The sequence below is a fragment of the Rhinopithecus roxellana genome, chromosome 19 (genome assembly GCF_007565055.1).
Source record: "Rhinopithecus roxellana isolate Shanxi Qingling chromosome 19, ASM756505v1, whole genome shotgun sequence".
Taxonomy (NCBI): Eukaryota; Metazoa; Chordata; class Mammalia; order Primates; family Cercopithecidae; genus Rhinopithecus; species Rhinopithecus roxellana.
In genome coordinates this window covers 34976503-35048591 of record NC_044567.1, presented here as the reverse complement: position 1 = coordinate 35048591, position 72089 = coordinate 34976503, and the positions used below count along the sequence as shown (strand labels likewise).

The window sequence follows — 72089 nt, the reverse complement described above, 5'->3', positions numbered from 1 at the left end:
AAAATGGTTATCCACTAAAAACAAAATCCATGAGTGATGGTAAGTTTCTTTCCCTGGTGTATACAAACCTCAACTGGAGATTCCTGGCTGGATGGACATGGGGGCTGAGGCTGCTGTAGCTCTCTTTTATCACTAATCTGCCTCCCCACTGTGGCTCAGAGTTGTACACCTGTTCCAAGTAGCAGAGGATTCATGGGCTGATTGCAGCAGCTGAACACTCCTCGCAAATGCTCTGGAAGGAATGCACAGGTCTCAAGAAGTTATTGAATCTTTTTTTTTTTTTTTTCATTTTCTCAGGAATTCTTCTAAAAAGCTCTGGTCCTCTGGCAAGGAATGCAGGTGATATTTTACTCCTACAAGATCATTGTTAATTTAAGGCCAGTTTCAATCTGGCTGGAGAGAGGAATGCCAACATAATTGCATTGCAGCTGTTCTATTTTTTAAGCTAATATTAACAGGGAAAGAATCGCACCCCATTCCCAGGTGGAGGGTATGAGTTAAGTGGAGATTTTAAGAAAGAATTTATAATTTTTCTGATTGTAATAATAACAAAGGAGTATGATAGAAAATCTGAAAAGTGATAATAATAGTACTGCAAAAATCACAACCCAGAGATAAATGTTAGAGTTTTGCCTTTCTTTCCGTTTAAAAATGTGTCTCCTTTTGGCTTTATATATAAACAATTGTGTTCATGTTCTACATAAGCTGAGTTTTTACATAAGATAGCCTGCACATTTTTCATTCTTTAAAAATTCCCAAAAATTATTTTAAAATTTGGTTTTAAATTTCTCTATATATTTGATCATGTTGACCAACGTTCTAACGTATGTATAGATTATTTCCTATTTTTTCTATCATATATCATACTAAGAACATCTCTCCATGTAAATCTTGGTGTGCAGCACTGAGTATTTATTCATTACAAATTCACAAGATTTTACCTGATATGAAGAATATAATATGTTTTAGACTTTCTTTTGTTTTTTCTTTTTGAGACAGAGTCTCACTCTGTTGCCAGGCTGGAGTGCAGTGACGCGATCTCAGCTCACTGCAACCTCCTCCTCCCGGGCTCAAGCAATTCTCCTGCCTCAGCCTCCCAAGTAGCTGGGACTACAGGGATGTACCACCACGCCCAGCTAATTTTTGTACTTTTTAGTAGAGACGGGGTTTCACCATGTTGGCCAGGATGGTCTTGATCTCTTGACTTCGTGATCCTCCTGCCTTGGCCTCCCAAAGTGCTGGGATTACAGGCATGAGCCACCGCGCCCGGCCTTTAGGCTTTCAAAATACATACTGACAATGTAAACACCAGAAAAATTATATTATTGACAAGTCTATAAACAGTGTATGAGTAAGGCCATACTTTTTCTTCCATTGCACAAAAGAATTATTTGAACACAACAGCAAAAGCAAAAGGACTTATTCAGAACAAATACAGGATTATCTTTGCCGTACAAACATGGACAAAAGGATATTTGTTTTAAATTTACATTTCTGTCTTTACTGGAATTTCTTCTTTTTGTCCGCATTATGTGTAGTGGCCTCTTGTAACTCTTCTGTCATTTTGTGTGTTTATATTCATGGTCTGCTTTTATATTAGAATAAATGAGTGTTCTTTTTGATTGTTCTATAAGGCCTATTTATATATTACAGCTATTAATCTTTTAACCAAAAAACATCTTTTCATTTTCTTTGTTTCAAAAGTTTAAATTTTAGTGTTATTTGTACAGTTGAACCTCCAAATTTATGGGTTCCTCATCTGTTGGTTCAACCAATCACAAACTGAAAATATTCAGGTGGGAAAAAAAGGATGGTCACATCTGTACTGAACATGTACAGGCTTTTTTCTTGTCATTATCCCCTAAACAATTCATCATGGCAACTATTTACACAACATTCATTAATACTATAATTAGGTATTATAAGTAATTTAGAGATGATTTAAAGTATGTAAGGGGTTGTGTGTAGGTTATTTGCAAATATGATATCATTTTATACCAGAGACTTGAGAATCTGTGGATTCTGGTATCTGTGGGTGTACTATAAGCAATCCCTCAGGAATACTGAAGGACTGCGTATTGATTTTTAAATAATATTTATGCATAGACCTCTTTTCTTCTGTCAGATAGTCACATATATTTGACACTTTAAATTGATATTTTAATTCATATCTCTAATATTTTAAATTTACGTGTAATTTTTATTCTGACACATAAATTATAAATTTATTTTGACAAATTTAATGTGACACTAGTTTCATTAGAAACACAATTTGTCTCTCACTCTTCCTCCTCCTCACCACATACACATATAAGTTGAAAGCAATACAGTATCCTGGTTAAGGATGCAAACTCTGGAACCAGACTGCTTGGGTTCAAGTCACAATTCTACCTTAACTAACTGTCTATGAAGTTACTTATCTTCTCTGCACCTCAGTCCCCTCATTTATAAGATGACGATAGATATAGTACCATCCTCATTGAGCTGTATTAAGTAATAAATGAATCGATACAGGCAAAGTGCTGTTTAATAAGGCACTATGCAAAAAATGCATTAGCATATTAATTGCCTAATAAGTGTTAGCTACTACTACTACCAATTAAGTTCTGATATATCTTGGGTTCTAGGAACAATTATATATTAGTGACTAGTTATATAGGATAGCATGTTGGGCTTCAGAACCACCACAGCTTGAATATGAATTCCAGCTCTGGCAAACTCTAGTCATGTGGCTTTGAACAGAACACTTAAGGTCTCAGAACTGGTGTTTTTCACCTGTAAAATAGGAATAACTATCTCAGTTTCACAAAAGTTTCAAATACATTATACTTTTCTTTTTGGTATCTTATTTGACACATGAATTATATAGAAGTGTGCTATTTTGTTTTCATATATTTTGAGATTTTCCAGTTATCTTCCTATTATTTATTTTTAATTTAATTCTATTGTAGTCAGAGAACACTTTATGAGTTAAACGACTGCAAATTGATTGAGATTTGTTGGATAGCCTAGGATATAATCTGCCTTCCTAAATGTTCTATGTTTACTCGAAAAGAAAGTATATTCTGTTGTTATTGAGTGGAGTATTCTATAAAAATCAATTACATCAAGTTGGTTGATAGTCATATTCAAGTCTTTTAAACCATTATTGATTTTCTATCCTTCAACTTTGTTCTCAATATTTAAAATTATTTTGACTATTCTTGGTCTTTTGGAACTCCATACAAATTTTATAATCAGCTTACCAATTTCTTTAGAAAATACTGCTGGCACATTGACTGGGATTATGTTGAATATGTAGAACAATTTGAGAGAAATGGACATCTTAAAATGGAATCTTCTCATCCATGAACATGGTATACTGTATCTCTACTTTTATTTAAATGATTTTAAATTTCTCTCAGCAATATTTTAAAGTTTTCAAAAATGTAGGTCTTGTAGAATTTTATTAAATTTATCCCTAAGTATTTTTATGTTTATTGATACATTTATAAGTAGTAATTTTGTATATTTCGGCTTCTCATACTGTGTAGCTAATATATAGAAATATAACAGATTTTGTTGTACATTGAACTTGTGTCCTTGGACCTTAACAGTTATTATAGAGTGTTTTTTGTAGATTTCTTTGGATTTCATATGCAAACAATCATGTATTTTGAGAAAAAGTAATATTACTTCTTCATTTTTGATCTGTATATTTTTTAAGCCTTTTGGCAGCAGCTTAGGCCTCCAGTACATTGTTTAACAGAGGTGATTACCTTGCCTTGATATAGTGAAGAGTGTGTACAATTTGCCTTGTTGCTAATCTCGAGAGATACCATTCATTTTCTTTTGTCATAAAATACGATGTTAGCTATAGATTTTGCATAGATGTTTTTTATCATTTTGAGGAAGTTTCTATTTCTAGTTTGCTGGAATTTCTGTTTATCATTGAATTATGTCATTTACTTTATGTGCTTCTACTGAGATTATCAATTTTTATTCCTTTATTCTGTTAATATGTTGAAATACAATGATCATGTTTTCTTACTATATCACAAATTTGATTATTAATATTTTGATGGCTGCATTTTATTATAACTCATTTCTTTTGTAATGCTATATATTTTGCTCTTTTTAATGCTTTTTATTTTGGAATACTTTAAGACACAAGAAAGTAATAGATAGAAAGGAGTTCCTGTGTGCACTTCACCCAGATTTCTTTCATGATAATATCCAGAGTGCAGTGCTAAAATAAAAAAAAGACTTTGGTACAATAACACTTATTTGAATTCGACCATTTTCTATTGACTCTCTCTCTCTTTTTCTGTGTAGTGTGTGTGTGTGTGTGTGTGTGTGTGTGTGTAGTTCTATCAAAGTTATCACATATATAGATTTGTTGTAACTATCACTACAACCAGGATACATAACCGTTTCATCACCACAAAGAAACTCTCTTGTTACCACCTAATAGTTATACCTTCTCTGAACTCTAACCCTTGGAAACCACTAGTCTATTATCCATCACTATAATTTTGTTGCTTCAATAATGTTGTATAAATGAAATCATACAGTATGTGACTTTCCTGAGATTTTTTTCACTCAGCATAATTTTCTTAAGACTCATATACATTGTTGTCTGCATCAATAGTTTGTTCTTTTCATAGCTGAGTAATATTCCATTGTATGGATGCATTAAATTTATGTATCCATTAACCCATTGAAAATAATTTGGGTTGTTTCCAATCTGACTGATGTTTAAATGTTAAACCAACATACAATTCTTGGATAAAATTCCCACTTGATCATGGTCTATTATCTTATTTATATATTGTTGTATTGAATTTGTTAATATTTTGTTGAGGATTTTAAAATCTATGTTAATGAGGTATATTGGTATCTAATTTTAACTGGTAATATCTTTTTTTCTTTTGAGAGGGTCTCACTCTGTTGTCCAGGCTGGAGTGGGGTAGCACCGTCATTGCTCACTACAGCCTCAACCTTCCCAGGCTCAGGTGATACTCCCACCTCAGCCTCTTGAATAGCTGGGACCACAGGTGTGTGCCACCACACTTGGCTAATTTTTGTATATTTTGTGGAGACAGGGTTTTGCTATGTTGCCCACACTGGTCTCAAACTCCTGGGTTCAAGTGATCTGCCCACCTTGGCCTTCCAACGTGTTGGTATTACAGACATGGGCCACTGCACATGACCTGTCTTGGTTTTGGTATCAGGATAAAACTGGCCTTGTGAACTTAGTTATGATGTATTCCCTCCTCCTCTATTTTCTGAAAGAGTTAGTGTAAGACCTAATCTTGTTTTTTCCGCAAGTGTTTGGTAGAATTCAGCAGTGAAGCCAACGAAGCTTGAAATTTTTTCGTGTCCATAGAAAGATTTTAATTATGAATTTAATTCGTTTAGTAAATGTCAGAATATTCAGACATTTTATTTCTCCTTGACTAAGTTTTGATAATTTTTGTCTTTCAATAAATTTGACCATTTCATCTAGGTTGTTGAATATATCATCATGAAGTTTCAAAAAATACTTTCTTATTATTCTTTTAATGTTTGTGAAGTTTGTAGTGATGGTCTCTCTTTCATTCCTGGTGTTGAAAATTCATGTTGTATCTCTTTGTTTCCTTATTGATCCTGCTAGAAATTTATCAATTTCATTGATTTCTTCAAAAAACCAATTTTGATTTCCTCTTTATAAAATTTCATATTGTACTGATAGCTACTCTCATCTTTATTATTTTCTTCTTCCTACTAAATTTGTGTTAAATTTATCTTTTGTGGCTTTTAAAGGAGAAGTTTAGTGTATTGATTTTGGAGCTTTCTATTTTACTAACATATACAATTAAAGGCATAAGTTTCCCTCTCATCTCTTCTTTACCTGTTTCCTACAAATTTTGTTATGCTATGTTTTTATTTTCATTAAGCTCAATAATTTTTCTAATTTTATTTTTAATATCTTTCAAAATAGATGGATTATTTAGATGTGTGTTGTATAATTTCTGAATATTTGTGGATTTTCCAGTTATGTTTTCAATTATTAATATCTAAGTTAATTTTGCTGTGATCAGAGACTATATTATATTATTTAAATACTTTTAATTCTGTGGAGATTCATTTCAGGGCCAAAAAATTGCTTATCTTAGTGAATATTTCATGTGTACTTGAAACAAATATGTATTCTGCAGTTATTTGGTGGAGTGTTCTGCAAATGTCAATTCTATCTGATCGGTTAATCTTTTTATTCAAGTATTCTATATCCTTACCGATTTTTGATTTGTTCTTACTTGGCTATTAAATGAAGAATGTTAAATCTCCAACAGAAATTATGAATTTATTTTATTTTCAGTTATTAAAGTTTTTAAATGCATTTTAAAGCTATCATTGAATGTATACTAATTTAGGATTGTTGCATCTCTTTGATGAATTGATTCATTTATCATTATGAAATGTCTCTTTTACCCACGGTGATAATTTTTGTTCTCATGTCTATTTTCTCTAGTGTTGTAGTCACTCTGGTTTTCTACTCATCAGTGTCATATGTAACTAATATTACATAATATTATAATATAGTTATATGACATATACTGTTTTATATATAGTTGGGTGTTGTCTTTTTCCCCCTACCCTTGTAGAGAATGCTAAATGTTAATTGAAATGTTAAATTATTGGTTTGGATTTACATTTACCTTCCTATTTTATGCAATTAACATCATGAAAGACTATCATATAGAAGTGTGGTTTTTTTTTTTTTCTTTTAAATGAAGAAAAACTTTGCTTTTATTGGAGTAAATCTAAATGATCCTACTCCTTTGGAGTAAAAATAGTGCTTACCAATTCTCAATTGTATTTAGCTGCTGGTTAGAATTTGAAAAAATTAAAATCTACATAAGTGAAAGTTCACCTGACTATTCAGGTGAATAAAAAAATTATCTTCTCACTCTTTGTTTTCTATTATTTTGCTTATTGTTATTTTCTTTTTTAAATTATTGTTTTCTTCTTTCTTTTGGATTGAGTATTTTTTTACTGTTGGTTTATTAGCTATACTTCTTTTTTTGGTGTTTACAATAAGGTTTGCAATATATATCTTTAACTTATTACAGTGATATTGATATTAGCAGTTAAGTATGCTATTTTGCTTTTCTCCCCATTTATCCTTCCTGATTTTGGTACTCTGTTGCTTTTTTCTTGCCTTCTTTGGGGTAATTTAAACTTTTTTTACTCTCCTATTTTAGTTTTTGCACTGTCTTCTAAAATATATCTTCCAAAAAATTTAGTGATTTTTTTTTAGATCTAAAAATTGGTATCATTAACGTATCAGTCTTTTACAGTCAATATGGCACCATTTCACATTTCATAGTGACCCTTCATACTTCTTCTAATTTTCACTTCACACCTGAAACTTTGCGGTTTCCTTTCCTACTTCCCACCTCTCATTCAAACTTAACACTTTCTACTTCTTATTTTCTACTTCACAAATACAGTACTCTAACAGTATAATCCTACTTACCTACTCACCACCTTTGCCACATTTTTACAACTACATATGTTATAAACTTTACAATATTATTATTTTTTCTTTAAATAGTCTGCTGCCTGGTAAGGAAATTATGATAAGAACAGAAGCCGTAAGTTTTCATAAATTTTACCTTAAGTTCTGGGATACAAGTGCAGAACGTATAGGTTTGCTACATAGGTATACATGTGCCATGGTAGTTTGCTGCACCTATCAACCCATCATCTAGGTTTTAAGCCCTGCATGCACTAGCTATTTGTCCTAATGCTCTCCCTCCCCTGGTCTGCCACACTCTGACCAGACCCAGTATGTGTAGTTCCCCTCCCTGTGTCCATGTGTTCTCATCGTTCAACTCCCAGTCATGAGTGAGAACTCGTGGTGTTTGGTATTTTGTTCCTGTGTTAGTTTGCTGAGGATGATGGCTTCCAGCTTCATTCATGTCTGTGAAACAGACATAATCTCATTCCTTTTTGTGGGTGCACAGTATTCCATGGTGTAATGCACCACATTTTCTTTATCCAGTCTATCATTGATGGGCATTTTGGTTGGTCCCATGTTTTTGCTATTGTAAATCGTGCTGCAATAAACATATGTGTGCATGTGTCTTTATAGTAGAATGATTTATATTCCTTTGGTATATCACATTTTTTACTGTATTTTTTCTATGTTTAGCTGTATTTAGATGCACAAATGCTTATTGTTGTGTTATAATTGCTGACAGTATTCAGGTCACATGCTGTTCAGGTTTGTAGTTTAGGAGCAATAGGCTATACCGTATAATGTTCACACAATGATTAAACTGCCTAATGAAACGTTTCTCAAAAACATATCCCCATCATTAAGTGCGTAACTGGATAAGCTTAATGTATACGCAAAACTGTATACACATTTGTTTTGAGAGCTAGGTAGTAACTTTCAGAATTATTTGCGTTTTCTTTGTCTCTCCAACTTTTAATAGCACTGGCTATTCCTGAATGTAAACATTATATTAGAAATAAACAATAGCAGCATAATGATTGTGAATAGGAAGAAACTGAACTTGAGTTATTTATATTCTGCCATTTGATGTGCAAGTCATTTTTTAAGCCTTGCAAAATGCAGTCTTTTTAAAAACTATCTCTTCATGTGTTTTAATACAGTCTTAATTTTAAAATAGTTTAGCTTTACTTAAACCTATGAACACAGTACAAAGAGCTTGCCACATACTCCCCACCCAATATGCTTTATTATTAACATTTTCTATTCATATGATCTATTTGTTACAATTAATGAACCAATATTGGTACATTGTTATTAAGTAAAGCACATACTTTATTCAGATTTCCTCCATTTTTCCCTAATGTCTTTATTTCTGTTCCATGATCCCATCCAGGATGCCACATAATATTTAATTATCATGGCCAGGTGCAGTGGCTTACACCTGTAATCCCAGCACTTTGGGAGGCTGAGGTGGGCGGATCACCTGAGGTCGGGAGTTCGAGGCCAGTCTGACCAATATGGAGAAACCCCGTTTCTATTAAAAATACAAAATTAGCCAGGCATGGTGGTGCATGCTTGTAATCCCAGCTACTCAGGAAGCTGAGGCAGGATAATCTCTTGAATCTGGGAGGCAAGTGGTGAGCCGAGATCACACCATTGCACTCCAGCCTGGGCAACAAGAGTGAAACTCCATCTCAAAAAAAGAACCAAAAAAAGAAATTTAGTTATCATGTCTCCTTAGGTTCTTAGCTGTTCCAGTTTCTCAGCCTTCTCTTGTTTTTGACAGTCCTGATTGTTTTAAGGGTTACTGATCAGGTATTTTGTAGAATGTTTTCCAATTGGGATATTTCTGATGCTTTCCTCATTATTAACTAGGCTTATGTGTTTTGAGTAGAAAAATTACAGAGGTAAAGTGTCATTTTCATCACATCATATCCAGCCTCATTCATCACTGCTGATACTGTCAACTTTACTTACCACTATTGATGATTGCCTTTGATCATGTGGCTGAGGTTGTTTCTGCCAGGTTCATCTATGGTAAATTTACTCTTTTTCTCCTCTTTCATTCTACACTCTTTGGAAGGAAGATGCTATACACAGTCTCTACTTCAGGAGTGGGGAGTTATGCTCCACCTTGTTGAGGGTGGAGTATCTCCCTGAATTACTTGCAATTCTTATGCATGGGAGATTTGTTTATTCTTTTCAAATTATTTATTTATTTAATTGTTTATTTGTATTGGCATTGACTCATGAACGTTTATTTTGTACTTGGAGTTATAATATTATACTACTTTATTTATTTGATTGCTCAAATTATTCCAGCTTTGACCACTGGAAGCTGTTTTCCAGTGGACTCCTATATCCCTTTGACATCCATCATTTATTTTTCTTTTGAGAATGGCCTCACTTTCTTGTACTACCAGACACTCTGGGCTCATTTTGTACATTTTATGCCTGAGTTCTAGAATCAGCCGTTTCTCCCAAAAGCACTGGTTTCTTTTATTAAAAAATGGTATTAGAAACCAAGATCTGGGCACTAGGTGTGTTCATTGTTGCAGGGATGTCACTGCTTCTAGGCTCTCTCAGCTTACAGAATGAGGAAATATGAATGCATAACCTATATATATATATATACACATATATAAATGTTTCTGTCTGCAATGATCTGTATCTAAATAAATCTAAACATGAGTTCACACTGACGTCTCCTACTCTATTGAATACTTCAAGCCTCCTCCCCTTATTAGTAACCTCCACTCCAACAGCAAGAAACCCGATCCCACCCCCCACTATCCATTCATTTAATTGCTGAATTCCGGTTTACATAATAGCAGTGTCAGAATTGTTAATCATGTGTTTTATCCCCCCTTTAAAAATGCACTAATGTAATTTAAAAATGTGTAATTCATGTTCCCTTTCTTGTACTATAATATTTATTTTTAATGTATTTTTACTGGGATTCTATGATGTGAAATAAAAGAATAATTTCATTGTGACTTATGATTTATTTTCTAGTTATTATCATTGTTTTATTTCTTTCCTTTTTTTCTTTTTTTAAGATGGAGTCTTGCTCTGTCGCCCAGGCTGGAGCGCAATGGCACAATCTCAGCTCATTGTGACGTCTGCCTCCCAGGATCAAGTGATTCTCCTGCCTAAGCCTCCCGAGTAGAGGGGATTACAGGCGCCCAAAACCATGACCAACTAACTTTTGTATTTTTAGTAGAGACGGAGTTTCACCAGGTTGGCTATGCTGGTTTCAAACCCCTGACCTCAAATGATCTGCCCGCCTCAGTCTCCCAAAGTGCTGGGATTATAGATGTGAGCCACCGTGCCTGGCTCGTCGTTTTATTTCATGAGTACTAATAAAAATAATTTTGTTATATTCTGCAGCTGCTTAAAACATGATTTACTCCTAGTGTTAAACATGGTAGGTTTGCCACAGCCTAATCCATGAATCAGTGTTTTGTGTTGTACCTGATGTGCTGATGACCATTGCCATTGTTTTTAAATTTGTTAATCTTCAGTCTTTCCTGATCTTAGGTGGTTTTCTTTTTCTGTATGTAGTACACTTGTGTTTCTTTGAGTAAGTGAAGTATAGAAGGAACATTGGCCCTAATTCCTTGGAACAATTCGTTTAGTGTGAGTTATTCGCTCTCCAGCTGTTGCAGTCCCTCCTTTATTTGTTTGTTTTGGGTGTCTGTGTGATGGAGCACTACTGCTGTCTGCTTGTTCTCCAGATGGGTATTTCTTGCGATGTACTGACATTTGTGTACCTGCCTGAGTTTGGTCCCATGTCTACCTGTAATTTACAGATGTTCTCCACATATAGATCTTGCTTTGTCACCCAGGTTAGAGTATAGTGGCATGATCATGGCTCACTGCAGCCTCAGACTCATAGGCACAAGTAATCCTCCCACCTCAGTCTCCTGAGTAGCTGGGATTACAGGTGTGTACCACCACACCTGACTAATTTTTACTTTTTGTCTTTTGCAGAGATAGGGTCTCACTATGTTACCCAGGCTGGTCTTAAACTCCTGGGCTCAAGTGATCCTCCCACCTCCGTTCCCCAAAGTTCTGGGATCCCTTGATGACATATATCTTTTTTTCCCAATACACTCTCATTCACATTTTCCTGTTTTCATATTTTTTTGGAGATGTCAGTGGGAGTTCAGGATGGAGGAGAGGAGGGAATTAAAGCCAGGGACTCAATGTCACATCTTGAAATGGATGCCCAGGCTGAGGCTATAGGTCCAACTCTTGGTATGGATCCTGACACACAGCAGTAGCCCAGGAGATAAATGCACATTACATTTCTGGTGAGATGGGGATACTGTTGGACACATTCTAGGCATTTACTAGAAAAAGTACTCTAGCCAACAGACAAATGAAACAAACAAAGAATAGAAGTATGAGGAAGATGTGGCATCAGAAATGATAGGAAGTGATAGAATCTGTGTAACTTGGAGACTATGTCTAAGTGGCTACATTAGTACTTGTTTTATTTTCTATCAGTTTTCTCAGAGTCTGTCCTAATATTCCTAGTAGTATCTTATAGATCTGACTACTCCACCTTTCTCACCTTTCCCAACTTTTACCTATTCCATTTTTTGCCTATGAGCATTGGATAAATGTCCAGGATTTGTCATCTATTTAATTCAATTTTGTACAGAATCTAATCTTCTGTTTGTAGCCAACATAGTGATTTTTAATCCAGTAATCTTATCTTTTAATGCCCATCTTTCTTGCTTGGAGATGGTTTTCTCCTCAGGAATGCTTAATGAGGATTGATAAATTTAATAGGCACTTGAAAATTAAGCCCACAGATTAGCAGTTTTCTAAAACTTTCTGCTCTTTCTTGTAGCAAATTTACTTAACAGAGAAGGATTTGCTTCCATTTTTCAGTGAGGTACCATTCTTTGAATGCGATATCTTTTCTAAGTCTTTAAATTTTTCTTTTTTGGTCCTATTCGTGTAGAGGGAGTTCTTTGCTTTCTTAAGCAATAAGAATGATAATATGTTCTGTCAAAAATTGGTGTGTGTGTAGGGGTCCCTGCCCAAATTCTGTAGTCCCAGATGACAGAAAAACAGAAAATTTACATTTTGCTATGCATTTATATTAGGCATTCAGTAGCTTGGGGGTGTGAGTGGACGTTGAGAGGTGACGAGTAGGCAATCACAGCTAGAAAAGTCTCCATTGTGCAGAAGGACGTCTCTCTATTTATTTTGGCTGAGGCAATGTGAACTCCCATGATGGATTAGGTCAGGTTGAAGTGGGGGGCAGTGGCCTGCACTTTGTGTATCATGGCTCTTTGCCCCACTACCTGCCCTCACTCCTCTGAATTAAGGAGTGTGAGTGAAGTTTTGACAGGATCTTCTCCACTTCGAAGTTCACTCTACTGTTTGATGAGAAAAAAAGTTGTGAAGCAACAAAATCAGACCTATTGTACACTAAATCTGGCGGCAATTTCTCCTAGTTTTATTCACTTCTCAGTGAAAGTGCTTGCATGGGTCATTTCAAATATTGAGGTTATCTGGGAGGGCTAGACTTCTTTATTCTGCTTTTCTCCCCCACCTTGCAAAGATGAACCAAAACCTATGTTTTTGATTTTTAAAAGAAAGTCTTCTCTTGTACAGCCTAAACCAGTTTGTAATAGTGTTTATGAAAAGTTAGACCTTGAGACAGTTGCAGATATGAACCTCTCAGGCACAAAACCCTTCTCAGACGTGGAATACCCAGATTTAGAGAGGTGGAGCATATAGCCTTGATGACATTCTGATTTATACTTGGTTGATTTGAACACAACTGAAATTGCAAAACAATTTGTAGCACCATCTCTCTGAATGACAGGCTTTGTGCACGATGTTAGAATCAGCCATGATATTTACAGTCAGGAAACTTAGGCGAACTGATCAATGCTGTAGTCAACAGGCTTGCAGGAAGCTTGAGATCAATCACCACTCCAGCAGAACACCCTTGATCAGAACATTTACCATTCCTGAACTTCAGTTTCTTCATCTATAAAGAGAAAGGGGGGACCCTTAAAATCTCTGAATATTATACACACAGATGCACACACATGTATACACACATACATTATATACCTATACATAGTCTTCTTACATATATTCTAAATCTGAAGCAAAATTTCTAATGAGAGTAATAGTTCCACAATAATGGAAGCAGTAACTGCATTCATTTGATTGTATAAGTTCTGGAAAGTTTATTTAAAAAGTATTCACATCATCTTGCATAATTAGCCACCTACATATTCTTGGTACCCAGAATAGTTCACAAGGCATTGTAGAAAGTCAAAATACATTTGATGAATAAATGAATGAACATATATCACCTAATTTTTAATGTTATTTATAGTATCACCCTTAGAGCTGGGCACCCAGGACCTTGCCCTGTACCTGGAGATTTAACAGACTCACTCTTTCTCCTCTTGACACAATCCTCATGGACTGAGGAGTCCCCAGGGCCAAAGGTTCATGTCCACCTACAGCAACCTCCCCTCATCCCAACCCCACTAAGCTCCAGGTACCTGACATGGGAAATTATCTGTCAAGACAGCCTCAAACCTGCTTCCAGGGCCTACTAGAGTCTCTTTCTTGGATTTCCGTCACAAAGGTATGCTGTTCTATAGGTGTGCCCACCCCTAAGCACAAGAGGTAACCAAGGCGGCTCACAGGAGTGGAGGGAGAAAGAGTCCTCCTTGCCACAGGAGGCAAGATCTAGGAGTCTCCACTTTACTCTTGCCCCAAATTTGGTAAAAGGAACAGGCTGGGTTATTTCAGTCATTAGCTCATTTTACCCTACTTCCCAACTACACTCACACATAATGTTTTAAGTTTGAGTTAGAAAGACTCAGTGACCCTTAAAACATACACACGAATGAACAGAATATTAAAGGAAAAATATGTGGTCACTGCTGTAAACCTTCTACTACACAGTTTCACTCTGGACCAATACATAAGGCAAAGTACAGATTCTGCAACCTAGGGTTGGGTTTGTTTGGGGATTCAGTATGGATCTGTTAAAACAGTTTGTAGGTGTTGATAGAGTGATAGCATTTATTTCCTTTCTAACCCCCTCTCCAAATCTTAGTTAAAAAGAAGCTTTGTTTGCTTGGTTTTCCTGGTGTGGATTTAAAATATTTCCATTTTCCATGCCCATATTAACATTTGACCATCCGTGCAATATGTCAATTTCTATTTTGCCCTTCAAAGGTTAAAACAACACCCACCCGTAGAATTCCCCACACAAAGCACAAGGAAATCCCTCCTAAGGCACAGCGAACCAGCTGGACTTCATAATTAGCTTCTGTAATAAAGTACTTAATCGGAATAGAAGCCCTCACTAATTACAGCAGGAAGTCAGGGCAGGCGAGTTACCCACAGCTGGGGTGAAGCACAGGCAGAGGTGTCTGTGAACACGCATCTGCAAGGGTCCAGGTTCACACAAGAGCCCAAGGCCTTCATTAGCCTCAGCAATTAAAAATGAAAACAATCCTCCATTTTCTCATTAAAAGATGAAAGCCCCTCCCCAAGTGCCTTACTCTGAACGATCATTTTGCTTCTGCAAAGACCCCAGTCACTGCAGATTACCAAAGACAATGGTTACTTCCTGGGCTGCAAGACCTCAGTCAACCTTTTGCTTGCTAAATTTCAGGCACCTCAGCATAATAGGAGATTGATTAGGGTTAATAGACTTATTTTTTACAGGTCAAGACACAAAACACTTTGGGTTGTGGGCGCTCTTGCACATAATATCCGAAGCTATAAATCAAACTGCTTAATGGAATCTCAGAGCTTTCTGTCTCCGAACTATTGGTAACAACTGACTTTCGTTTCTCCCCTGCTACTGTCTCTCTTTCCTCTGCTGCTTCTTGTAAATCCAGCCACAAAATCAGCCTGATAGATGGGAGTAAGAGTTGCGATTTATTTACTCTACGATGTTCTCAGAAACCTAGAGGTGAGGTATGGTTCCTTGGAATTCCTGTATTTGTTTTACCTCCATTTCTAAGGTAACCAGTGGTTAGCAGCAGCTGTAACAACTGTCAGCATCTGTCAATCTCACCTAGACTTGATGGTCAAAAGTAATACAGCTGGATGAAGAGATTTTAAAAATTGAAAATTAAAGAAAACTGATCCTCAGGGGAGAGTTTGAGTATTTACTCTGTGGGACCCAGGGCAGACTGGTAGGTCACTGAGTACATAAGGAATACAATTGCCATTGGCAAATTATCCCAAGAAGGAAAGCCACCTGCAGAGGGAAACTGTTGGAGACTGCCTCTTAAAGTTACTGCAGAAAGAATCACTGAAAGGAAACTGTCTCAACAGGAGGAAATGTCAGAAAATGCTTCCCTAGAAAATGTGAGAAAACATTTAGAAAAGTATCTGGCTATGAAAGTTAAGAACATTTGGGGGAATGTTCTTTGCATCTAATTATCAGTGCTTTCTGCTTCTTTTCTCTTGGTGAGGGATATTCTTAGTCCAAGGATTTTTTTTTTACCCCTCAAATAGAAAGGAAGCAAAGCTGATTTGGAGATATAAATTAGTTTGGTTTTTCACCAATTTGACAGGATCATTCCAAAGATGATGCCTTGTTTGATTCTGAAATGTTACTGAGAGATTTACCCTACTGAGGAGCTGAGGACTCACCAAAAATACATTTGATGATATGTTTAAGTTTCTTTGATGACTTGCTCTTTTCTATCCCCATTTTTGCCTGAATCTTTTTTTTTTTTCCTTTTTTTCTACTCAAAGCCACATGGCTCAACCACAAGGGATCAGTAAGTGGGCAGGTTTTCTCAAACTTCATAGAGCTGTTACTCCACCTGGCTTCTAAGGGGAGACCTGGAGTTGAGAGAATGAGCATAAAATAGTTTAAGTGGAGGTCAGGAGTAGAAAGGGAGGAAAGATTAGGAGGAAACAGGAAAAGGAGAATAATGCACTCAGAATCTGATTTTTATGTTATGGTACACTAATATGGATTTTCCTCCCTTGTTAAACAACATGGAAATGCTTAGTAGAATCTACACATACAGTTTAATAACAGAAGTAGGTGGAAGCCACTTGATGCCAATAATAATAGACATCTAGTCATAGTACCCCTCTCACCCTCAGCAGCCTCTAGCAGCCTTGCTGAAGGCTGGGGCCATCAGACATGTGGCTGTGAGCTGGGACTAAGGTTTTATTGCCCTAATGGAACTGGAGGAAAGGAGATGTATCTTTGGCATTGCATGAAGTAGGTGGCTGTAATTGAGATCCCTTCTACATAGCCACGATCCTCAAAGAGCTTCCAAGTTTATAATAATAATAATAATAACAATAATAATAATAATAAACTTTATCTCCTACTTTGCAGACATGGTAAGAAAGCACAGGGTTTGTCTCAGGCTCTAAGTGCATCTTTAAAAATCAGAGAATATCCTTTGAGAAATCTAAATGCCAAGTCTGCACTAAACATGGGTTTAAATTCTGAGTTTATATGCATGGTGTGATAATCCCAAACTGAGAAATTAACATAAAGTGGTCCAGAACTCACTCTTCTCCTGGGAGAAGCCAATAGAACACTATTCTTAGGACCACTCAGACTATTCAAGAAACCTTCAATAAAGAGGGTTCATCAAGGAAGAACTCATAATAAGAAAATTACAAGACAGGCAAAGAAGCAAAAAGCCATGAAAGAGAATTATTAAGGAAGCAGATAGGTGAACTAACACCCTGAGAATTAGAAACATAGCAAAAAAACCACGTGAAGAAGATTAAAAGGAAGATCTAAGATCCTTTCATTGTTTGAAGAAGGCAGAGAGGTTGATAAAACTATGTTGAATAAGTTTGCTAAAAATATAAGGATAATGAACTGAGAAGTAGAGAAAGCTTTTGAACAAATCAAAAGAAGAAAACAAAATTCCCACGTAATTCAATAAAAAGCAAAAAAGGAGGAAAATAAATAGAGAATGGTAATTTAAAAATTAGAAGCTAGTAAAGTGTTCAGATATGCCAGTAGTTCTAAGTGTAAATGTATTACACTGTTTTATTAAATGACAAAGATTCTCACACTGCAATAAAACAATCAAATAAAAAAACTCAATTATAAGTTATTTTTCAGAGATCCATCTAAAATATGATATAGAAATATTTGAAGTAGTGGCATGAAAAAAGATACAGTGGGCAAAAAAGAAAAGAAGGCTGATATAGTGACTTGAATATCAGACAAAATCAACTGCATTAGATATAAGGGGAGTCTTTTCTTACACATAAACACTAGTCACTTGGAAGTTCTAACAATCTTGAATCAGAGGTAAGTTCATCTCACAGGTGAGGACAGGAAGGTGAGGTGTCTGTCTGTGTGCCTTCTCAGGTTATGGTGCTGGCTCAAGCTAAACCAAAGCCAAGATTCAGGCTTCCCAGACCCCCAATTCAACAACCTTCTACTGCACACAGTAGCATTGTCCGTTTTGACAAATAGTGTAGGTGGTGGTGACTTCTTTTCTTTCTCACAGGTTCACATTTCCATCATTGAGAGAAAGGGAGATGGACTCAGACTCAGCAGGGGCCAAAGCTCCCTGCTTGCCCCCTCCCACACCTACAGTCCAGGGCTGAGGCTTTTCTGAGCTCCCTGCCTGGAAGGTGGGGAACCCATGGGTGAGGAGCCCGCACTGTGTGCTGGGGAGTTCGGGGGCTCCTGGAGGAGCAGCCCAGCGTGGTTACTCTCCTGAGGGCACAGGACATGGAGCAGGGAGAAGGGCTGAATAAGACCCACATCCAGGTTTGAGACAAAATGTAGAACTGCCATGGAGGTTGTGCACTGCACAACTGTACACAGTGGTGTGAGAACACCAGGAATTCCAGTTCCCTAGCCCGTGGGACTCCGGATGGTGAGAAACATCAGAGAAAACAACTAAGCTCAAAATTTTATGCTCCAGAGCCAGTTAATGCAATAAAAATAAGGGCTATAACTTCCTAAGCATTAAGTGAAAGACTAGCCCCATTTAATATTTCAACATCAAAATAACCTTTGGAATAGGTATTTTCAGCCCTGTTTCACACTTAAGAAAACTGAGGTCCCGAATGATATGCTCTCAATATTTCTTTTGAACTTTCTCATATCTTACATATTCCATATTGTATTTTTCCACGTATTATCTAGTCATAATAACTATCACTCATTGAGCACTTACCTTGTGCCAGAAACAGCATTATACACTTTGCATATATTAGTTCATTTGCTCCCTAAAACTACTGTGTAAAGAAAGTACCGATAGTGTTTGCATTTTCAAGGTGAGCAAACTGAGGCCAGAGAGGCTGGTAGCTTACCTAAGGTCAAACAGGCAGTAACAGAAGAGCCAAGAATTTAACTCAGACCCCGTCACTTACGCAGTGGACTCACGTGGCATGGCAATCCAGGCATGAGTAAGCTCCCAGACTTCGCTTATTAACACAAAAATGGAAAATGACTTCATTCAACTAGGACAAGTCAAGGGTTGGCACAGTAGGGGCAAGGTAAGGAGAGGCGTTCACCCTGTCTGTGTCCTGTAAATTTACTTTTTAGTCTGCTCACTTAAAAAGGAATTGTTGCCGGGTGCGGTGGCTCACACCTGTAATCCCAGCACTTTGGGAGGCCGAGGCGGGCAGATCACAAGGTCAGGAGATCGAGACCATCCTGGTTAACATGGTGAAACCCCATCTCTACTAAAAATACAAAAACAAAATTAGCCGGGCGTGGTGGCGGGCGCCTGTAGTCTCAGGTACTCTGGAGGCTGAGGCGGGAGAATGGCGTGAACCCGGGAGGTGGAGCTTGCAGTGAGCCAAGATCGCACGACTGCATTACAAAAAAAAAAAAAAAAAAAAAAAAAAGAAAGGAATTGTTGACTTTTCTGTTTGAATCGAAGTCAGCAACTACCTTCTCTTTTGTGTCTGCATTTGGAGGTTGTGGGCTTTCTCGGGATCCTCCAGAGAGCTACTTCATTGCAACACCAGAGGGAAGCGTGGACTTTGTGAGAGGTTGAAATCTAAATGCAATTTCTTTTTTCTTTACTTTTCTCAATACTCTTCTAATATATATTTTTCTTAATTCCGATTTAGTTGCAGACGTTGCCAGCGGAAGCAAGTGTTGGCTGTGAGCGTGTCTTTTCTTTGTGTGACACATTCATTAGAAACAAGGGACAAGTGGCTGCTAGAAGCAAGACCATCGTTTCTCTTAACAAGTAGGACTCACTAGTACCGTTTGTGGTGCAAGCAGGAAATGTGGATGCCTTTTCTTTAACTGATAAAGTGTTTTGCTTGATTTGCTTTTAAGAACCCCTCTCTTTTAGCTCCTATCCATATCTCCTCCTGGCTGAAACCATAAGGCAGCTTCAGAGAACTAACCCTAGAAGGTTCCCTTTCTAGTCTGTTGGGTCAGAATGGGCATCCCGGTTCAACAGCCACTTTATCCACGTAAAGGCAGCATCTAATGTCCAAAGATGCTCATTGTCTGTGGCTATCTTATTTTAGTTCCTACATGTTGGAGGCTCATAGGGAAACAAAGTGTATCACAAGAATATCCGCCATTGTATTAACCATGCATGAAATCAGTCCCTATTTCAACACCCTTCCCAGTTTAACTTTAGGAATGGATCTGTTGCCCTACTTATTGGAAATTGACTTCTTGCATGGTTAATACATGCGTGAAATGGTTAATACAGTCGTATACGCTACAAATGTGTTTTGAAGCAAAGTTGCAAAATTTGCCAAATATCCTGGACTTTATCAAGTCAATGAACTCCTGGAATCAAGCAAAGCCACTGATACATGAGGATCTAAAATATTTAAACCAGTTAACCACTGAAGAAATGAAAGCAAGCAAGGATAATATCATGGAAGGACTTCATAAGAAAATGATTTAAATATGAATCCATTTGAAAAGACAGGTCATTGAGAACATTGATGAAGCCCTTGAATACGTTTGCAAAAAAAAAAAAAAAATGAACAACTTTTTAAAAACTCACGTTAAGTATTGGGTGAGGAAGTCTTGGCACGCTACCTTTCAGTTTTTTAAGGGGAAATTATACCCCCTAAACCTACAAATCAAAACTTGATTTATTCTTTGTTCTAAGAAATAAATCATTATACAATTTTAAACTAAATTGTTAAATATAGAATAAAATGAATTACTTTATTTTTCTATTGACTACATGAGTTTAGGCTCTGTTAAGTGGATTCATGGCTAGTAGCCTGTATGTGGGGTCCAAACCCCTCAGATAATGAGATATCAGGAAGGGATGTGATGCCTAGATAAGTCTGTGGATGTGTGGCAGGGTAGATACGGGAACAGAGGGGATACCATCTTCATACGTAGGCACTGACAAAGCAGTCAACCTACTTCCTGATATCTTTGCCATTCTGGTAGATTCATGGAAATTTAATTCCAGGTGCTTTCCCCGGAAGCTGCTGTGATGACAAACTCAGGAATGTGTAAGTCAAATTGACTCATGTCGTCACATATCCACAGAGCGTGATACTGGCGCTATCCTGGCAGAGACCCTATTAGTATCCTTGAACTCACCGGAAGAATACAGTCCTCAGAAGGTGATCTCAGTTATTTTGTGGAGAAGGACAATAGAGCTTTTTGAAGAAGGAAGAATCCTATTTTTCTATAGATAGAATCCAAATTTTAAATCTATTTCATTATCAACTTGGGAATCAAAGATATCACACAAAAGGTATATTGAAATGTTTTTCTTCTTTCCTTCTTTCCTCCCTCATTCCTTCAACCATCCCTGTCTTCCTTTCTTCCCTCCCTCCCCGTTGTCTCTTTCCCTCCTTCCTTCTTTTCTTCCTTCTTTCAGATCAAATGGCACAATGACACAAGATTAAGCAAGTCTTCCAAAAGTTTATAAAGAAGTCCTTAAAGGTTGACTTGACATCAGTTTTCAAAGTATTTAGGGGACTGTTCATGGAGAGTATGTTCACACCAGTAAATAAGTGGACTTATTCTTATTTTCCAATGAGATAAGAGCACACAAAAAAAGAGCACCAATGACTTCGAGCTGCTGAAAAAGAAATGTCTCAGTAATGACTCATGCTCCTTAATGAAGAGTAAACGAGGAACTAATAGTGCTGGCATTCATACAGTTCTTTTGAATTCACAAATTGCTTCCACATTCACTTCTGTTGTAAACCTATTCCAATCCCATGTAGGCGGGACAGGCAGAAATGTTCAGCCATTTCACACACATGGCAGGGGCACACGGGACACAGGAGACTCAGGCTGCCTGTGTGGTGCTCTGTGCCCGACTCCTTACAGGGTACTCCCAGGTATGACTCTCTGTCCTCCCAGAGGATCAGGATTTCCCGATTTCACTAAAGACTGCCCTTTGCCAATGCTGAAATCCTTGTTCTGAAGATCTTCTGGTCTTCACAAGAAGATCCTGGTTGGGTATTTCCTTGCAGCCCATGTGTACCAAGTAACCCTTTGTATGATGGGATTAGTGGTTTCCTGGGTTCCCCCAACTGAGGCAGGCAGGGTAATCTGAGTAGAAGTATATCTCCTGATTCAGAGAGAAGTCTAAAGGAGCTTCGAGTTCCCAAATATCCTTACTGAATGGGGTGCAGTCCAACTCTTTCCATCACTCCAGCAGGACCTCAACTCCCTGCCAGCCCTAAGGATTTGTAGGTCTACACATTTACACAGAGGCTGCAGGGAAGGACAGACATACAGAAATGGGATGTGCACTCCTCCTGTGCTTTAAATGCATAGAAACCGGGATTCTGATTCTGTAACTGAAACAAATGCAATCATTCTGAGGCAGAGGAGGGGGAATGCAAGCATCCTACAGCTCAGTTTTCTGGGTGTCTGAGCAAGAGAGAAAGGGAGGGCTCTTCTTCAATAGCACCTGTAGGTGAAGATAACTTGAGCGGTTTTTGAAAAAGTATGGAAGTGATCATCTCAACGAAGAGAATGCTGGAGGAACCACATCCTGGTTTTCTGTTAGGAGCAAGGAGAGACTAAAATAGTTCAAACTTAGCCGTAGATTTTCCCTCCAGAGACTACAGTTTGATTTTATTTATTTTTATTTTGTTATTATTTATTTGTCTTTAAAGATAAGGTCTTGCTATGTTGCCCAGGCTGGTCTCAAACTCCTGGCCTCACGTGATCCTATTGCCTTGGACTCTCAAAGTGCTGGGAGTATGGGTACAAGACACCACATCTGGCCTACAGTTTGACTTTAGATTCGTGTTAAGATCTTTCAGCTTAAGTAAATTCATATTTCCAGTGACATTTGCTATACTCCTTATGCTGGTCATTTATCTTAATATTTGCTTTCAAATAATTTTTTGACACTTCCCTTGCTCTGCTCTGTATTGCAGCTATATTTAATGAGAGATGTTGAAGAGAGATTGGAGGGTGGCAGGCAGGTAGAATCCAGAGTATTTTTCCCTCTTTGCCGCTTCCCAGACAGTGTGTCTGTCTTTTCTTTCACGCTCCAGCTTTGTTCCAGTTTCTGCAGGACCTAAGCTTCAGTAATACCACCTTCTTTGTCCCTCCAGACACAGAGATTGTAGTGGCTTCCTGAACTTGTATTTCGGGTCTACCACTACCTCTATGACAAATCCCTTGATTGAATTCCTACTGTTCGAATATACGGAGTAGTTTCTTTTTCCCCAATGAAGCAGCTCGGAGTCCCTGAGTAAGAAGTGGCAGCCAAATGTGATAATGAATGAAGAATCATTTTATAGGCATTGAGACTAAGAAAAAAAAATGTTTTATTTTCTAAAACTTCCAGATGAAAGGTGACTGTCAGCTTTCTGCAGATGTGAGTTCCTGCAGAATAAACATATGGGGGGGTCATGGATGACCTAGAAAGGAAGGAGCTTCATAAACTCCTCTTGAGTATTTGAAATGAAATAGAAGTCATAACCTCAACACTATTCTTAGATTGCTGGTGGAAAGATACATTCAGAAAAGAATATACCCTATGTCTACCCCACGTATACTTATCTGGAAAAACTGTTTTTCTCTCATTAGTGTCAGGAAACAACTGGTACACTAGCCACTTTATTGAGAAGGTTCGGAGATCACAGAAGTTTGTGTAACAGCTCGGGGAGGCATATCTAGAGAAGGAGGTAGAGGAGATAAAAATCTCATCACCTAGCCAAGTAAAAAGAGACAAGAAGAGCAGTGGCCAACCAGGATTGTGTGCCTTGGGGGATCTAATATCAGGAAGTATATATACTTGAGTTCAGCATGTACTCTTGTTGAAATTGGGGGAAGGATCCACCTAAAAAGGCTGCAGACCTCCATAGGGAGGGAGATACAACTCCAAGAGAAAAAAAAAAAAAATGGAGAAAGAAAGGCCAGGGAAAAGGAAATGAGGTGAGTCCTCTTTTCTTGTTAATGTAGCTGTAGAAGATGGCGCCATTTCTGGTATGGCTCGGGAAACTCCCACTGGACAGATCCTCCTGAACATCTTCACTATAGCTTTTAGAAAAATTACAGAAAGCAGTTCACTGAAGTAACTGCCAAAATAGCTGATTCTGAAGGGGAGTTGGCACTTGGAGGAAGGAAATGGCACCCGGTGAGTTTCCAAGGCTTCTAGTCTGTGAGTAGGCTAGATCAGTGTCATGCAGGTTGACTAAATTCCAAGAGAAAACCCATAGTCTCTCTGGCCCCAAAAACCAGAGAACAGAATTTGTGATAACTATTGCCACTAGAAGGGAAGAGGGATGGCACATGGAATTCAAGAAAAGAGAGAGCCAGAGAGAAGAAGTCCAAATTTTACACATAAACTCTGCCCATATCTCTGGCTAATCCCCTCAACTAGGTATGTACGGTTGACTCAATGCTGCTTACGTATAAAAGAACTGAACTGAGATTTGAGATGCTACCCAAGAGACCTAATTTGCAACTTGAGCAACCAAGTATATTGCCTGTTGAAATGGACAATTTACATACTTTGGAAGAATATAACAATCCAGAGTCACCACAACGTAATATTCACAACATCCAAGAGATAATTACAAATTACTCAATACATAAAGAAACAGGAAAATTTAATCTATTCTTAAGAGAAAACACAGCAATGAGTGCAACCTTAAGAGAACTCAGAAGTTGGGATTCACAGATGAGGATTTTAAAGCAGTTATAACTATGCTCAATGCTGATATACAAATAATCAATAAACAGAAAGGAAATCTCAGCAGACAAATAGAAACTATTAATAAAAACCACAAGTTAAATTCTAGAACCAGAAATACAATATCTGAAATTAAAAAAAAAAAAATCACTGGATGGGCTTCATGAAAGTGAACGAGGAAAGCATCAGTGACTCTAAAGATACATTAATAGAAATTCCAGTCTGAAAAAGAAAAGGAGAAAAAGATTAAAAAATAAAAATGGAGGCTCAGTGACCCACAGACAATGTCATAAGGTTTATCCTACATGTGACTGGAATCCCGGAAGAAGAGAAGATAGATAATAGGGCAGGGGGAAAAAAATTAAAAAACTAGGCAGGGCACAGTGGCTCACACCTGTAATCCCAGCACTTTGGGAGGCCGAGGCAGGCGGATCACGAGGTCAGGAGATAGAGACTATTCTGGCTAACACGGTGAAACCTCGTCTCTACTAAAAAATACAAAAAATTAGCCGGGTGTGGGGGCGGGCGCCTGTAGTCCCAGCTACTCTGGAGGCTGAGGCAGGAGAATGGTGTGAACCCGGGAGGTGGAGCTTGCAGTAAGCTGAGATCGCGCCACTGCACTCCAGCCTGGGCGACAGAGTGAGACTCTGTCTCAAAGAAAAAAAATAAAACAACAACAACAATAACAAAAAAACATAAAACAAAGACTAATAATGGCTGATAATTTCCCAAATTGGTTAAACCACATAAATTTATAGACTCATAAAATCAGTAAACATCAACCAGGATAAATATACTTACAGAAAAAGGCATAGAAACAGAGGTAAATGAATCTTCTTCTTCTTCTTCTTCTTCTTTTTTTTTTTTTTGAGACAGTCTTACTCTGTCGCCCAGGGCTGGAGAGCAATGACATGATCTCCGCCTACTGGAACCTCCTCCTCCCGGTTCAAACAATTCTCCTGCCTCAGCCTCTTGAGTAACTGTGATTACAGGTACCCGCCACCATGCCTGGCTAATTTTTGTATTTATAGTTGAGATGGGATTTCACCATGTTAGTCAGGCTGGTCTGGAACCCCTGTCCTCGTGATCCACCCACCCTGGCCTCCCAAAGTGCTGGAATGCTGGGATTACAGGTGTGGGCCACTGCGCCCAACCCAATGCATACTTTTGAGGACGAGAAAGAGAGGAAATACCTTTTTTTTTTTTTTTTTTGAGACGGAGTCTTGCTCTGTCGCCCAGGCTGGAGCGCAGTGGCGCAATCTCGGCTCACTGCAAGCTTCGCCTCCTGGGTTCCCGCCATTCTCTCCTGCCTCAGCCTCCCGAGTAGCTGGGACTACAGGCGCCGGCCACTGCGCCGGCTAATTTTTTTTGTATTTTCAGTAGAGACGGGGTTTCACCTGTTAGCCAGGATGGTCTCCATCTCCTGATCTTGTGATCCACCCACCTCGGCCTCCCAAAGTGCTGGGATTACAGGCATGAGCCACCGAGCCTGGCCAGAAAGAACTTTTTAAGGGAGAATTCATTTGGGCACTGTTTTTTTTTCTTTCCAGGCGGAGTCTTGCTTTGTCACCCAGGCTGGAGTGCAGTGGCACCATCTCGCACTCACTGCAACCTCTGCCTCCTGAGTTCAAACAATTCTCCTGCCTCAGCTCCCCAAGTGGCTGGGATTACAGGCACCTGCCACCACACCTGGCTAATTTTTGTATTTTTAATAGAGATGGGGTTTCACCATGTTGGCCAGGCTGGTCTAAAACTCCTGACCTCATGATCTTCCCGCCTTGGCTTCCCAAAGAGCTGAGATTACAGGTGTGAGCCACCGCACCCAGCCGGGACTTTTTATAAAATTAAAGAACACTAATAGCTGGCCTAAATGGGTCCTTCATTCCAGGTTCAGATGGCATGAACTATTGAACTGCGTACAGCCTTTGATTGGTGCATCCAGGACTCCTTTCTTGGGTCCTGTGCTTTAGGGAAACCTATGTTTTGTTTTGTTTTGTTTTGTTTTGTTTGAGACGGAGTTTCACTCTTCTTGCCCAGGCTGGAGTGCAATGGGCCGATCTCGACTCACTGCAACCTCTGCCTCGCGGGTTCAAGCGATTCTCCTTCCTCAGTCTCCTGAGTAGCTGGGATTACAGGCATGCACCACCGCGCCCGGCTAATTTTGTATATTTAGTATTTTTAGTGGAGACGGGATTTCTCCATGTTGGTCAGGCTGGTCTCAAACTCCTAAGCTCAGGTGATTTGCCCGCCTCGGCCGCCCAAAATGCTGGAATTACAGGCGTGAGCCACCGCGCCTGGCCTGGGAGACCTATGTTAACTTTGGCATCCCAGTCTTCTCCTTGTGAAGTGAGGAGATTGGGGCCCAGGGGAGTCCCGCTCAGAGCTGTGCTGCTCTTTCTAGATCCCACTTCAGGCAGTGGGGTATTTAGGTTCCCTAAGCAAATGGCCTCAACCCCATTTCCAAAGACTGCGAGGGCCTCTTTTCCAAGTCTGTTTAGCAGAGAGTGATCCAAGGGGCTGCTGTTAAGAGGGGTACTGGGGAAAGAGTGTGAACAGGACTTGAGCATGTGGGTTGAGGTGCTTACACACTAACGAGGGGTGGGAACCTCATTTGTATTCCTTCTCTGGGTCACGCAAATATTAGGGACAGATATACGTGGAGCATATTTGCTATCACCTCAGGGGAGTGAAGGGATGTTACAGAGAAGCTCCGTAACGTAGTAAGAGGCAGATGTGGAATTTGTATACATTGTTAGCCTCAAATCTTGGGATTTTAAAAATATCCGTTCTAATCTTTCATTTAACAGTTATTCTTATTCTTCCTCCCACCCCTGCTTTGAAGTAGCTAACAGATGTGTAAGCACATGCATTGTGTAAGGCACAATGGTGGCTGTAGTCGTCATTGTGGTCATTGTGGTGTGCCATCCAGACCGCCTTGCATTAAAATACTTACTGCTGCAGCTGCTGGGCTTGTTGTCAGCACCCAGTATCCAGCTGTTAGCACTTCCAGATTGCCTCAGTTGTGGAAAGACCCCTCATGCAAATACATGCCCCCATCCCTCGGATAGTTCACATCCAGTGACTGAATAGATGCAGGATACCGGCCTGGTGAGCTCAGCCTTACTAGGATAATGCTAAGTTTTCTCCAGAACTCCCCATAGGGTAGGCTGAGGCTGTCATTTGGATTTGGCCTTCATTGTCATGAATTTGCTCACAGTTTTCCTTCTGACCATTCCTGCTTTCTTCCCCTTCCTTCTATAGAACTTGATACCAATGATATTATTTAATAAATATTCTGCATGCTAACCTGTATCTCGGAGTCTGCTTTCTGGAGAATCCAACTACAATAGTGATCCTTACATAAGATGCAGATAGGCCGGGCGCGGTGGCTCAAGCCTGTAATCCCAGCACTTTGGGAGGCCGAGATGGGCCGATCACAAGGTCAGGAGATGGAGACCATCCTGGCTAACACGGTGAAACCCCGTCTCTACTAAAAAATACAAAAAACTAGCCGGGCGAGGTGGCGGGTGCCTGTAGTCCCAGCTACTCGGGAGGCTGAGGCAGGAGAATGGAGGGAACCCGGGGGGCAGAGCTTGCAGTGAGCTGAGATCCGGTCACAGCACTCCAGCCTGGGCGGCAGAGCGAGACTTCGTCTCAAAAAAAAAAAAAAAAAAAAAAAAATGCAGATAAACTGATCTCTGTTCCCAGTACCTTAGTGGGGAAAGTGGGGCATGACTCTAACTTACAACAGTATTAAATACATATAGTAAGAAGTGGGGGATGTGGAATCACTGTAAGGCGTGATTAGCATATTAGGGATGCCAATCCCTTCTTCCATGCCCTTACACCTCCTCTTTAGAGAGTCTGATCTTTCCACGTCCCTGGAAGGAACAGTCAAAGGTGCCATGTAGTCATGTACCTTCTTTCACAGTTGACTTGTCACAGGGCAGACATCAGACCCAGGGGAAAAACAACCCATTGGCTTGCCTTGGCTGTTAGCTTTTCCTCCAAGACATTCGAAATTGAGACATAGTGAGAACCTACTCAGTTTCCACCAGACTCTGGAATCGATGAAACAAACAAACCACCAGACATACACAAAATCCAGAGAGCAGATGTGAAGAGAGCAACAACAATGAGACGGATACGAATAGAGAGGCAGGCAAGTGAGAACGGGGTGCTCCAGAGACGGACAGAGTAACTTCCATTCCTGATTTGCTGGTTTCTCTTACTCCAATTTCATATGAGACCTGGCTGCATTTTATGCCTTAGGTTCTGTGAGTTAGGCCTGTATTTTTTTAATTCAACACATTTAGCTTTTTTGGCTGAAGAGGTCTGTTTCTTATAATAATATTGGAGCAAGACAATCATAATGGGGTTTGAATTGGGAATTGCTGGAAATGAGATTTCAATATGGGAAGATGAAAGGATCTTGGAATTCAAGGCAAGGAGAGCATCACACACAAAGGTGCTGAAACACATACTTCTTGGACATATTTGGCACATGAGGAATGAGCCAGCTTGGTCAATATGGGTTGAACAGAAAGCAAAATAACAGGATAAACACTTGGAAGACTGATGGGAAAGCTTTGATTAATCGATGGAGCTGGCCTGGATTTAAAAAATCTGTTTATTCTTTTTAGAAATTCCCAAAGGCTACAGAAGACAGAGAATAAGGGTAGAAAGCAGTAAAAGTCGGCTGTTGGAAGAAGTGAGAAAATAAAAACAGGGCAATGGTGTGTTATACGCGGCAGGGTAATAAGAACAGATGAATGAAAATGGGCAGCGAAATAAAAGGAATCAATGGGGTACTAGCAGGGAATCTGGGCTTCCTGCTGAATGACAGGGGGGAATAGGCTGTTTCTTAGGCACATTACATTTGCCACATGTGGCTGCACAGGCTGGGCCCTGCCGGCTCCAAGGAAGGACTCCCCTTTACGAAGACTTCAAGTGAATGGTGCCCCTGGGCTTGTGCAATAGGGTTGGCCTTGCTCCTAAGTCATAACTCTGTGTATCCACTCAACATCTTTCAATTGATGGCCATAAAAGTCCCAATTCAAACTGGCTTTTAAAACAGGGGGACTTTATTGTCTCATTTAACTGAAGAGTGAAGAGGCATACGGGCTTTGGGGGTGGATTCAGAAGTCCACACCATCAGTGCTCTCTGACTCCAGACCTCTTTGATCCTTTCAGAGCAGCTCTTCTCTGTATATCAACTCTATCCTCCGGTTAGGTCCTTTGATGGCCAAAATGGCTTTAGTAGTCTCAGACCCAATTTCTTTATAACTCTCCCTACACAAAAGAATAGAATCTTCTTCAATTCTCCAAACCCTGATTAAATATCTCCTCACGTCTCATGGACCTAAATTAGGTCTTGTTCATCCAAGTAGTATATAGATGAATGTCTAGCAATTCCCTCTCCCTGTCTCTCTCAAATAAGAAAATGAAAGAGGTAAAAATGAAAAAAAAACAAAAACAACCCTGCGTTTTTGATTTTACACACTGCGTACTGTTTGATTTTTATGGCATAAACTCTCTCACCGTGGCTGATTTCAGACTACCAATGTGATGTCCCTGGACCCAGCGTGGGGTAGAGGGGGCCGCAGTGGACTCTCTGAAGCCCCTGGGAGCTGGCTCCAGCAGTCTGCTAGGTCTGTTTCTGAACCAGTTCCTCTGAATAGCCCTGCTGATTGGCTGAGGGAAATCAAGGGTGGCTGACGAAGATGGTTGGGGTTAGTTCCATTCTTCCACATGTAAGGTAGGGATGGAGAAAGTGGAGAGCACTTGGCCAATTGAGAAATGTCTGGTACTGTTGAAGTTAATGCAGGAAGATGAGGATGGAAGGTAAACTGTTGGAGAGGGGAAGGCAGATAATGGAGCGAGATGTGGAAAAGGAGTCAAAGATAACGATTGGGTGACTTACACAGAGCACGAAGCATGGGGACAATGAAGAGGAGTGAAGTTAAGGAGTAAGGACAGATTGACTAAAGTATTCATCTTTACAGTAAGGTATTCATCTAAGCTCTCTACAGTTTGGCCTCAGTTCATTTTCCAGGTTTATTTGGGAGGCAGTCTAGTGTCATGGGGACTAGTCTCATGATCTTGGGTGAGTTTGGGAAGCAGTTCTGAACCTTTGCTCTCCTCAGAGCGTTATGAGGTGTTGTGAAGATTAACTCAGCCTTTGAGAAGGTGTAGGGCATAATGGCCACGAATGAAGTCTCTGGGGCTGGGCTGCCTCACTCAAACTCCAGTTCCACCAGTTATTGTCTGTGGGACTTTGGGCAAGTTGATTATAGTCTGTACCCCAGTTTTTGCACCTGTAAAATGAAGACTACCATAGTATTTGTCTCTAAGGCTGTTATGAAGATTACCTGAGTTAACAGAGGTAAAGTGTTAGTATAAAAAGTACCTGGAAAATGACAAGTACTATTCAGAAGTGCTAGCAATAGCTGTGTGAAGTATTTAGCAGAATGTTAGGCTAATAGGAGCTACTAGATAGTCATTAGCTACACTTATTATTATGACCACCTGTTATTGCCTTAGCCAGTATTTTGTTTTGTTTCGTTTGTTTGTTTTTAAAAATGAAGTCTCACTCTGTCACCTAGGCTGGAGCACGGTGGTGCAATCACTGCTCACTGCAACCTTGCATTCCTGAACTCGGGGTGTCCTCTCCCCTCAGCCTCCTGAGTAGCCAGGACTACAGGTCTGCAACACCTTGCGTGATAGCCAGATTTTATGCTCCAGCCAATGTTCACATTTCTTGCTGTTTGCTAGAAAAATGATTGCAAGACAGAGTGGGAAATGCAGACCACATCCACACATTTCTTCTTCCTCTAAACTCTCAAACACTGTGCTTGCAGCTCTGTGGGCACGTACTATTTCAGCTGCACAGTTTTGTTTTCTGTGGGCTTTCCTCATTTGCTCACATTCTTGAAGTGAGATGGTGGCTTGGCCACTGTGGGCAGGGTTTAAATCGTATTGACTTTATTGTGTCACCAAGGAGCTCTTGGATCATTAAGAAAAAGAGTGCATATGCTGATTTCAATGCATCAAACTCATCTTAACATAATCTAAGAAATCTTGTCCGTGGATATTGGATCTTGGCTTTTTCTACTGTTATACAAGAGAAAAGAATGGGTTTATGCATCAGGCAGGGTGCCAGCAGGGGCAGAATTCACCGCATGTGCTTCAAATGCACCTATTAATGCATAAAATCCTAATGCATTAATAGGTTAATTAATACAGGGATGAACTAAAGACTGGCAGGGCTAGGCTGGGCATGGTGGCTCATGCATGTAATCCCAGCACTTTGAGAGGTTGAGACGGGCAGATCACGAGGTCAGGAGATCGAGACCATCCTGGCTAACAGGGTGAAACCCCATCTCTACTAAAAATCCAAAAAAAAAAAAAAAGAAAAATTAGCTGGGAGTGGTGGCGGGCGCCTGTAGTCCAAGCTACTCCGGAGGCTGAAGCAGGAGAATGGCGTGAACCTGGGAGGCGGAACTTGCAGTGAGCCGAGATCATGCCACTGCACTCCAGCCTGGGCGACAGTGTGACACTCCGTCTCAAAAGAAAAAAAAAAAAAAAAAAAAGACTGGCGGGTCTAAGAAAACCAACCAAAGGTGGGTGACAAGGCACCTAGAGTACAGTCACAGTGGGAAGTGCTACTTTCCTAAGTGATGAAGCAGGACATCGTGTTTTCAGAGCCCAGGGAAGGTGGAGTCCCAGAGGAGGAGCCACCAAGTTAGAACTGTTGTTACCAGTGGTGCCCAGCTTCTCTGAGAAGCATGGACCTAAGGTAGGGAGGGGAGAAGAGTAAAGGCTTGTCTTGCCTGCTCCTTTTTCTCACATTCAGATCTTCTGCGAGGGCCACCCATTTACTGAACTCAACCGAGAACCTGCCATCAACGAAGCCTGGGGGACTCAGTCCTCAGAGGTCAGCCTGCTGGGGCAGGGGACAGGACAGAGAATAGAGAATGGATAACATGAATTTTAAAAATATATTTTCTATGTTACAGTATATCCAAAGGAGTATCATTTCAACATGTCAGTGATATAAAAATTATGATGTTGATGATTTGCATTCTTCTTTTTTTATACTAAGCCTTCAAATCTCAGTGTGTATTTTATTCTCCTAGTGTATTTGAATTCACATCAGCCACATTTCTGGGGCTTAATAGCCATATGTGTCCAGGGGCTATTACCTTGGAAAGTGTAGTTCTACAGTTCTAGTCTGTTATCAGTATCATTGGACTTAAACATGGAAATAAAAAAAAGGTCAATACAATAAAATGATATCTTAGTGAAGAATAATTGTAAAAGAATATGCCATTAAAGTCTTCAGGAAATCGAAGCCCGCATTCTAGGATTTAGACTGCTTATTAACAGAGCTGATGAATGATTAAAAAGTCATTTTCTCCTTCTAAAAACACACTTTCTTTTCATCAAACAGAACAAAAGGAACCAACAACTCAATATGCAGATTATTTATGAGTCCCTCAGCTTTAAGAACCAGATATAATACAAGTCTGCTATGTGTAAAACCTAATCAGTGATAAACACATGTATCAAAATTATGTGCCTATAATAGGATCGTTTTCAAACACTTACTGAATGTATACCACATGTAAAGAATGAGCTTTATCGCCATGACCATAAAATGTCACTACTTTCTATTCAGAATTTTTCCTTAGAGTAATAAAGCTGGACAGTGTTCTTTGGGGAACTTCAGGAGACTATGATTTCTTTTTCCATGAGAAGATTAGATTTTGTTATTTCCTAATCTTGTACAATTTCCAGTTTGTGACAATGTGGTTCATGTCCTTGCAATTTGGGAATGGTTGCTTGTTTTGGTTTTCCCAATGAGATGGTTTTGTATAAAAAGCTTTTAAACTGTATCTTTAGTTTTTCTTGGTTTAATTCTCAGCTAGGGAGATTTCTCCTGTTATGTCTGAGTCTCCCCATTTTCTCTTACTGATGAAGGAGAAAATGTGTACAAATATGCATTTTTCTAAGGATACAGTATGATATTGCTGTATTGCTTTTACATAAATAGAAACTTCTGTGACAGCTTTACCTTTTGGAAAGGGAAATGGAGCAAAATTGTATTCTGTCTACTGCTATTAGAAATTGGATTGAAATAGCTCAGTAAGCAATTTTTGCAACCTGTTGATTATGTGGTCTACTTCTAGCAGGCAAATCCAAGCAAATATTAGAATATATTTGGGAACAATGAAAATTATGCAAGTTTATATCTCTCCTGCCCCTCAGCCTTTTCTCTCTTCTAGAATATTTTATCTTAATCGAACATTCATCTACTTCCAAAAGGATGAAGAAATGCTCGACTTTCATGCTTTTCTGCCTTCTCTTCAAGAGTGCCAAATGGCCAAGAAGGACTCTTTTCCCAGAAGTATGTGTGTGCCCATTTGAAAATTCTAAGGCTTCCAAAACCATGCCTGTGACTTGATGTTAGCATTCCGAAGAGTCTTTATTCATGGTTTAAGCACTTCATGAAGAGTCCTCAGAGTAAACTCCTGGCTAAAGGTGGATGGCTTGAGTGGATCCAAAGGCCAAATAATTTCCAGACATTTCTTTTGGATGGAAACACATGTCTTTCCCTTGGCAATAATCTCCTTGGGAGATAAACAGGCAGACCCCAACTTATAAAAAGACTTTTCAGAAATTTCATTTGAAGGTCAGTTCTTTAGAATGCATAGTGATTTCTTCCTGTAGAAGTCATATTATAAATGGCAGTTAAGGATCAAAGCCAGCCCAAAAATTCTTACTTAACCCTAACCTCGGTTGAAATAGTGCAACAGCAAAGAGCGGAAAACATAAAAGTCACACTGTGTGCATCTTGTATCCTTGTAGAAGTGGCATCTCATGGTGATGATGGGCACAGCTTCTGGGGCAGACTGACTGTGCTTGAATCCAGGCTTGGACACGCACTTGCTGTGTGACTTTGGGCAGATCACTTGGCTTCTCACTTTCTTCATTCATAAAAGGGGCATGATATTAAGATCTATTTCACGGAGCTGTTGTGTGAGAATTTAAATACACGCACATGCACGCTCACACACACACATTACTAGAAGAGTTCCTGGAACTCTGGAAACACCATGTGGTTGTCTGCTCTCATTCCTGGTTCTAGTAACTGGCAAGATGCTGGATCTATTTCAACCACTGATTCATATTTCAGTGAACAAAGAGCAATAGTGAAGGAGTATTAACAACAAAACAACAGAGAAAAAAAGTAGTAGATGGCGTTTCCCCCACCCCCACCCCGCCCCACAGCATTACTATTTAGGAAAAATAAGATGAATTAGAGGAAACAGGAAACAGATAGGTACTGACGTTGAGTTATGGGACACGTTCAGTGTTTCCAAAGGTTGACTCTTTTTAAAAAGTTAAGTTTTTTAAAATTATAAGCAAATTGGAGAACATAGAAAAGCACAAGAGAGAAAAAATCTCCACATTAGAACCCCCGGAAATAGCCACGAATAACTTTTTATTTTGTCATCTTTTGGTATTTTGTCCTATGCATCTAAACAACTTCTCAATAATAATTTATAATTTGATTTAAGCCATCCATATTATTTTCACACTTGATTTAGTCTCTTAGCAGCATACTGTAACATTTTTCTTTGTATTCCTATAGTGTGTGATTTCTAAGGGCCTCATGGCTTCCATCATGGACAGAATAAAATGGATACAGACAATCCTCAATGGATGAACATTTAGATTGTTTCCCTTTTTATACTATTCTAAATAATGTCATTATAATTATGCATATGGATAAAAGTTTACTGTTACTCTTTATTCCTTTTAACCAAGAAGTTAAATTTCCAGAGATGTATGGATAAACGTTACTTGAAACCTAAGGCATTTGATACATTTTGCTGAGCTAGCTTTTAGAGTGTTGCAATTCATCTTCTTTTCCAGCAATGCAAATGCAATGTTTTAGAAAATTTTTTGAATTCTGACATTGAGAATGTATTTAGTCTTGCCAATCTGTTAGATTAAAGGGGCATCTCATGATTTTAATTTTCCTTGTTAATCTGGTGTTGAACATTTTTCATATGTTTATTGTCCAAGTGAATTTCTTTTGTCAATTACCTCTTCATGTTCTTTGACCATTTTTCTATTACTGTTCGGTTTCCATTTTTTTGCTTCCTTTAAGAAAAACCATGTTTTTCTTCTGTATTCATACAATACAAAAATGTATCTAGAAAGGAAAAAAAAAAATTACTGCCTGCTCCAGGTGAGACTGTTATTGGAAAGTAAGGTGAAGCCCCGCCCCAGGGACTGTTCATAGCAGCCTCTGCTGCACTGAGAGGTGAAGCTGAGAGCGGGTGACTCAAAGCAAAGAGGGATCACATGCAGGGTCCAACGGCTGGAGCAGGCAGGAAACTCAGGAGCCAGCAGTATCTGATATATGGATAGATATTATTTATTATAGGTATGGGAAAATAATTGAAAAATTAAAATAAGAAGAGGATGAATTATTATGTGAAAGATTTTGAAAATATCAGACAAGTTGGATAAAACAATTCTGCTGCTTTCTGGATGTCAGTTAAGTGGTCTCACTTATGAATGTTTTTAATATGAAGACTGTTTTTAATATTTTACAAAATAATAAGAATAATGTAGCCCAAAGACAGTTCACATCCCTACCACTGGAAAACTAGAGTAAGAGCAAGCTATAAATAATAAATGTACAATTATTTTCAATTGATTAAATTATGGTTTGACTAATTAGGAAGAAAAGGACAAGTTCTCAGTTAATTTTTAAATTCTCAAAAAATTTAAATTTTATTTACCTAAGATAAAACACTGAAGGGTAGCAGTCCCTCTTTGAGAAAGAAATAGAATTACAAAATGCATAATTCGGCAAGAATGGCAGAATGTTGAAAAAGTAAGAACATTCAAAAGGGGGGAATTTATATACAGATATTACACAAAAACACAAGTATGCGATAGAAGTGGAATGGCAGAACTATGCAAAGATCTTAAAGAGGTGGTGGCATAGGTATAACACAATATAAATTACAAGTCATGGCCAGGCGCAGTGTCTCACGCCTGTAATCCCAGCACCTTGGGAGGCCGAGATGGGCAGATCACGAGGTCAGGAGATTGAGACCATCCTGGCTAACATGGTGAAACCCCATCTCTACTAAAAATACAAACACAAAATTACCCGGGCATGGTGGCATGCACCTGTAATCCCAGCTGTAATACCCAGCTGAGGTGGGAGAAAGACGTGAACCTGGGAGATGGAGCTTGCAGTGAGCTGAGATCGACCCACTGCACTCTGGCCTGGGCGACGGAGTGAGACTTTGGCTTAAAAAAGAAAATTACAAGTCATTGGTAAAATTCAGTATAAAGCTTAGAAGAATTAGAAAAAAAGTCTTGGAGATTCACATGCCAAAAGGTATGGAAGTCATATACTTAGGAACTATACTAATAAAAGGAACGTATATAATATTCAACACCAATGGAGACAAGAAGCTGGATTGTATATTAGAAATACCTGTGGGACATGGCTATTTGGGGGTCAGTGGGATGGTGGAAATGCACACAGTTAGAAAAACTTGGAGGGTGGATCAAGAGGGCAAAGGGCTTCAAGCCAGAGAAATAAATGTTACCTGCATCAGCAGCTGCATGATAGGCCCAGATGGGCCCTGATGGGGGTTAGCAGGAGGTGGACAGTAGCAGGTAACGGGAGAAAGACACTCCGAGTGAGTAAGCAGGGGTCCATATGACCTAGTGGGAGATGACAGGAACAACTGGACTCAAACAGGTTGTACCAAGGTGATCTGGCAGGAGGTGGTGAGGTAGGAGGTGGGACTAGACTCGAGGTGGGACTAGACTCGAGGTAGGGCTCAGATACCAGACCAAATTGAGGACTAGCTAAGACAGAAATGGAGTGGAAGCAGCTTTCCATAAGACACGCCCACCAGTGTGCCACATCAGTTTACCATTGCCATGGCCCCTGGAGTTATGGCCCCTTTCCATGGCAATCATCCTTTTGCATCAACCGCCCTTTGATGCACATGTAATTAAAAGTGGGTATAAATATGATTGGGAACTGCCCTGAGTTGCTCCTCCCAGCACATTACCTTGTGCAGTAGCCCTGCTCTGCAGGAGCGGTCACAGAGCTGTAACTGCTGGAGGTGTAACACTGCCTCTTCAATAAAGCTGTTTTCTTCCACCCTACCCCTGGCTTGCCTTTGAATTCTTTCCTGGTCAAAACCAAGAACTTTCATGGGCTAAGCCCTGCTTTGAGGCTCTCCTGCTGGATAGGGAGGGGCCCAGGGCACCCAGGAGGGGAAGGCGGTAATTAGAGAGCTATAGAGTTAGCACAGGAGTTCAGTGGCTGAAGTGGAATTTACCAAAGGTACATCTTTGGGGGATGGGCAGGAGCCTCTGTCCCAGGAGGATGAGTATTGGTTAGAACCATGACTCAGGACAGTCTGTTAACTCATGGATCTGCCTTACCACTTCCTGGGCAGCAAGCTGGGGTTGTGACCGTAGGGCCGTAGGGCAAGCACAGGAGATAAACTACCAGAAGGTAGAAGCTTTGCTTTTTGAATGAATGCACCTTTGGTAAAACAAAAACAACAACAAAAACACCTCAATTCTGAGGACTGGGATATGGCCAGTGCTGAAGGTAGAGCAAGTTGTGGACAAACAGGCCCAAATGACGGAAACAGGAATGAATCAAACAGCAAGAAAAAATGGAAAAGAAATGAAAGGAAATCTGTGTTTATACAAGTGTTTGCTTTTGGAATAGAAAATAGAACCTGTAAGAGAAAATAATTTTAGAGTGTTGGGAAAAATTATGAATTTGATATGGTAAAAGTCCTTTTTAAAGTGCTTTATTTGTCTGGAATTCAGCATGTAGCTCTTCATAACCAAATCCAGTCCTTCAAATACCTGAACTCTAAAAAGAATTCGCCATTTGGATTTAAATATCTCTAAAATAGCTATTATTTTATCCCTCACTTACACAGAGTCTATTGAACTTTTGGCACAGATTCAGGGTCAGAGTTATTAACATCCCACACTGCGCCGTGGAACTGCGTGCTCTGCCTGCTCCTTGCCTCTCCAGTTCTCTCTCTCAGTGTGGCATTATTAACCATCATTTCCACCATCAGGGTGTCCCTTCCTGTAGAGCTGTTTCTTTCACCTTTCTCTTCAATTTATTTCTTTTCTATTTAATGAAAAGTTGGATCTTGTCAGGATTAAAATCAGTTTAAAGAAGGAAGAAAAAAATCAGTGGCTCACATGAACAAACCCAGAGGAGGGGTAGTAACCTCAGTAACAAGGGAGTTAGACACCATCGGGAACCTGTTGGTTTCCCTTCTCTGCTTCCCTCTTCCTGTGGCTACATCGTCACAGTGCAACACAATTGCGTGGTTGATACTATGGCCTCCAGCTTGGCAACGTCTCCATGTCTGGAAAAGGGAAAAGGCTTCTATCATTTTCTTTTAGAGGTGGGTCTTACTATATTGCCCAGGCTGGCCTGAAACTCCTAGGCTCCAGGAATCTTCCCACTTCAGCCTCCACAGTAGCTGGAACTGCAGGCACACGCCAGTGCACCCAGGTACCCCTTCCAATTTAACTAGAAAAAAACTTCCTAGAAAGTATGCTGATTGGCCAGGCTTAAATCACACATTCATGCCTTGAACCATGGCAGGGGATGGTGGTGAGGCACTGTGAATAACTCTGCTTGGGTCATTTGTTTACTGCTTGTGGCCAAGGGTCAGAACATCTTATAAGAAGGGAGGCTATGGTGGAAGAATGATCACCACTGAGAGAATCGTTGTGAGCTAGGAGGTAGTCTCAACTTGTGCTCATTATTACAATCAAACTTGTGAAGAATTTGAGATGATGAAATAAACAAGACAGTAAATGAGGGCACCTGGGATGTGGTGGGAGACATGCAAGGATTTGTAGAAGCTGCAGTGTGGATCTGGGTTTGCTTATTCCTAAGTGGCACTGGGTAAAGGGGTGTTTCTGTAAGTACCAAATGGAAGTACTTTCCTGTAATGCAAAACTTGTGGGATCACTTTCTTAAAATATTTTAGAACAGGGTTGATACATGCTTGTCTGGAATAGATGAAAAAAAAATGCAAGTCTGCAGGAAGCAGGGATAGATGCCCCAAAGTGCACTTAAATTGTTCTGGGCAAATGTCCCCTTAAGATCCCCTTATGACCCTTGTAGGGTTTTACAAGGACACTGCTAAGGTCCCAGTGAAGAGCCTAGCATCAGCCTGAGCCTGCTGAAAGAGATCCTGAGACCCAAGGGCCCCAAGTGACATTGGCCCCAGGCTATGTCCTGCTGTCCCTCCAGCCCACCCTCAAAACTCAGTGAGAATGTAGCACCTATAAACAGGTAATGAGAAGGAGTACAGACTCCCACTTACGGGCCTGTGGAACCCCCAACCATGGAAATAAAGGAAAATCTTGAGTTCCTCCAAGGGAAATTCCAGACACCTAGCTAGCCCAGAGAAGAAAATGAGCAACTCGATTAATCAAGAAGGTAACAGTGGCTTAAAACAATAACCAAGGAAGTTAGAGTCAGGAGATGTTTGGTTCCCTACAGAAACTAAAGATAACAGGTTTTTTTTTTCTTTGATTTTAGGTTCAAGAGGCACACGTGCAGGTTTGTTACATGGGTGAATTGTGTGCTGCAGGGGTTTGGTGTGCAGATAATTTTGTCACCCAGGTAATCAGCATAGCGCCCAATAGGTAGTTTTTCATTCCTCACTATCCTCTACCCTCAAGTAGGCCCCAGGGTCTACTGTTCCCTTCTTCGTGCCCATGTATACTCAGTTTGTAGCTCCCACTTAAAAGTGAGAAAATGCTCTGTTTGGTTTTCTGTTCCTGTTTAATCCACTTAGGATAATGGCCTCCAGCTCCATCTATGTGGCTGCAATAAGGACATGATTTGATTCTTTTTTATGGCTGTGTAGTAGTCCATCGTGTATATGTACTGTATTTTCTGTATGCAGTCCACCATCGATGGACATAAAGGTAACATCTTTTCTTTTCTTTTCTTTTCTTTTTTTTTGAGATGGAGTCTCACTCTGTCACCCAGGCTGGAATGCAATGGTGAGATCTCAGCTCACTGCAACCTCAGCCACCCAGATTTAAGCGATTCTCCGTGATCTGTCTGCCTCACCCTCCCGAGTAGCTAGGATTACAGGTGTACACCACCACATCTGGCTATTTTTGTTGTTGTTGTTGTATTTTTAGTAGAGACAGGGTTTTACCATGTTGGTCAGGCTGGTCTCGAACTCCTCAGCCTCAAATGAACTGCCTGCCTCAGCCTCCCAAAAAGTGCTGGGATTACGGGTGTGAGCCACAGTACTCGACCAAGATTACATTTTAACATGTGTCCCTGAGTTGTTCTCTAGAAACCTAGACCCCCACCAAATGGATCCCCTGGTGCATACACCCCAGGTAAGAAGGAACTGAGGACTGAACTCTGGACTGTAATTCTTTGTTCTAAATTTCTTCCCGAGAGGCCTGGAGGAGGTCATGCTTACAGGTTCAGACCTAACATCTTTTCTGCTGATCTCAAGTCTTCAGACAAAGTTTCACTTCCTTAATCAATTACAAATCAGAAAATCTTTGAATCTACCTGTGACCTATAAGCCCCTAATTGAAGATGTCCTGCCTTTTTAGGTCAAACTAATGGATAGCCTCCATGTATTGGTTTATGACTCTGCCCGTAACCTCTGCTTCCTCACCTTAAAAACCCTTACCTGTGGCCAAACGTGGTGGCTCACACCTGTAATCCCAGCACTTTGGGAGGCCGAGGCAGACAGATCGCGAGGTCAGGAGATCGAGAGCATCCTGGCTAACACGGTGAAACCCCATCTCTACTAAAAATACAAAAAAATTAGCTGGGTGTGGTGGCACGCACCTGTAATCCTAGCTACTTGGCAGGCTGAGGCAGGAGAATTGCTTGAACCTGGGAGGCGGAGGTTGCAGTAAGCTGAGATCATGCCACTGCACTGCAGCCTGGGTGACAGAGCAAGACTGTGTCTCAAAAAATACCCTTACATGTAAGCCACTGGGGAATTCTTTTCTCAAGAATGAGCTGCTGGATTCTCCTTGGTTGATTCCCTGCAATAAACGCCTCACTTTCTCTCACTGCAAATCTCAATGTCAGTGTTTGGCTTTTCCGCACTGAGCAGGCAGACTTAAATTCAGTTCAGTAATAGTATCAATAGATTTTTATGCATAGAAAAAGGCACACCTGTAACGCTAGAGAAGTGGGGCCCCCAAACAAAAACCTGTTCCATTAAAACTCCACGTTCATACTGGGCAGCCATTGAACAGATAGTGGATTCTGTGATATAACTTACTGAACCCATGAGAACATCAAAAGCATTAGGTGATAGGTTGGAGACAGGGAATTTGCATACAGGCTCTAGTGAGTACTCTGAGGTATATTTTGAGTTCAGCCTTTGCAATTGGCTCTGTCTGGATTCAGTTCCGAACTCCATCATTTACCAGTGGGTGACTCAGGGTTAGACACATCTTTTCTGAGCCATGGAGACAATAAAAATGACCTGTTTTGTCAAGATATAGTGAGGATTACATGCACTGAGAGCTTTAGCACAATGTCTAGTATATCATAAGCAGTTTCTGGTATATTTGGTAAATGTCAGGTCAATCTTCTTCTATAGCCAAAGTGATCTCAAAATTTAAATGTGAGCATATCATTCTTCTACTCAAAACTGCCCCTATGGTCTCCCGTTGCAGTTGAAATGTGACCCAAATTTCTTATCATGGCTTACAAGTCTTTATATGTCTGGTTCTTACGTTACTTTATAATCTAATTTTCTGTCAGTTTCCTTGTGTTTATTTTTCTTACCACATTGACTTCCTTTATATTCCTCAAATGTCCCAGCAATTTCTGCAGCCATGAAAATGTCCCAAGACTTCCCCCACAGGGTCTTATCCTCTACCTTTCTCCATCACCTGCCATTTGCAGATGGTTGAATGGACCCCATTCCTATGGGTTTGCTGCTTGCTGGTGCTCTACTCCGGCCTCAGCTATGCAATTACTGTTAGACCACATTTTTCTTTCTGAAGGTTGCCATGGGAGTTCCTTATAAACCAAGTACCTAGACCGGGCGCGGTGGCTCAAGCCTATAATCCCAGCACTTTGGGAGGCCGAGACAGGCGGATCACGAGGTCAGGAGATCGAGACCATCCTGGCTAACACGGTGAAACCCCGTCTCTACTAAAAAACACAAAAAACTAGCCGGGCGAGGTGGCAGGCGCCTGTAGTCCCAGCTGCTCGGGAGGCTGAGGCAGGAGAATGGCGTGAACCCGGGAGGCAGAGCTTGCAGTGAGCTGAGATTCGGCCACTGCACTCCAGCCTGGGCAACAGAGCGAGACTCTGTCTCAAAAACAAAACAAAACAAAACAAAACAAAAAAAATTAACCAAGTACCTTGTTCATGTCCTGGTTTTGAGTCCCCCGAGTCTCCCAGGCACTGCTCTTGTCTAGTACCCCACGGATGTTTTTATTCAGACTGAAAACTGAGCCACACAGTAGGATTCGAAACTCTGGCTCCTGACTCTCAAAGGGCTCACAAAGAACATTTCTCAGAGCCCCAGAATCCATCTCCTTCTGAATACTTGATAATTTTCATTCTTGAATGCACTCTACACTTACTCACCTAAAACCCTTTGCAGAGCCCCACTGTTGAAACATTTACATGGCATACATGATAGGCATCCTGACCAGTCATCCTGATCACGTGCAAAGACCTCGTTGGTCTCCATGAATCAATGGTTCATGGTTTTCCCTAAATGACAGAAAGACACTCTTCATCTGATTGCCTGGATGGGGCATGGCTCAGAAAATTGGTCTTGGTAATCCACAGATTGGACCTAGCTCCTGTAGAATTACCTATATTTTATGGTATCTGTACTAACATGTCTGACACAAAAATAAGATTGTTGACATTGGGGCACTTTTAGGATCTTGTGATAACTCTAGAATTTCTAATTTCCCTTCCTTTCTATATCAGTGTGGGCCTATGTTTTCAGCTGCATTTCTGGAGGCACAAGGATTCCAGTGCAAGAAGTTTATCTGGCAGGTGATTCTAAGAAACATCAGTAAAGAGTGGGGATATAAGGCAGGCAAGGAAATGAAGTAAATACACTCCATACACAACTAAGGCCTTCCTGCTGGGGTACTATCAGTGGCAGTATGGAAGATGCCACCAAGGTATTAACTCGGGTCAGTTATTGCTTGAGGGCTGCTGGGGAGCTGTTAACTTCTTGGCACTTCCAGCTTTCTGGGAAGGTTCAGATAATTAGAGAAAGCGCTCAAAGAGACCTAGGTGTTCGTGGTTGGAAGCTGTCAGACTGATGTGTGCAGAAATGGTGAGAGCTAAGAGAATACAAGGGGGAAGGGTATCAACAGCATAGCAGCATCTACTACAGCATACCGGGAAATCATTGCCATCTTCCTGGCCATCATGATCTATGTTCAAAACTAACAAGGAATGCGGTGTAAACAAATGACAGAAAATAGACCTTCCCTGCTCTAGGACCAGAGTTCACTCACCTTTGATGTCCTTTGCTCCCTCTGGATGCTATCTCTGACTCCCTCTGACACAATTGTCTTTGGACATCGTGAGATTAAAACTATGACACCTGGGATTTGATTTCCTCCCTACCTGGTGATGCCATCCTTAACTTTGCTTCTGGTGTTCACACTCATTACTGCCTGGCAGAGTTAAATTATTACTGTTGGCTAGAATGATAACTATCTATTATGCACCCAGAGAATTGCAGTCTTTTAAAGCAAAAACAACTCCGTTGAATGGTTAATTCAACGGCTCTTCAAGTGAGTATGAACTTCTACATTTCTCAGATTTTTTTCTAATTATAAATCTGCCTAAATAAATACATATATTTTTTTCTCCAGGAGTTGGAGGTCTGATTTAGCAAGTATTTTCTAGAAATAATATTAGCTAGAAAAAGCAGATTTCACTGAGAGAGAGAGAAAGAGAGAGAGAAAGAGAGAGAGAGATCAAAAGGCCAGTGGAGGCCGGGTGCCGTGTCTCACGCCTGTAATCTCAGCACTTTGGGAGGCCGAGGCGGGCGGATCATGAGGTCAGGAGTTCGAGATCATCCTGGCTAACACGGTGAAACCCCGTCTCTACTAAAAAATACAAAAAACTAGCCGGGCGAGGTGGCGGGCGCCTGTAGTCCCAGCTACTCTGGAGGCTGAGGCAGGAGAATGGCGTGAACCCGGGAGGCGGAGTTTGCAGTGAGTGGAGATTACACCACTGCACTCCAGCCTGGGCAACAGAGCCAGACTCTGTTCCAAAAAAAAAAAAAAAAAAGGCCAGTGGAAAGGCCAAGAAAGCACATGATTTTAACTTTGGCAGTTTTACAACCAAAGGAAGAGGGTTAAAGAGAAAGACGGAAACCTCTTCCTTTCTGAAAGTTCTGATTGAAACTTGAACTCTAAAATAGTCTTTGGCTTGAAAGATTGAACTGCACCATCTTTCCGTATAAATGGCATGGGAAGACACATTTTTATGTGTTGTTTTATGGATTTTCTTCGCATCTTTAATGTCTAACCATTTTATAGTGCTTGGCTTTGCAGGGCCCTTGAGATAACCTCCTGAGCAATACTGGCTCTTTTATTTGCAACACAGGAATAGTTAAGAAAGTGCCTGCACACCAATGACAAATTATTGCAATCTTCACCAGAAATAAGGTAGTAAAGATTGCTCAGACTAAAAACTTAAAAGAAGGTTAGAATACAGAGAGGGAGAGAAATCTTCCAAATAGAATAACGAAGTTAATTGGTACAAATGAGTGTGTTTTACCGTACTTGAAGATTAATTGCATTTTGTTAACCATAAAGTTCTTTTCTCCTCCCGCCAATTTGGTGGTAATTTTTTTTTTTTTTCTAAATCCCTTGATTCTAAGATTTTTGAGTGCATCTTTTAAAGTGTACATTTTGGGGCCAGGCGTGGTGGCTCACGCCTGTAATCTCAGCACTTTGGGAGGCCGAGGCGGGCGGATCACGAGGTCAGGAGATCAAGACCATCCTGGCTAACACAGTGAAACCCTGTCTCTACTAAAAATACAAAAAATTAGCCAGGCGTGGTGGTGGGCACCTGTAGTCCCAGCTACTCAGGAGGTTGAGGGAGGAGAATGGTGTGAATCCAGGAAGTGGAGCTTGCAGTGAGCGGAGATGGCGCCACTGCACTCCAGCCTGGACGACAGAGTGAGACTCTGTTTCAAAAAAAAAAAAAAAAAAAAAGTGTACATTTTGAGGAGTTACAGCCCCATTGTATAAGATTTTATCTATAGAGCTGTTTATTTATTTGGTATAAAATCTATTATCAGTGAGATGTAATTATTTGCAGATCATAAAACACTGTATTTTTTCAATCTGTTCTTATGTGTTACTGTATATTCTGGTGTTAGGAGAATCTATTTCCAATTTTTAATGATGAATTAAGTTAAAGGCATTTTGATATTTACTTTAAGAAGTTATCTTAAAGATTCCGTTTTTCCTCTTTCTCAGTCTTATTCCAATAGTTATGAAAGGAAACTTGAGGTGATGGTGAAGAACACAGGCTTTGGTTTCAGGTGGATTTTGATCTAAGTCCTGGCTGCAGCCATTACTAATTGTTTTTTTTTTTTTTTTTTTTTTTTTTATTATACTTTAAGTTCTAGGGTACATGTGCATAACGTGCAGGTTTGTTACATATGTATACTTATGCCATGTTGGTGTGCTGCACCCATCAACTCGTCAGCACCCATCAATTCATCATTTATATCATGTATAACTCCCCAATGCAATCCCTCCCTCCTCCCCCCTCCCCCCTCCCCATGATAGGCCCCAGTGCGTGATGTTCCCCTTCCCGAGTCCAAGTGATCTCATTGTTCAGTTCCCACCTATGAGTGAGAACATGCGGTGTTTGGTTTTCTCTTCTTGTGATAGTTTGCTAAGAATGATGGTTTCCAGCTGCATCCATGTCCCTACAAAGGACGCAAACTCATCCTTTTTTATGGCTGCATAGTATTCCATGGTGTATATGTGCCACATTTTCTTGATCCAGTCTGTCACAGATGGACATTTGGGTTGATTCCAAGTCTTTGCTATTGTGAATAGTGCCGCAATAAACATACGTGTGCATGTGTCTTTGTAGTAGAATAATTTCTAATCCTTTGGGTATATACCCAGTAGTGGGATGGCTGGGTCATATGGTACATCTAGTTCTAGATCCTTGAGGAATTGCCATACTGTTTTCCATAATGGTTGAACTAGTTTACAATCCCACCAACAGTGTAAAAGTGTTCCTATTTCTCCACATCCTCTCCAACACCTGTTGTTTCCTGACTTCTTAATGATTGCCATTCTAACTGGTGTGAGATGGTATCTCATTGTGGTTTTGATTTGCATTTCTCTGATGGCGAGTGACGATGAGCATTTTTTCATGTGTCTGTTGGCTGTATGAATATCTTCTTTTGAGAAATGTCTGTTCATATCCTTTCCCCACTTTTTGATGGGGTTGTTTGTTTTTTTCTCGTATATTTGTTTGAGTTCTTTGTAGATTCTGGATATTAGCCCTTTGTCAGATGAGTAGGTTGCAAAAATGTTCTCCCATTCTGTAGGTTGCCTGTTCACTCTGATGGTAGTTTCTTTTGCTGTGCAAAAGCTCTTTAGTTTAATTAGATCCCATTTGTCAATTTTGGCTTTTGCTGCCGTTGCTTTTGGTGTTTTAGACATGAAGTCCTTGCCCATGCCTATGTCCTGAATGGTACTACCTAGATTTTCTTCTAGGGTTTTTATGGTATTAGGTCTAACATTTAAGTCTCTAACCCATCTTGAATTAATCTTCGTATAAGGGGTAAGGAAAGGATCCAGTTTCAGCTTTCTACTTATGGCTAGCCAATTTTCCCAGCACCATTTATTAAATAGGGAATCCTTTCCCCATTTCTTGTTTCTCTCAGGTTTGTCAAAGATCAGACGGCTGTAGATGTGCGGTATTATTTCTGAGGACTCTGTTCTGTTCCATTGGTCTATAGCTCTGTTTTGGTACCAGTACCATGCTGTTTTGGTTACTGTAGCCTTGTAGTATAGTTTGAAGTCAGGTAGCGTGACGCCTCCAGCTTTGTCCTTTTGACTTAGGATTGTCTTGGCAATGCGGGCTCTTTTTTGGTTCCATATGAACTTTAAAGCAGTTTTTTCCAATTCTGTGAAGAAACTCATTGGTAGCTTGATGGGGATGGCATTGAATCTATAAATAACCTTGGGCAGTATGGCCATTTTCACGATATTGATTCTTCCTATCCATGAGCATGGTATGTTCTTCCATTTGTTTGTGTCCTCTTTGATTTCACTGAGCAGTGGTTTGTAGTTCTCCTTGAAGAGGTCCTTTACATCCCTTGTAAGCTGGATTTCTAGGTATTTTATTCTCTTTGAAGCAATTGTGAATGGAAGTTCATTCCTGATTTGGCTCTCTGCTTGTCTGTTACTGGTGTATAAGAATGCTTGTGATTTTTGCACATTAATTTTGTATCCTGAGACTTTGCTGAAGTTGCTTATCAGCTTAAGGAGATTTTGGGCTGAGACGATGGGGTTTTCTAAATATACAATCATGTCATCTGCAAACAGGGACAATTTGACTACTTCTTTTCCTAACTGGATACCCTTGATTTCTTTCTCTTGCCTGATTGCCCTAGCCAGAACTTCCAACACTATGTTGAATAGGAGTGGTGAGAGAGGGCATCCCTGTCTTGTGCCAGTTTTCAAAGGGAATTTTTCCAGTTTTTGCCCATTCAGTATGATATTAGCTGTGGGTTTGTCATAAATGGCTCTTATTATTTTGAGATACGTTCCATCAATACCGAATTTATTGAGCGTTTTTAGCATGAAGGGCTGTTGAATTTTGTCAAAAGCCTTTTCTGCATCTATTGAGACAATCATGTGGTTCTTGTCTTTGGTTCTGTTTATATGCTGGATTATGTTTATTGATTTGCGAATGTTGAACCAGCCTTGCATCCCAGGGATGAAGCCCACTTGATCATGGTGGATAAGCTTTTTGATGTGCTGCTGAATCCGGTTTGCCAGTATTTTATTGAGAATTTTTGCATCAATGTTCATCAGGGATATTGGTCTAAAATTCTCTTTTTTTGTTGTGTCTCTGCCAGGCTTTGGTATCAGGATGATGTTGGCCTCATAAAATGAGTTAGGGAGGATTCCCTCTTTTTCTATTGATTGGAATAGTTTCAGAAGGCATGGTACCAGCTCCTCCTTGTACCTCTGGTAGAATTCAGCTGTGAATCCATCTGGTCCTGGACTTTTTTTGGTGGGTAGGCTATTAATTGTTGCCTCAATTTCAGAGCCTGCTATTGGTCTATTCAGGGATTCAACTTCTTCCTGGTTTAGCCTTGGGAGAGTGTAAGTGTCCAGGAAATTATCCATTTCTTCTAGATTTTCTAGTTGATTTGCGTAGAGGCGTTTATAGTATTCTCTGATGGTAGTTTGTATTTCTGTGGGGTCAGTGGTGATATCCCCTTTATCATTTTTTATTGCATCTATTTGATTCCTCTCTCTTTTCTTCTTTATTAGCCTTGCTAGCGGTCTGTCAATTTTGTTGATCTTTTCAAAAAACCAACTCCTGGATTCATTGATTTTTTGGAGGGTTTTTTGTGTCTCTATCTCCTTCAGTTCTGCTCTGATCTTAGTTATTTCTTGCCTTCTGCTAGCTTTTGAATGTGTTTGCTCTTGCCTCTCTAGTTCTTTTAATTGTGATGTTAGAGTGTCAATTTTAGATCTTTCCTGCTTTCTCTTGTGGGCATTTAGTGCTATAAATTTCCCTCTACACACTGCTTTAAATGTGTCCCAGAGATTCTGGTATATTGTATCTTTGTTCTCATTGGTTTCAAAGAACATCTTTATTTCCGCTTTCATTTCGTTATGTACCCAGTAGTCATTCAGGAGCAGGTTGTTCAGTTTCCATGTAGTTGAGCGGTTTTGATTGAGTTTCTTAGTCCTGAGTTCTAGTTTGATTGCACTGTGGTCTGAGAGACAGTTTGTTATAATTTCTGTTCTTTTACATTTGCTGAGGAGTGCTTTACTTCCAATTATGTGGTCAATTTTGGAATAAGTGCGATGTGGTGCTGAGAAGAATGTATATTCTGTTGATTTGGGGTGGAGAGTTCTATAGATGTCTATTAGGTCCGCTTGGTGCAGAGATGAGTTCAATTCCTGGATATCCTTGTTAACTTTCTGTCTCGTTGATCTGTCTAATGTTGACAGCGGAGTGTTGAAGTCTCCCATTATTATTGTATGGGAGTCTAAGTCTCTTTGTAAGTCCCTAAGGACTTGCTTTATGAATCTGGGTGCTCCTGTATTGGGTGCATATATATTTAGGAGAGTTAGCTCTTCCTGTTGAATTGATCCCTTTACCATTATGTAATGGCCTTCTTTGTCTCTTTTGATCTTTGATGGTTTAAAGTCTGTTTTATCAGAGACAAGGATTGCAACCCCTGCTTTTTTGTGTTCTCCATTTGCTTGGTAGATCTTCCTCCATCCCTTTATTTTGAGCCTATGTATGTCTCTGCATGTGAGATGGGTCTCCTGAATACAGCAGACTGATGGGTCTTGACTCTTTATCCAGTTTGCCAGTCTGTGTCTTTTAATTGGAGCATTTAGTCCATTAACATTTAAGGTTAATATTGTTATGTGTGAACTTGATCCTGCCATTATGATATTAACTGGTTATTTTGCTCGTTAGTTGATGCAGTTTCTTCCTAGCCTCGATGGTCTTTACATTTTGCCATGTTTTTGCGATGGCTGGTACCGGTTGTTCCTTTCCATGTTTAGGGCTTCCTTCAGGGTCTCTTGTAAGGCAGGCCTGGTGGTGACAAAATCTCTAAGCATTTGCTTATCTGTAAAGGATTTTATTTCTCCTTCACTTATGAAACTTAGTTTGGCTGGATATGAAATTCTGGGTTTAAAATTCTTTTCTTTAAGAATGTTGAATATTGGCCCCCACTCTCTTCTGGCTTGTAGAGTTTCTGCCGAGAGATCTGCTGTTAGTCTGATGGGCTTCCCTTTGTGGGTAACCCGACCTTTCTCTCTGGCTGCCCTTAAGATTTTTTCCTTCATTTCAACTTTGGTGAATCTGGCAATTATGTGTCTTGGAGTTGCTCTTCTGGAGGAGTATCTTTGTGGCGTTCTCTGTATTTCCTGAATTTGAATGTTGGCCTGCCCTACTAGGTTGGGGAAGTTCTCCTGGATGATTTCCTGAAGAGTATTTTCCAACTTGGTTCCATTTTCCCCCTCACTTTCAGGCACCCCAATCAGGCGTAGATTTGGTCTTTTTACGTAATCCCATACTTCTTGCAGGCTTTGCTCATTTCTTTTTCTTCTTTTTTCTTTTGGTTTCTCTTCTCGCTTCATTTCATTCATTTGATCTTCAATCGCTGATACTCTTTCTTCCAGTTGATCGAGTCGGTTACTGAAGCTTGTGCATTTGTCACGTATTTCTCGTGTCATGGTTTTCATCTCTGTCATTTCGTTTATGATCTTCTCTGCATTAATGAGTCTAGCTGTCAATTCTTCCACTCTTTTTTCAAGATTTTTAGTTTCTTTGCGCTGGGTACGTAATTCCTCCTTTAGCTCTGATAAGTTTGATGGACTGAAGCCTTCTTCTCTCCTCTCGTCCAAGTCATTCTCTGACCAGCTTTGATCCGTTGCTGGCGATGGGCTGCGCTCCTTTGCAGGGGGAGATGCGCTCTTATTTTTTGAATTTCCAGCTTTTCTGCCCTGCTTCTTCCCCATCTTTGTGGTTTTATCTGTCTCTGGTCTTTGATGGTGGTGACGTACTGATGCGGTTTTGGTATAGGTGTCCTTCCTGTTTGATAGTTTTCCTTCTGACAGTCAGAAGGACTGTCTGTTGGTCTGTTGGAGATTGCTTGAGGTCCACTCCAGACCCTGTTTGCCTGGGTATCAGCAGCAGAGGTTGCCGAAGATAGAATATTGCTGAACAGCGAGTGTACCTGTCTGATTCTTCCTTTGGAAGTTTCCTCTCAGGGCTGTACTCCACCCTGTGAGGTGTGGGGTGTCAGACTGCCCCTAGTGGGGGATTTCTCCCAGCTAGGCTACTCAGGGGTCAGGGACACACCTGAGCAGGCAGTCTGTCCGTTCTCAGATCTCAACCTCCGCGTTGGGAGATCCACGGCTCTCCCCAAAGCTGTCAGACAGAGTCGTTCGCGTCTGCACCGGCTCCTGCTACTTCCCCTGTTGGTCTTCAGCTGTGCGCTGTCCCCAGAGGTGGAGACTACAGAGACAGGCAGGCTTCCTTGAGCTGCTGTGAGCTCCACCCAGTTCGAGCTTCCCAGCGGCTTTGTTTACCTACTTAAGCCTCAGCAATGGCGGGCGCCCCTCCCCCAGCCTCGCTGCTGCCTTGCAGATAGATCGCGGCAGACTGCTGTGTTAGCAGTGAGGGAGGCTTCGTGGGCGTGGGACCCTCCCGGCCAGGTGTGGGATATATTCTCCTGGAATGCCTGTATGCTTACAGCGCAGTATTGGGGTGGGAGTTACCCGATTTTCCAGGTGTTGTGTGTCTCAGTTCCCCTGGCTAGGAAAACGGATCCCCTTCCCCCTTGCGCTTCCAGGTGAGGCGATGCCTCGCCCTGCTTCAGCTCTCGCTGGTCAGGCTGCAGCAGCTGACCAGCACCGATTGTCCGGCACTCCCTAGTGAGATGACCCCAGTACCTCAGTTGAAAATGCAGAAATCACCGGTCTTCTGTGTCGCTCGCGCTGGGAGTTGGAGACTGGAGCTGTTCCTCCCATTACTAATTGTTAGACCCGAGATAATTATTTAACTTTGTTCTGAGTTTGTTTTCTTACCTATAAAAGGAGAATATTTTGACAATGCTTAGTTTATAAGTATAATATTATGAGAATTCAATGATATAATTATATAATTAAATAACATTATGGTAATGTGATATAATTAATATAGCATGATGGAATTAATACAGCATAATATAATAGAATTTTGGAGTGTGAACGCATTTTAACTGTTAGGAAACAATATAACCAATTAGCAAAAACATTTTGCACTAATGGATTTGGTCAGATGTCAAACTAAATGATGTATTACTACAGCACAAGAGGTCAGCGAGGGTAATTAGTAAAGAAGAGATAGCTCAGTCTCTGATTCTGGGCTTTGCATTTGGATACTCATTTACATATTTCTTTAAGAAAAAGTGATTTCCGGCCGGGCGCGGTGGCTCAAGCCTGTAATCCCAGCACTTTGGGAGGCCGAGACGGGCGGATCACAAGGTCAGGAGATCGAGACCATCCTGGCTAACCCGGTGAAACCCCGTCTCTACTAAAAAAAAAAAAAAAAAAAAAAAACTAGCCGGGCGAGGTGGCGGGCACCTATAGTCCCAGCTACTCGGGAGGCTGAGGCAGGAGAATGGCATGAACCCGAAAGGTGGAGCTTGCAGTGAGCTGAGATCTGGCCACTGCACTCCAGTTTGGGCGACAGAGCGAGAGTCCGTCTCAAAAAAAAAAAAGAAAAGAAAAAGTGATTTCCACCAAGATGCATTGGCCTGTATAAGGGTCTCTAGGCAGCATAGAGTTCTTGGAAAGAATATTCTCACCCAAGTATTTTATATGTAAGATAGTGAAAGAAAATGTTTAAAATATGCCTATAAAAGTTGAAACTTAGTGTTTTAAAATTCTCTCTTGAATTTTTTTTTTTCTCACCAGAATCCTTTTCTTAGCCCAGCGAGGAGATGGAAAGGGAGAAGGAGGAACACTGAGAAAGTTTTACCATGCTTTGCTTCTTAGGTCATAAGTACATGACTTGTGGTTGGCTCAGACCTCACCTTTAAGTTTTGTTGGTTCATTAAGACTTATTTCCACATCATAGAAACATAGAACTTGGAACACAGAATTTATGTGAGAAAAGACCAAAGTAGATTTTGTTTTGTTTTTTTTTTTGAGATGGAGTCTCACTGTGTCACCCAGGGTGGAGTTCAGTTACACAATCTCAGCTCATTACAACCTCCACCTCCCGGACTCAAGTGATTCTCCTGCCTCAGCCTCCTGAGTAGCTGGGATTACAGGCACCCACCACACCTGGCTAATTTTTGAATTTTAGTAGAGACTGTTTCCCCATGTTGGCCAAGCTGATCTCAAACTCCTAACCTCAAGTGATCCATCTGCTTAGGCCTCCCAAAGTGCTAAGATTACAGGCATGAGCCACCGTGTCCAGCCCCAAAGTAGATATTATCTAATATATTATTTTTCCCAAAGCAGTCCTCAGAAATATCCCAAGAGAATCCCCCTCTTTTTCACTCTCTGATCTCATACATTTCCTGTGGTCAAATAAATCCCCTCTTGAAACTTTATCATGCACATTAATATCTTAAAAGTCTTGAGGAGTCCTAAAATAAAGAAACCAGTATGATTCACTTTCTTTAACTCAATGAGCATTTCCCAAACTTCTGTGTCCATGACATCCTTTTTTTTTTTTTTTTTTAGATGGAGTCTCGCTCTGTCGCCCAGGCTGGAGTGCAGTGGCCGGATCTCAGCTCACTGCAAGCTCTGCCTCCTGGGTTTACGCCATTCTGCCTCAGCCTCCTGAGTAGCTGGGACTACAGGCGCCCGCCACCTCGCCCGGCTAGTTTTTTGTATTTTTTTAGTAGAGACGGGGTTTCACCGTGTTAGCCAGGATGGTCTCGATCTCCTGACCTCGTGATCCACCCATCTCGGCCTCCCAAAGTGCTGGGATTACAGGCTTGAGCCAGCGTGCCTGGCCGACATCCTTTTTCTTTTTCAGTGACAGCTGACATTCATGGAATCAGTGTTCCAGGCAGTAGATTTCAGGCTACACAGGGCTAATTCATCCTGCCTGCAGAACCATGTCTATTCTGGTTCAGTGTCCATTATCCCTGGTCTCGGCGGCCTAGGTACATATATAGGGCAACTTCAGGAACCCAGTGATGCAGCCTGCCATTTGTAAGTCACAACTTTTAGATTCAGACCCCTGTGAACTCAAAGCTTCAGCATGTGTTTGAGATGAAAAGAAACATGATATCATGGCTGTATTAGGGTTCTCCAGAGGGGCAGAAGTAGTAGGATGAATGTATATATGAAGGGGAGTTTAATAGGAGAATTGACTCACATGATCACAAGCTGAAGTCCTATGATAGGCTGTCTGCAAGCTGAAGAACAAGGAAACCAGTTCGAGTCCCCAAACCTCAAAAGTAGGGAAACTGACAGCCTTCAGTCTGTGGCCAAAGGCCTGAGAGCCCCTGGGAAATCATAGTGTACGTTCAAGAGTCCAAAAGCTGAAGAACTTGGAGTTTGAAGTTCAAGGGCAGGAAGCATCCAGCATGGGAGACCGAGGCTGAAAGATTCAGCAAGTCTATTCTTCCGTCTTCTCCTGCTTGCTTTATTCCAGCTGCACTGGCAGCTGATTAGAGGGTGCTCACCCAGACTGAGGGTGGTGCTGGCTCTCCCAGTCCACTGACTCAAATGTTCATCTCCTTTGGCAACACCCTCACAGACACACCCAGGAATAATACTTTGTATCCTTCAGTCCAGTCAAGTTGATACTCAATATTAACCATTACAGTGACCTTCACCTGGGCTGGGGGGTCAGGGTGGCTAAGCTGAGCCTTTGTAAAGAGGTGACTGTGGAAGAGCCCAGTAGAGTTCATGCCCTTGTCTCAGCTGCTACATTTTCTTCCACAGAGGCTAGGGAAATTAGCACCACTGGTATTTTCTATCTCTAAAATGTGTTTCCATGTATACAAAGAAAAGAAACTCAATAATTAAAAAACAATAAGATGTTTGCATTTGTAAGAAAGGAAAAAAATGGGCTACTCAGGTCTTAATAAAAGTGAATCTTCTCCAAATACTCTACCTACTTCTCAAGGGACTATTTCCTTGCAAATATTGAAAATGGGAAATACAAGAAAAATCTGCTTATTCCAAAGAGGAGTGCAAGAATGGGTAGAGAAAAGCCAATATATTTCCATAGTTTTCCTTTCCGTTTCAGTTTTGGGATGGACTAAGACTTGGCAGTTTTTCTTCCCACATGTCTCCTGGGTTTTCTTCAGGAATGGAAACCATTTGTGATCATAGGAAGAAATGTTCTTGCTGACACATGGGCGTTCTTTGCTGTGTAGGCTCCAAGATTTTCAATGACAGCCACGTAAACCCCAAGTTCCCAGTGAGCATTTGCATGGCCCCGGGCAGCTGTGTATGCAAACACCTGCTGGGGAATAGATAAGATTTTGCTGCCCTTTCTGGCCCAGGATGATGGATGTTTCCCTCTGTGTGGGCACAGAGTGGGAAGGCTCCCATGGAACTGTAAAGAAAGAGCTCCCTTAACCGCATAAAACAGGGAAGAGTATGGCATGGATGGAGAGAAACTTTCTCTAGAGTAGTGGTTCTCGAAGTGTGGCCCTGCATCAGCACCAGCAGCTTCGCAATTCCTAAGGTCCTGTCCAGCTCTCGCAATTAGAAACTCCTGGGGTGGAGCCCAGCAGTCTGTGTTTTGACAAGCCCTGGCCCTCCAGGTGATTTGGATGCTGCCAACATTTGAGAACCATTGCCCAAAAGGAAAACAATCTGCTCAGAGGGGAAAGAGCAGCACTGGGCATTCTTCAGATGATATTTCCTCTGCGGTATAGTCTCATTTTGATCCCTTTGCCACTAAGTCCAGCTTAAGGATTATGGTAGTACCTATTCATTTTTTTTTTTTAAACGGAGTCTCGCTCTGTCGCCCAGGCTGGACTGCAGTGGCGCAAACTCGGCTCACTGCAACTTCCGCCTTCCGGGTTCAAGCGATTCTCCTGCCTCAGCCTCCCCGAGTAGCTGGGACTACGGGTGCCCGCCTCCACGCCCAGCTAATTTTTTGTATTTTTAGTAGAGATGGGGTTTCACCGTGTCAGCCAGGATGATCTTGATCTCCTGACCTCGTGATCCACCTGCCTTGGCCTCCCAAAGTGCTGGGATTACAGGTGTGAGCCACCGCGCCGGTCAGTAGCGGCTATTCTTACCTACGCAAAGATGGCTAAGAAGCCCTTTCTGTACTTTCCTGAGTACAGGTGAGTTGGCTGACATTTCTAACACAGTGATGCTTAACTCTGGCTGCATATTGGGATTGCCTGGAAGAAACTTTTAAAAATCCAAATACCCAAAGCCGCATCACAGATGGGTTAAAATCTGAGAGGAGGAGGGGTGAGATTCGGGTGTCCGTGTTTTTAAGCCCCCCCATTGGGATGATTCCAATCTGTAGTCAAAGTTGGCTCTAAAAGGAAAGTGTCATTGAGGCTAAGGGAAAAGAAAGACTACCACGTGCATGTAGGCAAGCTTGCTAAGCACTGGATTTCAAGGCTGAAAATGTTAAGGGCTTACCTAAGTCCCACATCCTGTTTCCTGATTCTGGTGCTTCTCTGCAGGAACCTTTCTTCACCTCTTCCCGGTCTATTCTTTTGCGGACCACAGCTCCTGCTAGCCATCCGATTTCCTGGCTTCCCACAGCAAGTCTACGCAGGTGTCGGATTTTACTTTATTTTTAAAACATTTATTTATTTATTATTTTTGGCACCATAGTCTCGCTTTGAAGCTCAGGCTGGAGTGCAGTGATGTGATCTCGGCTCACTGCAAGCTCCGCCTCCCGGGTTCAAGCAATTCTTCTGCCTCAGCCTCCCAGTAGCTGGGACTACAGGCGCCCATCACCATATCCGGCTAATTTTTTTGTATTTAGTAGAGATGGAGTTTCACCGTGTTGCCCAGGCTAGTCTCAAACTCCTGAGCTCAGGCAATCTGCCCGCCTCAGCCTCCCAAAATGCTAGGATTACAGGTGTGAGTCAACACACCTGGCCGACATCGGGTTTTATAATAAGGCATTGTCTTCACTCTACCTTTGGCTCTTAGGTGCCAAGTCCACAGAGGCAATTTTGATGGAGGCTGCTCTTTGGGCCACTGGTCTCATGTTATCCTATCTCTATTCTTCTGCCTCACTTACCTTCCTGTACCCTGACAGGAGCTGTTCATGCTCTCTGGTGCGTGATTATAGCATGGTGCCACAGTCCACTGTGTCTGCTTCTCCAGGTCCTTTGGGTCCTGAGACATCCACATTTTGTACTAGTGAGAGTCCTCCAGAGATCCAAAACCAATAGAATACATATAAATAAATTTGTTATAAGGTATTGGCTTCTGTGCTTATGGAGGCTAAGTGGTCTCACTACCTGCTCTCTGCAACCTGAAGTCCCATGGCCAGCAGTGTAGTTGGAAGGCTTGAGAACTGATGGTGGAGATTCCAGTCTAAGTCTGAGGGCCTGAGAACCAGGAGTGCTAAGGGCAGAAGAAGAAGCAGTCAGGCAGGGAGAGAGGGTGAATCCTGTCTTCCTCTACCCGTTTGCTCTATAATGTCCACCCACATTAGAGAGGGCAAACTGCTTGACTCAGCCTACTGATTCAAATGCTAATAATCTCTCAGGAAAACACCCTCACAGACACAACCAGAAATAATGTTTAGCCAGATACCCCAGCATCCCGTGATCTGGTGGAGTTGACACATAAAATTAATGATCACGGTCTTTTTGGGTAAAGGATGAAGCATGGGTCAACCTGGGGCTTGTGGGTGGATTACCTAAACTAAAGTTTGGGAAGATTGGTAATTGACAGAGTGTTTGTTCTTTGATGTTGGTGGGGTTAGAGGGTGTAGAGGAGGTGGGTAGTGTCACTGAACATCCTGGTGTTTGCAAACAGCTTTAAATTAGAAATGTGTGGGTGTGTGCGTGTGTGCTCACAGGTGTGCTGGGGCTGAAGAAACCACATGGAATTGAGAAAACTATCTTTGATGATGCAGGTTACAGACAGAGAAGGTGAAAAGAGATTCATTTACAACTTAGATATTGAGGGACATACTAGTGACAGCTCTTCTGAGTTCTCACCTCTGGGTTTTGTGGCTCACAATTTTTATCTATGTCATTAATATGTGTCCATTTCTTTGTGGTGGTCCAAATATCCTGAAAGAGTTGAAGGGTGAACTAACAGAGGAGAGCAGTACACCAGGGATGACCAGAAGCAGAAAGTCATTAACAGCTCTACGTGCAAAGGGGCAAAGTGAGAGAGCTGCTGCTAATGGGAAGGACCCACATCATAGATACATGGCCGTGGGCAGAGGCACACAGCCATTGCAAACCACGGCCCAGCAGGGAATAAATGCTATGACCTCAAGTGTTTGCTGCACATTCAGTTGTCAAACTTGTCCCCCGCAGGACTTGGCAATTCCTTACCTTAGCCTCCTGGTAGATTTTCCAGAACAGCCAAAGTTTTGCCTAGCAACTGCCAGAATTTCCAATGATCAACTTAAAGGAGAAAGAAAACACTTAGTACAAATTGAATTAGCCCCCCTTTTCCCTTTCCCAAACCAAATGTGAAATGCTCACAAATCAATGTATTGCATTTATATAGCAATTTACTCCCCGACCCTCAATTCCACCCCCATTTGGAGCTTAAAGCAGAAACCTGAAATTTCGTTATCTCTGATTTATAAGTGGGAAAAGGCCTATTCGGTGAGGTGAGTCCACATTTATTGCTGGTCTGTAGGCTTGTTTAGTTCCTCCTGTGAGGGTGTTTAGAGGAATTGCATGGAGCTTTGTTTGTTATTAAAACGAAAGCCAGGCTCTGTCTCTCCAGCTGTCTAATGACAAGGGAAAAGATGTCAGGGCATCCTCATTTTACAAATGACCTATGAACAATTCCTACTAGGGTAATTTTATTAGTTTTAAGACATTTAGCTGCCACTAATCCAATAAGGATATACTTCCAGGATTCTAGGGTTAGAGACAGCAGGTGAAGAAACAAGTAGACGTTAATACTTTGTAAGCTCTTAACAGAAAAGGTATCTTTTTGCTTTGAACACGGAAGCTGGGTGAGAGACAGGCAGAAAGGCTTCCTGGCACTACTGCATTTGTGTGCAGAGAATTTTTGTCCTGCTTGGCTCAAAGATACATGAAGAATGCGGCTAAGATTTGAGTCTAGGGATGCGAGAGAGGCTCTAAATGTGGGTATAGGACAAGGAACCCCAATCAAACATCTCCAGTTACATCCTACTTGCTCTTTGACAAGACAGCTGTGTCCAATAACGGATTTTGTTGGAAGTATCTTTGTTTTTTCTCCTACTAGCCGTCAGGAATTAGAATTAATCGTAAATAAAGAGTAATGCTGCTAAAACTTACAAGGTCAAGTTTTTTATTCCTTCGATAAATGAACACATTTAAAGTGAGCCATATTATCAGGCAATTAAGTGTAGAGAAGAAATTATATTTGTATTATGAATTTAAAGATGGTGTTAGGTTATAAGATCATGGAGTTCATAGTAAGATAATAGAATTGAGATACTGAGAATTGACCTTGATCTACCCTCTGGTTTAATAAATGAGGACACCTGATGCATTCAAACTATAAATGATTAGCCAAGAGTGCCACAGGAGTCAAAAAGCCAGGGCTCCATCCCAGATTTTTTGTTCGAGGGATAAATGATGAAGTCTGGATCTTCTGGTCAGTAATGGTGCCTTATGTCAACAGAGGAATCTCATGAAAATCAAATCAGAGAGGAATCATTAGGCATGGCCAGCACCAGGGCCTCAAACAGTACTTTCAGGACTCTGCTGCTCTCTGTCACCTCTAGTGTTCTCTGTATTGGCTTTGCCCTCAAGGTGGCCTTCTACCGATGGTACCAAAGATAGGCCCAGTTCATTAAGGTTCCTTTCCAAGTGGCTCAGGAGCCCTTTTCCAATAGTTCTGCAAAATGTTCAGGGGATTGCAGATTGCAGTTGGATAGCAGGTTGTATGTGCAGTCTTGGAGCACAGGTGTAGAGTCAGCTGTCTCAAACCCTACAGACTGAGAATGGGAGAAAGACAGTGGATGGTTCAAAGACAGGCTCGGCAGATTGAACCACATGTACTCTCTTCATGGATAGAACACCCATGGCTTTGGACTTTTATATCCCCTTCCACATTCATACCCAAACCCTAGAGAAGGCAAGAGCAACAAACCACACGTTTTTAGAAATGTATTCTTTGTAGTTTGAAGAACTCTCCTAATTTTTATAACAGTCTCAGACTTCAGTCTTGACACACACTCAAATTCATGTCAGTTTTCTGAAATAACTTTTCCAATCACATGACCACGATTTTAAGTCTTAGCAATTTCCTTTAGGAGAACATTTGTGTTGATTTAGCACCATTGCTGAGAATTCCTGTGCCCGATGTCTGCACCCCTTGACTCCAGGTAGCAGCCCAGAAAAGGCTAAAAGGCTCTTTTTAAACACCTGTTAGGGAGCCGCGCACCTGCTTTCTGATGACCTCACTCTTGGCCATCCAGGCATCCAAGGACGACGGCTAACAGTTCATAAATCTAACCCACTCACCATTCCTCAGCTCACACGTTGGATCAGAAGGCTCCTTTTCACTTTCCCTTCCACCCAAAGTTTCTGGCAACAGAAAACTTTGATGTTTTCTGAGAGCCTGGGGAACTTGGATCGTATGCTATTAGCAGCTGTACTTTATAGTTGTAATGGCTGTGGAAGACTTATTTCTAAGTGTTGAGAAATGTATTGTCACCCAGATATTCAATGAGGGCTACAGAGAGATGTTGTGAATTAAAACATAAAGGGCAAACCACAGGAAAACGTAATATTTGGATATCTTACTTACGGGAATTATTTAGAGCCAAAGAAACTAAAATACAAAGTCCTTGGCTCTTCCAGATTATATTAAATTCCTCCATCCCTAAGGTCAAAAGCTTTCCATTGGAGAATGAGACATGAATAATACTATCAAGGGGTAAGCTGGTGGCAGGCTAGAGACAACCCTTTTTGGAGTTCCTCACACAGCTGACCACAGGGTGTGGACGTACAGCTCTATGCCTGGAGGCACATTAAATTCCCTTTGTAAAAATTAAGACTCTTGGGCCTGACCCCAGCATTATTGAATCAAATCACCAGGGAAGGAGTTTTAAACATTCCCAGGTTTTAAGCAGAGGCTTAGATTGCCTAATTCAAAGGGAGAGCAAAGCTTTGCAACTAGCTCCAAACAACCGCAGGTTTACTGTCCGGGGCTGGCACCTTTCCTATGGAACCACCTTGAGACGCAGCCTGTTTCCATCTACTGCTGTCGCTAGTTTCAGCTCCACGTAGCACATCCAATTGAAAACTCAAGTGCCCATGTTCTGGAGGGTCAGGATCGAGGACTCTTGTTTCTCCAAGGTGCAGCTTGCTCTCCTCTCTTCGCTACTGAACTTTGTAGGGGCTTGAGGCTAGTCTCCCTGCGCCTTGCCACCCTACCCCTATCCCTGCCCTGGGAGGAGTGCTATGGGTGTGGTCAAGGCCAGGACATTTCACTGGAGCTGATCACGTGATCCATCTTGTTCCTCTGACTTCCCTTCTTTAGTCTGGATCCTATGCAATAGGCATTGAGAAACACCCTATAACCTCTAGGTTATATTATAGAGCATCCTTATAATAGAGCATCCTTGTAACCTCTAGGGGTTCTCTGGACCCAAGACTTTTGTCTTTTTGTCCTTTGTTCCCTATGCCAGGAATGTTCTTCCCCATGTTTACATGGCCTGCTGTTTCAGCTCCTTCAAGTCTTTGCTCAGACATTGCCTTTCAGGGAGGTCCATGCTTACTACCTTATTTAAAGAGGCTAACTGTATTTCTCAATCTCTCTTACCATGCTTATTTGTTTTTCCGTAATGTGTGTCACCATCTAGTGCAAAATATAATATACATACAATATATAATATACATATACGGGTTTCTTATGTTTATTGTTGATTTTCCACACCCAACAGAATGTAAGCTCTACAAAAGGATGGGTTTTAGGTAATTGTTGTATCGACTGATATAGTCACAGAGCCTAGAACTGTTTGTGGTATTCAGTAAATATTTGTTGAGGAAATGAATGAATGAATCAATGAATAAGTGAAAGTCTGAGCCAGCTACTTCTGGGGGAAGGCCTAGTCCTGTTTTTCTCTTTTTTTCCCCCTTCGGATACTCTTCCCTCTCTAATACGTCCACATAAGCTGAGACTGGAAGCAACTTGGCCTCCACTCCACCGTCCCAGGAAGCACACACTGGGTGCCTATTCTGCCTCTGGTGTGAGCTTCGTGGTGCTCCACTGCTCACTCTCACACTCTCTCACACACTCTGCTTTTCAGGGCAGACATCCCTTTCTTCTTGACCTCTTACACTGACCTCGCTTAGCTAAAAGCTCTCTCCGAGGGGCCAGCCCAGTTCATTCGATTCCATAAAGGGGTCTGGGTCAAAGTTCCAGCTAATATGTGCTACATTTTCATGTTCCTGCAGATCTACTGGGGACCTGCTCTGTGGCTTGCTAACCTTTAGATATCTCCCTTCAAATGCACCCGGACATTATTTGCTATGCTCAGCAACCCAGAGGTGACCCAATCCAGCCTTACTGTTTGGGGCAGGGCTCAGGCTATACAACCCGGCACACTTCTGTACCTGGGGACAAATTCTTGTTTCAGTGTGAAAGCTTCAGCCTTCCCCCTCATAGATGATCTAGAAGTTCCAGGAGGCCTGACTGAGCACTGCTTAACTTACTTTCCTCTTGCTGTTCTCCCTTTCTCTGGGCCTCTGTGTATCTTGTAGTCCCTGTCAATGGAAGGAGTGGAAATGTTTGCAATGCCATGTGATATTGGCTGGAAATTCTGTATAGCCTGTTTGGTTAATATTCTCACTAGATCTCAGAGGCCACTGTGAACTTCTGATTTCATGGTATTCCCAGCCAAAGGGTCATCATCTTCACTGTGGTCAGCATCACCTAAAATTGACTGGCCGTTTGTCTTCTGGGCACTGTTTTTCATTTCATACACATGTGGTCTTTTTAATTTGTATTCCTCACAACTTTGTGAAGTACGTTCTGTTTTTTTTTTTTATTTTTTATTTATTTTTTATTTTGAGACGGAGTTTCCCTTTCATCGCCCAGGCTGGAGTGCAATGGCATGATCTCAGCTCAGTGCAACCTCCGCCTCCTGGGTTCAAGTGAATCTCCTGCCTCAACCTCCTGAGTAGCTGGGATTACAGGTGCCTGCCACCATGCCCGGCTAATTTTTGTACTTTTAGTAGAATCGGGATTTCTCCATGTTGGCCAGGCTTATCTCAAACCCTTGACCTCAGGTGATCCACCTGCCTTGGCCTCCCAAAGTGCTGGATTACAGGCATGAGCCACCGCGCCCGGCATAGGTTCTGTTTTTATTCCCACTTTACAGATGATGAGAGTGAGGTTCAGAGTGTGTAAGTCACTTGCCGGAGCTTGCAAGATTATAAATAGCAAAACCTGAACTCAGAGTTAGGTTTTGTTTGATGCCTGAGCACAGGCTGTTTCCCCACTATGCAGTGGGCCAGGAAGGGATCAAACGTGTGTCCAAATGTAGGAGAATGCCCAAGACTGAGCATGATTAAGTATTGCACCGAACATCCTCTAGCTCTATGGTTTGTTTATCTTCTAGTCTAGCTGTCCAGGACTTCAACCTAACGTAGAGCTCACTGAGATTGCTGGTGTCTCAGAGATTTGGGGACAAAGCCCATTTGTGTCAGGTGGTAGTCAGGTCACCAATTAGAATACAGTTTACATGTGTCCCAGTGAAAGCAGAAGTTGGGCTGGGTCATTTAAATAGCTTTATTAACTTGAATTTTATCCCATGGAAACAATAGTAAGTGCCTACTATGTGCCCATCATTGTACCTCCCTAAGTTGCTGTGCCTGAAAATTAGGTCACTGTCACGGGATGAATACCAGTGCCTGGCTGTGGGTACATGGACAACTTCTGCACGCTTTCTTCAATCATAGCGTGCTGGGAGGGTAGATGTTTTCCTAAATGGACTTTATGGAACACACACTATTTCCAGAACGTTTTAATAGATGTTACAAGGACACACATTTTCACTGTCAAATAAGTTTCAGAGAACTTGAGTTAAAATTCAAACTTGGCTCACACCTGTAATCACAGCATTTGGGGAGGCCGAGGCAGGCGGATCACGAGGTCAGGAGATCGAGACCATCCTGGCTAACACGGTGAAACCCCGTCTCTACTAAAAATACAAAAAAAAAAAAAAAAAAAAAAAAATTAGCCGGGCGTGGTGGCGGGCGCCTGTAGTCCCAGTTACTCGGGAGGCTGAGGCAGGAGAGTGGTGTGAACCCAGGAGGTGGAGCTTGCAGTGAACCGAGATTGTGCCACAGCCCTCCAGCCTGGGCGACAGAGTGAGACTCCCTCTAAAAAAAAATAATAAATAATAATAATAATAATAAAATTCAAACTTGGAAGTTTTTTCTGCTGAAAGACTTCTCAAAGTCCCTACTAGGTGAATGTGAGTGATATGTTCAATGAAGAGTAAAGAATGCAACAGTTTCCCAAACACTTTTGACTGTGAATTGTCCCCAAACATTTCCTCCCATGAATTATTACATTATACTTGTGCTCTGTGGAACTCATTTTTAGAAATACTGATTCAAATACAATGTACTTTCCATGAAAATAACAAGCAAAACAAAATAATATATAGGTACTCAATTATTTTCCATGTAACTTTCCTTTGCCTAAATGTCTATTTTAGTTGGTGGTGAACTAGAGATTACAGAAGTGCACAGCGTACATGTCTTTGCTCTGATAATTTGTCTCTAACCAAGAGGTTTTCTTGCTATGAAATCATTTTGTCCTGCTTTCAGCCCTTACCTAAGGAGATTAGAATTGTAAAATCACTTACAATTATTCTATGACTTATCTACCAGGCTTCTAATCAAAGCACGTTTCTTAAATGGTTTATACATTGTTTTCCTTTTATGAAAAACTTAAACTGAATACAACTAGGTGTTTATGAATGGTTTCTATGAGGCCTCATAATTTCTTTACAAAGCTGATTAATAATTTCTTTACAAAGCTGGTTAAAGCTACTTCATTTTCTGGAATTCCAGAACCCATGTTAAACTATGAGAATGACAATAACAAAAAGAGAAACACACTCAGACAACCACATCTAGGGCTGAGTATTTTATTTCGAACTCCATGAATGTTTAGTTAAAGAAGTCATTGACATGATACTGCTCATTTTAAAAATTTCAATGCAATTGAATTTTTAGTTCACTTCTCTCATCTCTTTTGGGTTTTTATCTTTGGAATTTCTGACCAAAGTATATGCCTTTTGGTTAATAAGACTTTCCTTTAATGGGTGATAAGGCCAAGTGATTAATAATCACCAGGCTCTGATTGTTTTCATTAGGACGATAACATATGGACATGCTGCTCAACTTCATCACAGAGCCCCGAAATGGAATCGTAAAAGGGGAGATGAGAAATTCTGGTTTAGATTACAGCAAATAGCTTGAGGAATTGGCTCTGATGAGCTACAATTTACTGTTGTAAAATCTCACAGAGATGAGCCTTCTGCCATTTCCTCTCTTGTGTTTGAGATTAGTTGGAGAGGGTGGTGGAGGATCATAATCTTTCTGTTTTTAGCAGTCTTGATTCCAGTGACGTTAGTTATAAATGAGATGGGAGTGTGGATGGGCCTCACCAAATTCCCAAGAAGCACTTAACTATAGCCTCAAATACAATACACATTTGTCTTTATTAAACCCCACTGGTTCAGCCAAAGCTGAAAGAGATATTGGTGGAGTAAGGAGGAGTGACTGAAAGGAACAGGGGAGGTGCAGATGTACAAGGAATGGAGTGATCAGAGATAAGGAAGTTGCCCATGCAGAGAAATGAAGCTTTGAGGTACCAATTGCATTGTGCCAAAGACAGAGGTGAGGGAGCAGGGAGATTCTGGTTAGTAATTGTAAATCCTGGCTTTTATACAAAATCAGCAACAATGGAGGGTAGGTTGATCCAGGTACAGGGAAGAAAATGAGTATTTTTGAGCACCTACGATTGCCAGACCCTAGGCTAGGCTCTCAGACATGCCGCCTCATTGGTTTTACAGCAAAGGAAAGTAGAAATAATCATTAACCAAATAGATCTGATTTCAAAATCAGAAGGTAACAAAAGTAATATGTACTCCATGGGGCTGCTGTGAGAAAGTAAAACAATCCATATTTAAAAAAAAACAAGTTAAACAACATAGGGGAATGCTGGATGCATAGTATATTAGTTCCTTTTGTACTGGTATAAAGGAGTCCCTGAGGCTGGGTAATTTATAAAGAAAAGAGGTTTATTTGGCTCATGATTCTGCAGGCTGTACAAGAAGCATGGCACCAGCATCTTCTTCTGATGAGGGCTTCTGGGAGCTTTTGATCCTGGTGGAAAGGGAACGGGAGCAGGTATGTCTTATGGTGAGAGAGGGAGCAAGGAGAGGGGAGGAGGTTTCAGGCTTTTTTAAACAACCAGCTCTCATGGAAACTAACAGAGAGAGAACTCATTCAGTACCGCTGGGGCAGCACCAAGCCATTCATGAGGGATCAGCCTACATGACCCAACACCTCCCACAACGCCCCGCTTCCAACACTGGAGATCAAATTTCAACCTGCAACTTGGAGGGGAAAAATATTCAAACCATATCACATGGTAAACAATAAATGCTAGTCTCTCCCAACCCCCACCCACCCCCCAAATCACCTACCAAAACAAACAACAACTTTAAAAAGCCCTATGAGAATGAGGTATTGTTGGCCCATTTCACAGACTGGGCATGTGAGTGTTTTCAGGGTTCTGCCTGTGTTCATCTCTCTCTCACTTTCTCCACTTCCGGTCTGTCTGTCCAAACTGACTTAACCACCCTATTTTGCCAAAGCAGCATCTTCTCCTGACTTTTGCATTCTATTAAATATCATTTTTCCTGTTTTCAGATTCAAAACTGTACAATCATACCTGGGTTTCCTACACACTTTAGCCTCCACTCAACAGACATAATTAATGTCCTATAAATTCAAGAATGGCAGACAGTATTTCCTAGGTGTGTCTCCTCCTTTCCATTTCTATTGTCACCACACTCCTTCAGATCCCCAGTGCTTTTTTGCTGTGCCAGTTGTAGGTTCCATCTTTAATGAGTGTGTGGCTCTCACAGTGTTCTAACATATTGTCTTACCTGAGGCTAATTTCCAACTTTTTCACCAACAAATATATTCTGCTTGATAATGTCCCACCACTACTCATTGTACATACGGTCTCTAACTGGATCCCTGGTGTCCCACCTCCTCTCACTACTCCTTACCCCCACATATTGAGGTATTTGACATCATTTTTTGGTTACAGCTTTATTGAGATATCACTCACTATATGATTCACCTCTAAATGATTCACCTCTAAACTGTATGACTCACATCTAAAGTGTACAATTCCATGTTTTTTGTGTATGTTCACAGACTTGTGCAGTCATCACTATAATCAATTATAGAACATTTTAAACACTTCGTTAAAAAAAACCCTGTACTCTTTAAGTATCACCGAACTTCTGATTCCCTCCACTTTTAGGAAACCACTAACCTGATTTCTATTTTGACAGATTTGCCTATTTTGGACATTTTCTGTAAATGGAATTACATAATATATGGTCTTTTGATTGGCTTCTTTCACTTCACGTAATATTTTCAAGGTATATCCATATTATCTCATATGTCAGTACCTCATTCTTTTTTGTAGCCTAATGATATTCCATGGTATGGTAGACCACATTTTATTTATTCATTCATTAGTTGATGGGATTTGGGTTGTTTCCACCTTTTAAATATTGTGAATAACACTGCTATAAACATTTATGTCATTTATGTACAATTTTTTTTTTGTATACATGTTTTCAGTTCTTTTGGGTATATCCCAAGGAATGGAATTGTTGGGTCATATGGTAACTCTGTTTAACCACTTGAGGAACTGCAAGTCTGTTTTCTAAGACATCTGCATCATTTTATGCTCCTATCAGTCATGTATGAGGGTTCCAATTTCCTCATCAATATTTGTTATCACCTTACTTTTTGATGACAGTCATCCCAGTGGGTGTAAAGTAGTATCTCATTGTAGTCGATTTTCATTTTCCTGAAGACCAATGATGGTAAATATTTTTGCATGTGCTTGTTGGACATTTGTATATATTTTTGGAAAAAAATGTTTATTCAGATACTTTACCTATTTTTAATTGGTTGAATTATTGTTTTATTATTGAGTTGTAATTATTCATATTTTAAATATGAATCTCATCATATAAATCATTTGAAAATAATTTCTTCTATTTTGTAGGGTTTTGTTTTTACTTTCTTGACAGTGCCCTCTGAATCACAAAGTTTTAATTTGGATCGAGTTTAATATATCTATTTTTTTATTTTGTTGCTTGTGCTTTTGGTGTCATATCTGAGAATCCATTGTCAAATCTAAGGTCACGAAGATTTACAAAGATCACAAAAACTTTGTTTTTTTCTAATAAACTTATAGTTTTGGCTCTTACTTTTAGGTCTTTGATCCATTTTGAGTTAATTTTTGTATATGGTGTGAGGTAAGAACATTTTTAAAGTCTTGGCTCATATGCCATTTCTCCATTAAGTCTTTTCTCAAATGCTAGTTAAATATTGAAAGGGGTGATAATAATGATGATAACACCAGCCACCATCAATAAAATATCTTTTTTTTTAGATTACCACTAGTTTCTTTCCTGTATTTTATCTAATTCTCACAATTCTGTAAAGTAGTTTTTCAAAAAACAAAAACAAAAACAAAAACCCTAAAAGAATGTTTGCTAATGTACTCTCATTTTCCCTGTATTATAAATGTGGAAGTTTAAATAGCTTGTTCAGGTTAGTGGCAGATCTAGGATTCAAATTAGGTCTTTCTCTACTTTCTCCTCCCCTTTGCAAGTATCCTGAATGATACTTGCCTTCTTCCTCTCTTGAGCCCTAGTGTGACTTTACATGTGCCCCTTATACTTAGGACCTATCACATTCTTCCTTGAATTACAATGTTTTTATATTTGAGTTATCTTCTCTCCTGAACTAAAGGGTCCTTGAGAACAGAAATACATTCATTTTGCAAGTCGTAGAGCCACAATCACAGGGCATAAAAGACAGTTAATAAATATCTATTGAGTTGAGCAGTAACTCAATTGAACAGTAAAATCAGCAGTTCACTAAAATCAGAGCCTAGAGTTTCACCATAATTACCATTAGGTGATCAATGGGAACGAAAATAAGGTATCTTCATCTTCAATAAGAATCTAAAAATGATATCGCTGTTCAACCAATAAATAATTGCATAACGGATCAAATCAGAAATACTGAAGGTATAATTGCTCCAAGTAAGCGTGATTTGACTTTAACCTGAAAGAATACGTTATATATCTAAAGAAGTAAGATATATATGCATCCCTCAGAAAGGTACTTATTTGGGTCATTGAAACTTGGATGATTATTCTGGTTATGTATTGTATATATATAAAAAAACTACCTCAAACCTGTGTGGTATAAAATATTTATTATTATTTCTCATGGTTCTATGCATTGATTGGGTTTGGCTAGTTTCTCATTTGATGACACTTACATGGTTGCAGACAAATATCAGATCAAGCTGTACTCAACTGAAGGTCCAACTGAGTTGAACGGCCAAGAAGGCCCACTCAAAGGCTGGCAGTTGATGCCAGATGAGAATTCAGCCAAGGTTGAGAACAGGCACACATACACATGGCATTTTCATGTGGTACAGGCTCCTTGTGTAATGGTGGATGTTTTACAGGAGTGAGCAATCCAAGAGACTCAAGTGGAAACTGCAAGGCTCCTTATGACTCAGCCTGGGAAGTCATAGAAGTCCTGCTTCTACGGCATTCTGTGGGTTAAGCAAGTCACTAAGGCAAAGGAGAGGGCAACCAGCATCCACTTTTTTACTGAAGAAGCAGCAAGCATGTACGGGAATGGGCTGAATTGACAAAGGCTACTTTGGTGAGCACTACCAGAAAGAAGGAGAGTAAAAGATGTCAAATTAGCAGAATGCATCCAAGAATGAGTGTTTTCTGGATTAGGGCATGGCTACCTATTTCACTGGCTGAGGACTATCCCCTCATTCTTTTGAGAAATTTTTATTCACAACTTTTATAGATTCAAGCTTATCCAGCAGCAAAGGATGCGTCATAAAGACCCAGAGGCTGCCAAATGGTAATGCAAATATAAGTAAACATAGAATAAAGTAAACAGGCTTAATTGGACTTAATATGCAAGTCCAATTAATATGCAATTTCAGTTATTGTAATATCTTCAGGTGAACAAGACCTTTGATGGGCCTACCACACAGTGAAACTCTGTCCTTCTGGCCCTCCAGTCTTGCTGGATTCTCATGCTCAATCAGTCCCACATTCTGAGCTGTTCTGACCGTTACCCTTGACTCTCATATGTTTTAATTTCTTTCCCTGGTTCTGTATCTCCACCCAGCCCCTGTGTTTGAACTGTAAACGTATTTTCCTTCCAAGAAATCCATCTGATTTTTATTATTTACCCTTTCAACATCTTGCACCATAGCAATTACTTTCCTGATGTCACTTCATTCTTAGAATATTGAGTATTGAAACCTTAAAAAATAAAAGTACCTATTTTTATCATGGGTTTCAGCACACTTTAAGAGCAACTGATGAGAAAAAGGTGTGTCTGGGAATTACTCTACAGGGGATATTTTACCTCTGAGCTGGGACATTGAGGGCATGATGACTCCTAACCAAAATCTTGTGAAGTGGACACCAAGACATGATCGGTGTAATGCGATGAAAATAAAGGCAAGAAAAAGAAGACAGGAGAAGCATAATCTGCTTTACTTTCAAGGCAGAAGAATGAAGGGCCTTATAATACATGGTATTTTAAGCCTGCATTAAAACTGTGGGGATTAGAAATCAAGAAATGTCAGAGTAATAAAATTGATATTGTCTACACGTTAAGAAATTGGCAGGCGATTTTAGATTTTAAAAGGCTATTAAATACAGTGTGTATGAAAATATAAGATATGGTCAAGGCGGTAACCACAGGAAGATGCATAGTTTTAAATGAATTAATTGCATATATAAAAAATGAATGTAAATAAATATTCAACTCAAGATGGTAGAAAAATAACTTCAATAAGGAGACTGGAGGAAGGTATGCAGAAATGTATACATTTCACAGAAAAAACTGCATAATTGATAATTCTAAGAACTGGCTTCTTTGCAAACAATAATGAGATAGACATAGCTCTAGAAAGATTAATCAAGGGAAAAAAGAATAAGGGCAAATTAAGACTGAGAGAAGGAATTTATATATGTAGAAGAGACTAAGGAAAGAAAAATTTATTTTCCAAATTTATTTTCCAGTCTATGTTAATAATTTTAAAAAGCTGGAAGATATGGGCAACTTACAAAGACTTCAGATCTTGTTAAAGGAAAATAAGATAAACAATAAAGGGAAAAA

At 40.6% G+C, this 72089-nt stretch overlaps 2 long non-coding RNA genes across 2 annotated transcripts; both read right to left on the bottom strand.

Annotated features, from left to right (window-relative positions):
- Nucleotides 1–12578: 12578 nt before the first annotated feature.
- On the bottom strand, nucleotides 12579–53457 carry LOC104667960. The gene is made up of 2 exons (XR_748749.1): nucleotides 53404–53457; nucleotides 12579–13502 (listed from the first exon to the last, which is right to left on the bottom strand). It is a non-coding gene; the product is annotated as an uncharacterized LOC104667960 (long non-coding RNA).
- Nucleotides 29679–30661, bottom strand: LOC104667959. The gene is made up of 3 exons (XR_748748.2): nucleotides 30536–30661; nucleotides 30154–30421; nucleotides 29679–30038 (listed from the first exon to the last, which is right to left on the bottom strand). It is a non-coding gene; the product is annotated as an uncharacterized LOC104667959 (long non-coding RNA).
- Nucleotides 53458–72089: the final 18632 nt, after the last annotated feature.